The sequence below is a fragment of the Papaver somniferum genome, chromosome 9, assembly GCF_003573695.1.
Source record: "Papaver somniferum cultivar HN1 chromosome 9, ASM357369v1, whole genome shotgun sequence".
In the NCBI taxonomy this organism is placed as follows: Eukaryota; Viridiplantae; Streptophyta; class Magnoliopsida; order Ranunculales; family Papaveraceae; genus Papaver; species Papaver somniferum.
The window spans coordinates 66010768-66082856 of NC_039366.1; the positions used below are offsets into that span (position 1 = coordinate 66010768).

At 36.1% G+C, this 72089-nt stretch overlaps 4 protein-coding genes and 2 long non-coding RNA genes across 15 annotated transcripts; 4 read left to right on the forward strand and 2 right to left on the reverse strand.

Annotated features, from left to right (window-relative positions):
* Positions 1 to 443: 443 nt before the first annotated feature.
* On the forward strand, positions 444 to 1393 carry LOC113313598 (nuclear transcription factor Y subunit B-1-like). Its single transcript, XM_026562390.1, has one exon. It carries the CDS (start codon positions 616 to 618, stop codon positions 1093 to 1095), a length of 480 nt encoding a protein of 159 aa, XP_026418175.1. The 5' UTR covers positions 444 to 615; the 3' UTR covers positions 1096 to 1393.
* A 3237-nt stretch (positions 1394 to 4630) lies between these two features.
* LOC113313559 (chlorophyll a-b binding protein of LHCII type 1-like) lies at positions 4631 to 5715 on the forward strand. The gene has a single exon (XM_026562347.1). It carries the CDS (start codon positions 4697 to 4699, stop codon positions 5507 to 5509), a length of 813 nt encoding a protein of 270 aa, XP_026418132.1. The 5' UTR covers positions 4631 to 4696; the 3' UTR covers positions 5510 to 5715.
* An 11467-nt stretch (positions 5716 to 17182) lies between these two features.
* LOC113309874 (syndetin-like) lies at positions 17183 to 27707 on the reverse strand. Its single transcript, XM_026558395.1, has 25 exons — positions 27251 to 27707; positions 25870 to 26037; positions 25211 to 25285; positions 24707 to 24785; positions 24428 to 24492; positions 24125 to 24214; positions 23858 to 23947; positions 23655 to 23741; positions 23377 to 23460; positions 23107 to 23226; positions 22925 to 22956; positions 22645 to 22774; positions 21666 to 22247; positions 20871 to 21403; positions 20701 to 20764; positions 20507 to 20609; positions 20230 to 20381; positions 19984 to 20109; positions 19734 to 19804; positions 19515 to 19577; positions 19174 to 19246; positions 18657 to 18776; positions 18404 to 18481; positions 17691 to 17741; positions 17183 to 17594 (listed from the first exon to the last, which is right to left on the reverse strand). The coding sequence occupies exons 1-25, from the start codon at positions 27461 to 27463 to the stop codon at positions 17481 to 17483; spliced, it is 3363 nt and encodes a 1120-aa protein (XP_026414180.1). The 5' UTR covers positions 27464 to 27707; the 3' UTR covers positions 17183 to 17480.
* Positions 27708 to 28151: 444 nt separating this feature from the next.
* On the reverse strand, positions 28152 to 31111 carry LOC113307883. 2 transcript variants are annotated; one of them, XM_026556350.1, is made up of 5 exons: positions 30988 to 31111; positions 30626 to 30798; positions 29621 to 30521; positions 28836 to 28987; positions 28152 to 28731 (listed from the first exon to the last, which is right to left on the reverse strand). In XM_026556350.1, exons 2-5 carry the CDS (start codon positions 30757 to 30759, stop codon positions 28632 to 28634), a joined length of 1287 nt encoding a protein of 428 aa, XP_026412135.1. In that variant the 5' UTR covers positions 30760 to 30798; positions 30988 to 31111; the 3' UTR covers positions 28152 to 28631. The 2 variants fall into 2 exon arrangements, with proteins under 2 accessions (XP_026412135.1, XP_026412134.1); XM_026556349.1 differs by having other exon boundaries at positions 28152 to 28734.
* A 15561-nt stretch (positions 31112 to 46672) lies between these two features.
* On the forward strand, positions 46673 to 47469 carry LOC113310036. The gene is made up of 3 exons (XR_003340880.1): positions 46673 to 46735; positions 46849 to 46915; positions 47354 to 47469. It is a non-coding gene; the product is annotated as an uncharacterized LOC113310036 (long non-coding RNA).
* A 9683-nt stretch (positions 47470 to 57152) lies between these two features.
* LOC113310999 lies at positions 57153 to 64109 on the forward strand. 9 transcript variants are annotated; one of them, XR_003341504.1, is made up of 6 exons: positions 57153 to 57424; positions 58365 to 59122; positions 59683 to 62031; positions 62123 to 62218; positions 62312 to 63866; positions 63956 to 64109. It is a non-coding gene; the product is annotated as an uncharacterized LOC113310999 (long non-coding RNA). The 9 variants fall into 9 exon arrangements; XR_003341506.1 differs by lacking the exon at positions 63956 to 64109 and having other exon boundaries at positions 62312 to 62539; positions 63611 to 63909; XR_003341507.1 differs by lacking the exon at positions 63956 to 64109 and having other exon boundaries at positions 62312 to 62539; positions 63680 to 63909.
* Positions 64110 to 72089: the final 7980 nt, after the last annotated feature.

Below are 72089 nucleotides of genomic sequence, written 5' to 3' on the forward strand. Positions count from 1 at the left end.
CCTCTAAAGACTGAATACATCTTAATGAAGGAAGTAAAGAGAGGGGACCATTTTTGCATTAAACCTGAGCTCTCCACATTACCTACCGATGTACTGTTCTCTTTTGTAGCTTCCAATGGGTTTTGTTTGAAGATTAAACAAATCCCTGAATTCATCAACTTCATCTATTCGTTCTCTAACTATGTAGCAACAGGAGACAAACACCTAACTCAAACACAGCCAATCAAAACGTTTTTAGACAGACATATAGCTATAGGTTGATTCTTATTAACCTATGGTTGCATCTCGAGCACGGAGACACACTAACAAATGCCTCCCATGGATGGTATGGCATCACGAGTCATGTGATCGATATTACGACATGGTACATGAGCATACGTATGGTTAAAATCCCCCCCCCCCCCCCCCCCCCCCCCCCCCCCCCCGGCCGCTCTCTCTCTCTCTTTCTCTCTCTATCTATATATATATATATATATAAGTGATGAGTTGATGAAAAGAAAACCTAACTGTGTTTCTGTGTTTAACAAGAACAGGAACAAAGATACAAGTACTCCAGTCTTTGCGCCGCCATAGCGCCGAAGTAATCTGCCGGTATCTGAACCTTCTATAGCTGGTATGGGTAGTTCTGGGTCAGGGAATGATGGGATGAAAGAGCAAGACCGACTTTTGCCCATTGCAAATGTTGGGAGAATTATGAAACAAAGCTTACCGCCGAATGCTAAAGTTTCGAAAGAATCTAGAGAAACCATGCAAGAATGTGTTTCTGAGTTCATAAGTTTTGTTACAGGTGAAGCAGCAGATAGATGCCGCAAAGAGAAACGAAAAACGGTAAATGGTGACGACATCTGTTGGGCTATTAGTACACTAGGTTTAGATGATTATGCTGAACCTTTGAAAAGGTACTTGAGCAAATATAGGGAATTAGAAGGAGACAAAGCTAACCAAAATATTGGTAGTAGTAGTTATCATGCTGATGAAGACGAAACCTCGGCCTTTGAGAATGGTGGTCGTCCTATGGTTCCTAATCCTTTGGATTTCAATATGTTCGGAAATAAGGGCACCATTAATAAAGGCTCTAGCTCAAGGCCAAATTAATACCGATCTCATACAATGTAGCGCATGAGTGCTAGCAATGTTTCCTATCTACAAGTACTGACTGATCTGAAAACTATGCAGATGCTATATTAGTAAACAAGATATATTATTATTAGATACCGCTTTGCTGAAAGAGATCGATGTTCATGATCTTTATTTACTACATATATATATATATGGGAGTAGTCGTATTACTACCTACTCTTGAATAAAAACTTAGTATTTGTGCTTGTAATATTTGTGTGGAAAAGTATGTAAGAAACTTGAGATCAATTATGATGGTATGTTTGCTTAAAAATATTTTCAAGTACTAGATCAAATTCTTAACTAGAGCAAATTCTAAATTCAGTTTATTACTAACATGATATAAATGAATGTTTGAATTAGATAATATCAGGTTTGAAGATATTGGAAAGCTTGAGGATGGATCTCTGGTCTTGGAGGGGAAGAACCAGTTAAAGGTATGTCCAACGATTTTGAACAAACTGTCTAGCTACAACTCCTGTTTTGAATACTGTCTTATAACACCATTAGTATATGTCTCATGGTCACAAGTAGCGATCATGTTTATGGGCTTCGCTAGCTAATCATATTGTTATATTCATCTTCATTGATCTCCTTTATTTGAACCAGAAGAATGCTTCCATGACACTAAAAACGTACCTTAGATCTAGCTAGTTATATAGAATGATCAAATAGGACTAGGGCTTTTACTGTATGGAGTAAGAGGAAACAAATAGGACTAGGGATTGTGTTTTATGGGAAATTCCTATTCGGTGTCCTGAAACCTGGGGACCAATGATACTTAAAGTGTCTTGAATATTGTTGCATGATTTTTACTTTCTTCAGTTTGCCTGAAGAAATGCATCAGATATTGATATCTTTTGACGTATACTCTATCTTGATTGCCGAGCTTATTTAGGGATGGAATGATAAAGAAGATTAAGGAGTGAGAGAGAATTTCAAGATATAATATTAGCTAGCGTTTCTAGGATTTTAACAGAACAATTTGTCCTTGTTTCTCTTGAAAGCTGCAATGAAAACAGTAGAGGATGTGGATGCAATTAGATTGTGGTGTCCTTTGGTAGCAGGCTTTTATTTGTTTAGAATCAAAGTTTAGCTTTAAGGTGTAGTTTGGACTCCAATCTAAAACAGGCCAGGTCATCTAGGTATTCATACATAGTTACATACAACAAAGACGGGAACAAAGTACTTGTATTCATATGGCATATCACTAAGTTTAAATTAGAGAAATGGAAAATTTGAGAACTGGATGGGCCGGAGAGTCGGAGACCAAGGAAAACCCTAAAAATCATTCATGATCAACTAGAGGTAAATGAAATAGACGATATATTGATTATATCATCTGCTAAAGATCTGCATGTATATATATATATACATATAGGATTGGGGACTCATATATAGCTAGCCACTTTTGGCATTACCATATAAATAGTTCATATCAGTTGGTAGCACGACTTGTCCGCAAGTCGGTGTCGGTTATCTTGGAAACCATGGGGGAAGATCGGTATATGGTTTTAGTCGATGAAACCATGTGCTGCACCCATTTTTCTTGGCAAGGTATCATGCACGTGATATAGATTCTCTCATGAGTTCTCTCCGTGCCATCCTGTCAGTCTTTGTGATGGAGGCACTGCGTCATAAAGTGTCCTAGCATACCTGCTGTTGGGATCTTTTATAGTTTTATACATGTGGAATCATAGGTAGTTATGGGAAAGTTGGCAGTCATTGGAAGTGTTTGTTGATCTATAACAAATATTTTTTCTGTCTAGATATAGGTATGTGCATGTCTGTTGAAAATCGAGTTCAAACCGAATTCAGTTACCAACAGTTTCAAACAGGATACCCTTAGGGCAATGTGCTAAACGAAGACTAAATTACCCTTGCATGTCGCGTGTAAGTGACATATCAACTGAATAAACAACCTCCATTTTTAACCAGTTTCTCTGTTTGCATATGAACAGCATATTGACAAAGAAGAATATCAGTGAATAGGCTATCATAGAAGTATTGGGTTATTGCACCTTCTATTGTTGCATTACGACTTAAAACTTCTGAAAGAATTAAGATTGTTTTTTGTGTGGCATACAATACGTGATCATGGGTCTGTGTACTGCACTTCAGAGCCTACTAATAACGCTGATTCAATTTACCTCTCGATCAAGCATGAAATCATTTCTTTCTGCTAGTGCTATTAATAAGCTGTTAGATGTGTGTTACTGGAGCCTGCTGCAAACTCTTGTTGAGTTCAAGCTCCCAGATTTCTTCTGCAGAATTTTTTGTTAATAGTAAGTTTACCTCCCATCCGTAAGAGCAAATGATCTATAGCATGTACTATGTTGGAGATTCCTCCCGCAGAGATCCAATTTGTGTATGTCATTTAGTAAGAATCTAAACTTCTATGTCAGTTTACATTCTTACTTGTATATTCTAGTACATTTGAAGTTAAAAGCTAAAAATGGTTTGCTTTTTTTCTTTGATAAACATCCACTTAGAATTGAGTTAATCAACATGCATAATGGGTTCACTCATCAACTAAAAAATGCTTGCAGCTAGTTAGTCATCATAATGCTACACATGTTTGTTTCGGCCAATGCCGCTAATCTATTGCACGGAAAAGTCGGTATGAGGCTGGGATGAATAGTAGTTGCCACACTAGATGTGGGTAGAAGTGATTGCATTAGAGAATTAGTATCTATATTCACATTCGGAAAATCTGAAAACTCATTTTTTTTTAAAGCATGTTAATATGTTCTCCGTACTTGTGAAGTTACAAGCTGCAACATGAGCTGATTTTTTCGTGAGCACCCAAATGCATCATGGTTATGTGAAAGTCTTTAGCTGAGCTCATCTTTGTTCATAAAGGCTAAATATGTGTTTGCAAAACGCAAAGTTCGTTCAACTTTATATCATTTTCACATTCCTTTGTTGGACTTTGTAAGTTAATTTACATGTGATATCGAAAATGAAGTTGCAGTATATCAGTACACCGGAAGATATACAAACCTTCCGTTCATTTTATATTTAAATGGATAATAGCTTGTAATAGCTATTTCTACTTTGTACTTTGTGTAAATTAACAACTCAAGTTTCCAAAATTTCTAATCTGACACATTCGGTATGCTTACGAGTTAGACAACAGTACTAGGCTTCCAATCATCTAGTATTGACCGTTTTTTTCTTATCGTGTTAAAAGATGAACTACTAAAATTTGTTAATTATTTATTCAAGACAAAAAGTAAGTTTTTTTACTCAGCTCCCAGTGAAATTAACGTTTTAATATTTTCTAACCAATCTATTACTTTGAGGTATATGGATCATGTTGTCCATATCAACTCAATAATTGGTAAAAATCCATGACAGCCTAACTTCCTTGGCTGAGAAAAGAAGAAGGATTTCTTAATCTGTGGTGCCAATTTGAAGACCAATAAGAACATAGCAGAATATATACATGGATAGATATATCTGACCCCATAATGGCTTATATAAGGGACACGGACTCGAATCAATTTAACTCATCAAATAACACACTGCCTTCTTCAACTGTTCACTAGCCTTTTTTCTCTCTAAAAAAAAGCAAATGGCATCCATGGCTCTGTCATCCCCATCATTTGCTGGCACAGCTGTAACTTTGAACTCGCTATCAAAGTTCCCAACCAATGTTAGATCCAGCAGCAACGGAAGGATCATGATGAGGAAGACATCAGCCAAGAAGCCTGCTGCTTCGTCGGGAAGTCCATGGTACGGCCCAGACCGTGTCATGTACCTTGGACCCTTCTCTGGTGAGTCCCCATCATACCTAACTGGTGAATTCCCTGGTGATTATGGCTGGGATACTGCTGGATTATCCGCAGACCCAGAGACCTTTGCCAAAAACCGGGAACTTGAGGTGATTCATTCAAGGTGGGCCATGCTCGGAGCTTTGGGTTGTGTATTCCCTGAACTTCTATCTAAAAACGGAGTTAAATTCGGCGAAGCTGTTTGGTTCAAAGCTGGTTCTCAGATTTTCAGTGAAGGTGGACTTGACTACTTGGGAAACTCCAGCTTAGTTCATGCTCAGAGCATCTTGGCGATTTGGGCCACTCAAGTTATCCTTATGGGTGCTGTTGAGGGATATAGAGTAGCTGGCGGTCCACCAGGTGAAATCGTCGACCCTCTGTACCCTGGTGGTAGTTTTGACCCCTTGGGACTTGCAGAGGACCCAGAGGCATTTGCTGAGCTAAAGGTAAAGGAACTAAAGAATGGGCGACTTGCTATGTTCTCCATGTTTGGTTTCTTCGTTCAGGCAATTGTAACTGGAAAAGGTCCTCTTGAGAACCTCGCAGACCACCTTTCTGACCCCGTGAACAACAATGCTTGGTCATATGCCACCAATTTTGCTCCAGGAAAGTGAGAATGTGCATGACAATCAACTAAGATGATCTCATTTCTCTTAAGGGCGAATTAGATTGTTTTTCTCCTCTTTCATTCATATATACTCTGTACATCCATTTAGATTGTAAATTTGGGCAGCGCATCTTTGTATGTTTCACATGTCTATTTGGAACCTCAAGCTCAAATTTTGAGCAATGAAAAATATTTTGTTAAGTAGTGTCTATCAGATCTGAACTCTTTGCTCCAACTTTGAGATTTGTCGTCCTCTTTGTTCTCCTTCAAAAGCCACACGTCAAAACCCCTAAAACGGGTTCCTTCCAGCGGGGTACTAATGAGACACAAACAATTTTTCATAACACACAGCCTACTGAATTTGTCTGGAGTTAATAAACCAGGCACGGTAGGGAACAAGTGGAACTTCTCGTTTGCCAAATCAAAGGCTACAAGCTCCTCTGATCCTTCAGGAAGCCAATAAAGAGATCCATTTACACACACACTCTCGCTAACATAAAAAGATGTTAGAAAAAAATTGGCTTCTCCGGCACTTGTCCACCCTCTGCCACTCCCAAGTGTATATATCTCAATCAGTACCCTGCTTGGGGCTAATCCATCGGCGACTTCAATGTAGGAAACTCTCACAACTTTGTACTCTTTAGTGACAGGGTGGTAGCCAAACCCATGTATAATGTAAACACCCAAATAAATTGTTTTCCTTCTTGTTAATGCACAATGCTGGAAGGTTCACGAATTCTTTGGTAATGGGATTACATACGAAGGAAGGTTCCGAAGGACGGCCAGAAACATGATCGGGCCTGCCGTTCTTCCCGGAGATTAAGATTCCTCTAAAATTTGTGTCGGTTGATATACAGATTAATTCATTACAAGAACTAATAACTGATATGCCTAGCGGAAATTTGAGGTTGATCCTCCTGTGGCGCATAGGCTGCTTGTCCACCGTAATGCCGTTGTCCTCTTGGTACTCCGAATAATATAGTGCTTTAGAATTTTCTTCAAAGAAAGCGAAACTCATCATAGAAGAATCAGAACCATCATGGGTTTGCTCTTGCTGGTGTGATATTCCAGCAGTACCACGTTGTCGCTGCAGATGTTCATACGCAAAGTCCGCCGTATTACCATGAAACTGTATGAGATTTCTCCAAGCTCTACATACAAGTTTAACATCTAATACCCATTCAGCTGGTAACCTAGAAAATATATTAGATGTGATTTTTAGGGGAAGACAGTTTAGAGGATTATAATCTTCCGTCTCTCTCTTTCTTTTATTGTTCTTTTTTTTCTTTTTAATGCGAAATTCCATCTCTTTCTGTACTACAAAGAATTCCGTCTCATGATCCAAAATTCCTCGCAATGTATCCTTTATATTACCCTTATAGCGCGTTTGGTTCAAGTTTTTGGGAGTAGGAATACAAATAAAAGGTAATCCAATTCCAGGAATTGGATTCCTAAGAATGAGATTCCTAATTCAAATAGGGAAAATTAGGCTAAGGCCCAACCCATGGATAACCCATAATATGAGGCCCTTAATTAAAACAAATTTAAATCTAGGCCCCGAGTTATTAAAGGACATCCATACCCTTTTATATATTGTCAAGCCCATAATTAAATAAAATTTAAAATTTAAGCCCAAAATTATTAAATGTAGGCCCAAAATTATTAAAATACAGTGTGAATGTGTAAACAGAAGTTACACATGCATATGGCATGTGTATCCAGAAGTTACACATCCTTATACCATGTGTAATGCAAAGTTACACATCAAGAAAATAGACATCAAAAAGAACGCATACAAAAAATAAATGTAATACTTTAATATTCACTTATTAATTTCTTAGCATGTGTAACTAGAAGTTACACACGCATCTGTCTAGTGTAATTGAGAGTTACATATGCATCTATCTAGTGTAATTGAGAGTTACACATGCGTCTGATTTGTGCTTTTATGAAGTTTAAATCTTTGCCTTTCCTTCTTGTCTTCCTCCCTCCAAAATGCTTGCATATCTGCAACGAAATAAACATCCATGTATTAGGTTGGATGAACAAAAAGCAAAAAAAGAAAAAAAAATATTAGAACGAATTGTAAGGCAAAATTATAGAACAAAGATCACAGAAAATACACATGATAACCTATCTTAGCATGTGTAACTGGGAGTTACACATGCATCCGTCATGTGTAATCATCAGTTACACATCCATATCGATGTGTATGCAGAAGTTACACATCCTCATGAGATCGGTTTCTTCACAACACAATAAAGAAACTTGAAAGCAAGTGAATGTATCTTGAGTCAGAACCTCATTCTGCATCCAGGTATGAGTAACAAGCTATAATATACGCAGAAAATGACAGAATAGGGTCAATGCATAAACAAATCATTATGTTGTCCATACACTACTTTCACTATGGACTTGTTATGGACTTAAACTGGTTAACATATCTCCACTAGTTAGTCCTACATTTACTTAAACAAACCATTTCCACTACTTACCTATAGACAGAGATATATAGGGGCATCTGGATTTGCTCGCAGTAGCATTAACTTATCACCTCGATCATCATTGACAACAAGCCGCTCATTTTTATTGTTTCAGGAACAATTGCTCTAAATTCTCAATCACTAACTGAACCTGAATCATTCAAAGCACAAGTAACTACTTAGGTTTAATCATACACAATACTACTACTTGTGAAAGACCTACTAATTTGGTAACCAATTGTGTAAATACTATATGTAAGTAAAATATATGTAACCTGAAGTTACACATTCAATCGGCATGTGTAACTAGAAATTACACATCAAATTAGCTTGTGTAACTAGAAGTTACACATCTAATTAGCATGTGTATCTATAAGTTTCACATACTTTTGCATACCAATAAATACAAAAGGAAAATCAAACACAATCAGCTAAAATTCCCAATAAAAATTTAATAGATGTATTATGTTACAAATAAGTCTCACAAGGTAGTAAATTCAGTGATTGTTAGAACAATTAATCTTAACTAATTAAACTACCGAATTGCACGCCATAATACTTTTAGTACTGCAATCAAGTAATCTAAAGAACACTGTCAGCTGTATTTTAATCTGATTTATTGACATAGCGCATACTACTGAGAAATGATGACAGAGTTAATCCATAAGTACAGGTGTAGCTAAGGGTTCAGTGCAGGCTGGAAGCCAAATAAACACTATGAATACTGAAAAGAAAAAAAAATGTAAATTATTATGTATAACGTACCATATCCAGAGTGAAAACCCCTCAATCTGGTTTTTGTCATTCTCCGTGCATGATATGGAGAGTGAATGTGGTTTGGTTTGCAGCTGATGAATCCATCTTTAACCAACTTCCTAATGTGTTTCCCTGCACAAGACAACACAAAACCAATAAAATCAACAAAAAATAAGCATAACGTAGATAGAAACCAGTAGATCCGCATAGCATGTGCAACTAGCAGTTACACATTCGGTTAGCATGTGTAACTATAAAATACACATTCAATTAGCATGTGTAACTTGCAGATACACATGCATCTGAATTGTGTAACTAGGAGTTACACATGCATCATACTTATATATGTCAACATAAAATCAACAAATTCATACGATACATTAAGTGGTAAAGTAACTGAGTCCATAAGACCCTACATAATATACCAAAAAAAGTAATGTTCAGCTATTATCCATGTAGCAAAGCTTGCAATTTATTCTATGCGGTTATGCCTCGTTTATAATAATGAACCTATATATCTTGGGGAAAAATGGTTACCATCAAAAAGTTCAGGTACTTGGGCAGAAGATCATCGAATCCATCTGAGATGAAGACACGTCTGACGTATAACTTCAAGTTGGACTTGTTAGCATTGTAGTAACTCCCATACAGATCATGAGGAGACTTTGGAGGAACAAAAAGAACAGCCTTGAACTCAACATCACCTTCATCACTAACTTGACTTGTTCCAATCAGACCAAACACCAAAAATACTGCCAAATGAGCTATAATTCATGTCTCATGCTTAGGTATATGAACAAGCAAAGTATGAAATTTTTCTTCTGAGCCAGCTGACTCAAATCCAGAAATGAAAACAAACAAAGAATCCTGCCAAATGAGCTAATCAGTATTAAGAACAAGTAAGGTATGATCTCCTGAGAACAACAATTATTCCTTCTGATACAAGAAGGAACACATGATTTGACGTGTAAATAACACACAACCCAAGCTCAGCAAGACCACAAACAAAGCAAAACAACTAAGCATTTTTAAGGTTTAACGTCAAACTCTATATAAGAAGTTGCGTAGACGAAGATAGAGATGAAGTATTGTACTGTCACTACGAGTTACACATGCATATTAGATGTGTAACGGCTAGTTACACATGCTAATATGCATGTGTAACTAATGTTTACATATGCCATACTACTGATTACACATGCATTTTGTACTCAAACAAGAAAACACCCCAATAAAAAACTAAAATGCCCTCCTCATTTAATAAACTGAAACAATGAAATCATTAAGATGGACCATATTTTCAGTTCCAAAGAGAACAACATACTTTTTTTTTAATCTGATTCACTACATGTCTAATAGCCATTCTGAATTTTGCGTAATGTGACTGTCTGACTGAGAGGAGGTAAACATTTACTTACTATCCAATGTGCACTCTTTCAGTTACACATATCAGTTTCCTAAACCAAAAAGATCTGTCAGACTATAATTAGTAGTAATATCTTACAAAACATGAACAAATCGAGAGGCTACTCTAAGATATGAATGCATTAAGTTCATATATTGTTAACAGACATCAACCTAAGCCTTATTATCTCAAATTAAAAATTAAAATCAATCCTAATAACTAACTTACCTGATTTCAATCCCTATTTTTTCACTTTACCTAGCCTGCAGATCCTCTACATACCAAATATTCACCGCAAGCAACACAAACAAGTTATTATATACAAATTGACATTGAAAACACCGCCATCAGCACCAATATTGGCTCCAAATCCTCATCTATAAACTGCACTTCCTCCACCACAACCTCCTAGAATCACAAACTTAATGGAACAGTTGAAACACTCTGCAATTCCACCACCACTGCTGAACATGACACCTCCACTTACTTCTCCACCACTCAACAGGTCAAAAATCCCCCACTAAAACCTGCATCTGCGCCACCACCACCACCTCCTCATACTCAGCATGGCTAGAAGCCAACAAGTATCATTTCCAGTAAAGGTTTCTTCCAACATAATCAAACTATGGTAGAAGATTAAACTGCCAGTAAAATTGAAAGCATAATTTCGATTAGATATATAGTTTGTGTCATGAAACTGCATCTGTTGTTATTGTTTAAACAATTGAAAATAAATTTCGTAAAATTATCTATCAAGAATAAAATGAAATTGAAAATTAAGAGTGGTTGAAATTAAAATTAAAACTATGGGTAATAGAGACGATGATTTGCTGATATCAAATCTCAAATCAGTTTATAGATCGGAGCTACAATTATATTTACGTCGATTTTGATGAAGAACAGATCTGAAATATTTGTTCAAAATTCTTCAAAAAAATTACATCAAAACAACCAGAGTGAGTAGATGTTGTAGATTAAAGATCCAAACTCTGATCAAGGATCAAACAACGAAATCGAGATTCGTTTTCATATTTTTTTCAAAACTTTTAAAATCAAACTTCAGAGATTTTGATTTCAACTCGAGATTGATAGATTAAAGATCTTAATTAAATTAAAAAGGATATGAAAAGATTAAACTTACTTTGGTTCATTTTTCTAGATGTTTCTCTTCGATTGAATTGAATCGAGTTTCTTTATGCTCGGATTTAGGTTCGTATCATTTGGTTGATTCTTCTTCAGATATTCTCATCACTGAAATCGCAAGAACACGAGTTGTTGGCGATGTTTAACTGTGTGAGAACTTGATTTCGAGAGAGAATAATTGTTTCAGATCTGGAAATGAAGAGAAACCATTTCTGCAGGAGATAAACTCGTCTGGAAGAGAGAGAGACGAAATCTGAAAATGAAAAGAATCTTCTGATATTCCTCTTGTTTATATACAAAGGGTAGTGTTGTCATTATTAAAATCTCTAATAATTAATTATGGGCCAGATCCGAAGAAAATTTGATATTTTGGGCCTAGTAATATCATTTTCTTAAAGCATGGAGTTGATAGTGGATGATCCATTTAGTGGGGCTTCTATATATTGAACCCGTATAGTAGGGTGATTCTAGTATTTTTCACATTCAAATATTATTGTTTGGTTGACATAATCCTATTACAGGGTAATCAATAAATGCCAAATCACTTTACTACCCTTCCTTCCCTTTGAAACTTTGATAGCTAAGAACAAACCAATTCTAAAAGTTTGAATTTCAAATTTCTAAACAAGTTGTAATACTAAAACATATGTTGTATAGTCACAACTGTCGTCATAAGTAAGGACTGAAAAGTAATGAAAACAACTGTCATCACAATCATAAAACTGTTGCCATTCTCTGACCAAAAACAACAAGGACTGAAAAGTACTGTTTCTAGTAGTTCCTTCTAACATCACTCACAAACATAAGCTACATTACTTAAGAATCTTGTTCTTCACATAGTTGGATCGTTTTTCTTCCCCCATGCCGAAGAAAACCTTTGTTTTTGTAGATGAATCGAGAATAATAGATGCGACATCTATCACCTCATCTTCAGTGAGGCCATCTATCTTATTCAACTCCTCAAACAAGCGTTTATTGATATCGGCTTCTTGAGTAAGGGACACACGAACCGCTTCAAAGTGATCAAGTGTACCCTTCACAAATTTGCTAAACGAATTAGCCATCAAACTAAGGCCATTTGAATCTCCACTTGATTCACCGGATATAATGTCAAAGGATGATGAACGTACCCTTTTCCTTCTACCTTTACCACTGTTTGACTCGGACTGATTACTTTGTTGTTGATCATTTTCTTCTTCCTTTTCTTGTTCGCCTTCTTTCTCGATCTCTTCTAGCTCTTCAGCAAGTGAAGCAGCCCCTTTACCATTTGCCCTATCTTCAACAAATATCTCAACTAATGCATCTAGATGAGGGAATGCTTTCCCATACAGTCCCTTTGCATTTGTATGAGAATGCAAGAACAAAAGCGACAAACAAAAACTTGTTACCAGACTAGGTGACAAACAAAAACTTACTCATACATGAATCCAACAACATACATAAAACCACCACAGATTCATACACATCTACATTCATTAAACCATTATATAATCTACTCCAGAACAACTTCGATACTAACTCAGAACTTACTAAACTGTAATTACCATTGCATAACAACACAGATTACATTTATACAGGACATGTGCTACTTATACAGGACCTAACAGTTGAATATGTTCCACGCTTTATCTGGAGGAGGGTACAAAAACTGGACCTAACAGTTGATTACAGGACATGTGCTACTTATACTAACATGCCGCTTTAGTTATTATGGATTAGATGTTATGAAATAAGAAGAAAACAGTCTCTGACATATATTTTAACATGAATGAATAACTCAGTAGTTTCGAAAATACCTTAGCCCAGTCATCAAATAAACTTTTTTCGCACACAAGCTTTTTGTTGATATAATCAAATTCAAACCCACTGCCAATAGTTACCATTTCATTGATGGCCATCGCATGTTTCTTCAAAGTCTTGATTCTAGAATCGATATTGGTAGTAGTTAACCCACAAGTTGGTAGTTTCTCAGTTAGTTTCTGCTCAATAACTTTCAAGTAGCCCGATTTAAATCCGGTATCACTTTTCCACTTGCCATCGAGCGTAAGTTCCGTCAATATATCAACCAATACGTTATCTTCAGCTTCTACCCAACTCCGATGAGGTGCCATTACTTTCCTGTTTACAAGCATTCATACAAAATAAGTTAACAATTATAAGTTGTACGAATGTATTCCAAACACATGATAAAATGAAGCAATACTGAAAAATGGAAGAAAAATATACCTCAAATATCACCTTGTTTTTGTAACAAAAAAGGGAAAGCATAAATGAGATTCACAATTATAAAATAATGAAGTATGAAATAGAATAGACTAATACAGGAAAATCAAAGTAACAAACGAAATCCTTGTTTTTCAAACATAAATCCTTATAACTGCAATGGAGTTCAATAAACATACAATAACAAACGAAAGTTATTAAAAAGTAGACTAATACAGGAAAATCAAAGTTTTTTAACTAACTACGCGTCTACGTCTACGTGCAGTCCATCTTTCCCACATTTGATCAGCTAACTCTTTCCTCTGAACAGCCCAATAATCTGAGGAATCAACAAATTCTATCATTCGACTTTCTTGAGGAAAAACTAAATTAACTGGTCCATCTTCATAATTGTCTTCCTCTAGAAATTCATCCATATGCATTTCTCTCCTAATAAGGTTATGGATTAAACAACAAGCCATGATAAAACGACAATGTATGTTTACTGGATACCATGAAGGACTCCGAAGTATTGCCCATCTCATTTTCAACAATCCAAAAACGCGTTCAATCACATTCCTAGCCCTACAATGTTTCATATTGAATAGTTCTTCAACTGTCCTTGGTTCTAAACGACCTTGCCCCCATTCCTTTAAATGATAACGTTGACCTCTAAAAGGTGCAAGAAATCCTCCACTATTCGGATAACCGGCATCGAAAAGGTAATAGTAACCTAGACAAGTCAGCATGCAAAACCATCATTATCTCACTACAGAGCACTAGAAACACCCATTAATCCACATATTTAAGTTTTAATACACTAATGAACTTACCTTGTGGAACTTCTAAGCCATTCTTTTTGTATATTGCTTCTCTAAGAACACGAGAATCGGCAGCTGAACCTTCCCAGCCAGGATACACATATATAACCTCCAAGTTATGGGAGCATACACATAATACATTATTTGCAATCGAGCTCTTCCTTGTACGATACCTAGGCTTGTCTTCGGTTGCCACATGGATACTAATATGTGTTCCATCTAATGCCCCTAGGCAGTTCTACAGGTAAACAAACTGATTCATTAAGGATACGGGGTATATTCTTAAAAGACATGAAACATCAAAGTTTGAGTTCATACCTTGAAGCAATTCCATCTCTCATCAACAGAACTTGTAGCCACTGCAACTGGTTGTTTAAGCAACTCCCCTTGAAGTCTAATAACTCCTTTCAATACCGTGTTTACATATCTGCTAATGGTTTTTCCAGATCGCTTGAACATAAACCCTACAACTCTATTCTTATGGTGATGTGCAATTACATACAAAAATACCGCAACCATTTCTTCAACATCAGAATTCCTATTATCTTCTAGTCCGCTTATTGTGGACAGCTTATGGCAAAGTATTCGAAAAGTACGTCTATCGAGGCGAAGTTGCGATTTACAATTTGTGTCGCTTTTGTAAACTAAATCTTGCATCACCCACAGTCGTACAGTAGTCATTTCAAAACGATCATTTGATCTTAACACGCAACTTTGATAACGCAGAACATATGAATAAAAGTAGACGTAAAATAAAGTTACAGCATCCAACGTTGTTATGATATTATCATTCATCATTTCTAGTTTTCTTTTCTTTGTCAAGACTAGAGGAGCCATACTGGAAGTTGGTCTGAGTTCAACAAGCATAAGAAAAGAACAGTCAAGCATAATAAACACATGTACAATATTTCCAGGTTGGAGGCAAGCTACATTCAGATAGAATATAATGCACATATACAGAATACAACAAAGCAATCAAAATCAATGATTCTAAACTGATTGTGTAATAGTAGCCTAGGTGTAATCGTACTTGTTCTTTACGAGGATATCACGAGTGTATAAAGTAATGTCTTATGGTGCAGACTCAACAAGAAAAACAGAATACGAAAGCTAATAATAGTACTTACGAGAAAAGTTAAAGCAAATCGAAACGCCCTTTTGATTGTGTAACTGGTAGTAGAACAACAATGACCTATATGTGAAAAATAGACAGAAAACGTTAGCTGTAGATGAACAACATATTGCTTGAATCTGGATTGGTAGATAGATGAACGACATAAATTACTAGGTGGCTGTTATCACTAATGACCAACAAATGACCAACTTATGTCGAGCCGTGTTAAACGAGGGGTTGACCATGTATTGGTATTATTGGATTTGGCCGGTTTGGCGACGTAAGAATCAAATACAGCAAAGCTTCAATAAAAAAAGAAAAAAATAATAATAATAAAAGCTTAAATCAAAAAATCAAAAAAAAATCAAATACAGCTGGAGTGATACGCCTTTTGGAAATCTGAATGGTTAACATTGCAATAACCAGTTGAACTACCGCTCGTAGTTATGATTTGGGGTAAGTTGTATGACCAATAAGCCAACAAGATATTCCCAATATACAGCAGAAACTCATATCAGTGACCTAACATATATATATAATCCCCTGAAATGTGAAACTTCAGCTAACCGCAAATCAACATGTATCTTTTGAGCAAACACAAGATAAAAAACTATAGTTAATGCAAGTTTTCATTCAAAATCTTGATTTATTTCTCTTTTGGGCATTTTGACAAACACCCAACAAGCTAATAAATTAACCACCAACTAAACTGAACCTATAAATCAGTAGAGGACGGCAATTGATAGTATATATTAGGAGAAGAATTAAGAAACAAAATTAAAACCAACTAAACTGAAATCATCAAAAAATCAGAAGAATTAATCAAAAAAATCAAAGAGAGGTGAGGAATTACCTAACCCTATATCCCCAAAATCAGAGATGGATTTTGCACCCTCGAAATCAGAGATGGATTTGTTTTAGAATATGATATGGTTTCTTGTCGAAGTAGAAGAATAATCAACGATTAACAGTTCAATCCTTGTCGATCTCCATGGATTCTCTAGGGGTTTTTTTCTTCTCCCCGTCGCTCGAGTTTAGAAATGAAATGTGAAAGAAATGTGAAAACGAGATTTTGTTTTGTTACAGGGTCAGTCTCGTAATTTCCTTTTTCCCGTGTTTTTTCTTCCCGGAATCGGTTTGCATTCCATTGGTATAGGGATGCAATGAAAAATAAGGCTTTGTTACCCAGGAATCCAATTACCAAATTATATGGACCGTTTGGTTCGGGGTAATTGGGCGGATTCCCTCGGAATCCAATTCTTGGACGTCCAAAATCTTGAAACAAACGCACTATTAGGGCTGTGCTAAGAAAAAGATAAAATTACCCTCCATGTCACGTGTAAGTCACATGTTAGCTGAACTTCGTTTGCATTTGAATTTTGAACAGCATGCCAACAAAGAAGCATATCAGCGAACGGTCTGGCATGGAAGTACTGGGGTGTTGCACCTTCTATTGTTGGATTAAGATTACTTTTTGGGGAAATAATCTCTCCCTGGGCCATGAAGACATCATAGTGCTATACTTGTTGGTTTCCGCTTGAATGTCAAGGCTGGGAGGACCAGTAGTTGTCATAGCTGATGTGGGTGAAAGTGATTGCATCAGAGAATCATTTCAGATAGCTGAAGTTTGATGTTACAAGTTGCAACATGAGCTGCTTTTTGGGGAATCCCAACACCCAAATGCATCATGGTTCGGTGGCAGTGTTTTAGCTGAGCTCGTCTCTAGTCATAAAAAGCAAATACTTGCAACACACAGTTCATTCAACTACGTATATATATTATTATCATATTCCTTTACTGGACTTTGAAAGTTCATATGTGATATCAAAATGAATTGTAGTATATCAGTACACCGGAAGCTATACAAACCTCGAATGTCCATTCAGTTTATATTTATATGGATTTGGGGATAGAACTTTTCTACTATCCAAATTACACAGCAAAAATACAAGACGTGACGCGAAAAATGAAGGAAAAAACTTGAAACCTTGCTAGTTAAAGAAAAAGCAATTAGAGACTATATACGGCTGACTGAGACCATACACTGGACTAAATTACATACTTCCTGCTTCAATTTTTTCTAGCACCTCCAACCTCGTTTTTCTTTTCCAGCTATTTGTCGACGCAACTAAGTTGACAAGCCCTGCTATTTGATTTTTACTGTATTCCTGTAAATAAAAAAGGGGCTAATGAGAAATTCCCTCTGGCAACATGCCTTGATTGTAATGATTTTACCATGTAAAATATGATGAATAAGTATGTACCGGATGAGCGCGTGCCCAGTGAACATATTCTGTTTCTGGAAGGTAGTAAGCCTGTTTCACAATAGAAAGGATTACAACGGGCTGAGAAAAAAGATGATAATTTCCATCATAGGCATATATATTGCATGTTACGGAAGCAAAGAAATGCCTAATACATGATCCATTTCACAACTCTGATATCAACAATTTCTTTGTCCATAAGCTGTTTGGGGTTGTTATAGTGGACATGTTAAAGACGAAAACTGTCTTATTTCTTATGTATAAATGAAACCAACAGTGCAACATAAGAAAACCGACTCAAAGAGTGCGAAATCATGTTCCATGAAAGAAAGTTCTTGTAAACTTTTTCTTCTATCCAGTTTCAACTCCAATAAACCAACATGGTATCTGTTTTTGTTTTTTTGTTACCATGGCTTTCAGCTGAGAAATCACAAACGATGTCTGCTGTTCTAACTTCTAACAATTATAGATTGTTTTAACCTAATACAGCTGAAATTTTGCGCTTATTAGTACTTTTTGAGCGATGAAATGCCACCTATTAACTAGTATCAAGTAAATTGGTGTTACCTACTTATCTTGGTTAAATTCCTACCCTAACAAACCTAAGAATCACACAGATAATGTGCACTGCAATTCGGCAAGTAAGAAGTTATCATAATTGACAAGTAAAAAGTAGAGCAATCACATAAAGTGCTGCAGATTTTTGTGGTTACCTTGATAAAAGTTTCAACAATTTGCACCTTCGGCCTCACATCAAAAGAGACAAAATGTTTTAGTCCATTAATTAAGACCTGAAAGAAACAAGATAAAAAAAAAAATCATTACAGATTTATAGTTCAAGATAGAAAAGGGTTTCAACTGGCTTTTTGCTTTACGGTAATCTGTAACATACATCTTGTTAGATGGCATGAAAAGGTAGATGAAATACCCGAGGGGTAACTTACTAACTTCCCAAATTAGAAATACCTGAAGGTCTAATGACATCAATGCTCGCCCCTCAGGTGTACACCTTTTTACTCTTGATAGACCTTCAATAAGGGTTTCCGCAACATTTTCAAGCCCAAATGCCAAAAGGAGATCTTGAACCTGGTAACAAACAAGGCCAAACAGTTACTAATGCGTATGTTAAAAAGTTCGAGAAATCAAGAGATTTGCGTAGTGAATGAGTCATTTAGTTTATGCACTTGCATATAAACGCCAAACAATTACCTACTAGTGACCCCACTAATTAAAATGTACTAGTGATATGACATCTAATTTATGTTACAGTGAACATGTAGATGTCAAAAACATGCAGAAAGTAATCATGTGACACACTAAATTCCCTCCACAAGTAGAAAGTAATCAACTGATGGAAAACTAGAAGTAGCCCAAGGAAAACTAGAAACGGATGCAAACTATATTTTTCAGTAGCTAGCATCGACGTGATATCTTGATAAACTTAATAGAAATACTTTAAATCTTAATCGGAATGAAACTGTACCTCCTTGTGAATTCCACCATGAGCCAGCCTTGTTTTATAATGCTTGAATTCTCCCAGCAATAAATCAACATACCTATTCATATTCGACGTCAAATGTGATTAAAAGCTTATTGCAGTAACCAACTACTGCATATAATACAGCAGAACGAAAAGAGAAAATAAGGTAGCAAAGCCAACATGTGTTTGCTTAATATTTTTTTAGTAAAAACCCTCAGAATTGTCCTGTAGGATATGATTAACTCATAAAAGCTTTAATAAATGCTAGAAACTATTAGTATTGACACTAATAGAATGCTCTTTCTGAAGATGATAAAGAACCAAAAGGGTGTTACAAAACTTACCCATTATGCTCTAGTCCTAGCTCTTTCACCTCCCATTTTGAATTGGCAATTCTATCCACATACCTGATGAAATTTTAAATTGTCAAATCTATAATAGACAGATGGAGCTCCTTCAATGAAGTTTAACATATTTTTAAGGACAACAACCAACACAAATATTGGAGGTCCAAAATTTCCTGGAAAATTAAATGCCACCTAACAGTAGTGAAATGAGTTTACCCATTGATATGTAGCAGCAACCTTGCAGTTGTCCTATGAATGTGATTTGTAAGATCTGGTACACATCCAACCTGGGGGAAACCATAATTAGAAGAAACTTAAAGACCTTCACAAAAGCAGGATGCTTGAACTTCAGTAATTGAAGCAAAAACTGTTGATAGATGACATTGGTATATCCTTAAATGAAAACAGGACACCAACTGGCATACATATCACTCAGTGCTTCAATCTAACTTGTAAATAGACTCACCAAATTCACATAGAAATCCTCAACTGCAGCTGCATTGTTCTGTAAAAGCATTGACTGAAGATGAGCCTTAGATCTTTGCAACACCCGAGCAACAAGATGAACGGTTTCCACTCCTGCACACCTTTCCTGTGACAACCAAACTGTATTAATATTCCTAAGTTACGTAACTGTACACGTAAACAATCAATTGCGGAAGGATATTTGTTTTTAAAATGAGATAAAGAAAAAGGAGGTTCCATACAGCACCTTGAGTCCAATGGTAACACTCGGTGTATGGCTGGGAGGACTAGTAGGTGTCACATCAGATGTGGGTGAAGATGAAGAAAATGATGCAGACTGGGGTTTTAGCCACTGATCACAATCTTGGGCTATCCTAGACAAGGCTGTCTTCAAGCGGGCTGGACACCAATAACAAGTCAACTTTGAAATGTTAAAATTATCTAAAACACATCGTGCATCAAACAGAAATAGGAACACTTCAAAGAAGAGTGGAGAAAGATTACATATCAGCATAAGCACTTACGATTGAGAGGATCTGTTGAGCCTTTTCCAGATGGATAAGTGTCTCTTTGGCAAAATGCTTCAAATACATAATGGAAAAACACTTCAAACAACTGGCATATTCCCTGATAACATTGTAAGATAATTGAAAAAAATTAAAATGGTTAAATTTGACGCTGAAATGTAACACATGGTAGAAAATGTATTGAAACATACCCTAAAGAACTCGATGTTCACTATTTCCAATTTCTGCATGAGCCTTGCATATTTGTCCATTAACCTATTTCCATGAAGGCAAACAACATAGAACATTTAGATAGATCAAGAGATACACACGGGACAAGTGAGGCTCCAAAACGTCTGGATTCAGAATTCAGAGACCATACCTCAGCAGACTAAGTGAGGAACCAGTTTGTGCTGTAATATCTTCATCATTACAATGAGAAGAGTGGTTTCTTGAGTGACTGGGCTTAGAGATCCGACTTGGAAGCTGACTATCCTCGTCAATAAAGTCAGCATGAAGATCTTCATTTTCATCTTCTGAAACAGAACTAGTCTTGTTCTTATCATTTGCATCGCTCTTCCTTGGAGACAATTCATCATTCTGAAAGTGCAAATTGTCATTTTCTCCAGACTCGCTCAACGGTGAGGAGAGAGGAGACTCTTTGGAGCCAGGAGTCAGCTTCAGCAAAAATGGATTTCCTGTTTTAACCCACTGTGCAAATCCATTCTTCTGGTTGACATTTTGAACTGGGTCGGGTAGCTTTCGAGAATGGAGAACCCGGATCTTGGAAGATTTACCATCAGATGGAGCAATTATAGGTGCTCCATCACCAACAAGGCCAGCAAAACTAATTATCTGTACTGTGTCTGGTGGTATTTTCAGCCATGTCTCCTTCTCTAGAACCATTTTTAGTGCCTGGAAGAAACAAAAAAAACTATCATGTTATTAGAACGACTACTGTAATATACTTATTCTATGATGCCTGGACACAGAGAAATTCTAAATTCATCATTTAACGTCTCAAGTTACCAATATATGAATAGCTATCTTCGGAAAACTCAAAACTACCTATGTACCCTAACCTATTTACTAAGGTCCGTTTAAACAGACAACGGACATTACCATATGACTTATTTTAGCAATAATAATAGAGATAGGAAAACGCTAGGTGACATACGTATATATTTTGGCGATGAAAAGCTGCAAAATGATTTTCACAAACAGTCTTCAATCTTTGTCTGAACTCAATTGCTTCAACCCCACAAAAAGCCTCTCCAGCCAAGATGAATACATTCAGATCTTCATAATTTCTCAAGAATTGGTGTACACTTGATGAACAAACCGCAGAAGAGGAAAGCAATACGGATATGCGACTAGTGGTAAGTTGCCAAAGGTTCTTTCGCCCTCTATGTAGTGTTTGTGAAACGAATACTATGGCATCCTTCCTCAAATGATCCCATGAAGATCCACTACTTGATGTTGCGCTACTGCCATCCCGTGTTTCAGAATCTGGATTTTGAGAATTTGACGAAGTGGACGCATTGCCTCCAGTAGATCCACTCAGAGACGATTTACTTGTTGCAGATTCAGTTGCTGAGATTAAAATTGGCATTCTTTCAGCAGATTGAGGTAAATAACCATTTTCTGAACCAGAGTTGCTCAAAACTTTTGATATTGAATCAACATGAGGAACCCCTTTTGGGGACCCAGTTATGGCACTGGAATTCTGTGTTGTATCGGAAGTCCGACATTCTGAATCCTGCAACAAAGGTATAATTAGCCGAAAGCCAGAGTTCATGCATGGATGATAGAAACCAGAAGAAACTCAAAGAATACCATGTTTTTCTAGCATAACACAATTTTCGGAATCCAAATATATTATGGACGTATATTAATTTATTGTTTAGACCGATATGTACACTATGTCACTATAAAATATTTGAGTAAATTGAAAGTACACTGCTAGTTGATAGAAAGATCCAAAATGGATCAACGGTCTGAAATAGATACATAAAATACATATTTCAACTCTCGTCTAAGAAAAACTTGTGATACTGAAATTTGAGATTACCAAAAAGTGAAACAAGGTGGCCAGTATACCAAAAGCAGGAAACACAAAAATAATAGAAGGTTGAGATGAAGATAACTTCTCTAACCATTCCATCAGGCTGAAAGCCCATGATTAAGTAATATGAGCACATCAACTTATAGAGGCTACCCAGGGTTCTTAATAGGCACTCCCTAAACTTGGATTCCGGAATCTGGAGGCAGAGATCGCTGTATGTTCTGGAAAAGGAAATTCGGTTAAACCAACATACAGAAAGATATACCAAAGCCGATGCAAGGTCAGGACTTTGGAATAAGCAGAATATTTCAAGTTCCAACCAACGATTTAAAAGAAGATATTATATACACTCAGGCATGCTAAAGGCGTACCTACTCTTTTGCATATGCAGTAACCCTTGATCCTGCAAATTAAACTGTCTATCTGAGAAATTTTGTGTTCTATAGATAAACAATAACAAAAGAAAAAAATAGAAATCCTTCTGCAGAACCTTTTCTAGTAGAAGAAAAAATACATCGGAAAAGCACGGAGGCCAAAGAAAAAGATTGGTTACCTCCTGTATAATATTCTTTAACACTGACTGAGTTTCGGAGAGAATTTCCTGCATAAAGAAACTCTGTATTTTTTCGGCAAGACCAGTAATGTCCCCTATTAATGCATAAGCATCAACCACCTACAAAACATTGTCAAGACTCCCATTAATCTTACATCAGTGAGTTAGCAACATTGACGATGCCGATAAAAATCACGGTGTAGCAATGCCTAAAACGCAAATCATGAATTTAAGACTAAATGATGTGGGCTCATGGACGAATATACTGACCGTTAGATAGTTCTCCTCCTTGAAGTCCTGGCAAACACCTAATAGGAGTGAGTCTAGCTTTTGAAGTGTCTTTGCTAGCCAAACCTGGAACAAATTAAGAAAGTTACAAAACAAGTTTGGCGTGTAAGAACAATAAAAATGGTAAAAGCAAAGTAAAATAATGATGGTATCCTTCGATGACACCAAACTCCATTTTGAATTTTAAACTTTTCATTTGAAGAAGTATATGGGAGAATGTCAGACTGGTATCACTAGCAGTAGCAGAAAGAAGATGTCACCTCTACATTACGGCTCATTTCTTGTACAGCTGAGAGCTCCGACAGACTATCCAAAACCTGTAAATACTCTGATAGGACCTGAAATGCCTGGTTAAAAAAAGGAGAAAATACTTATTCAGCATTATAATGAACGGAACACGCGAGGCAGCAAATGCTCTATCCACAAAAATACCAAAATTAAAACAGATAAGATCAAAACCAACCTTAAAATAATTTCCTTCCTCAACATGCCTTTCAAGTGACATTTGCATTTCAGTTGCGTGATGCAATTCAGTTAGAATCGGGATCAAGTCCTGCAAGTTTCATCACATTGCCAAGCCACAGTTATCATTGTGAAATTTATTATTTTTCCAACCATGTTTTACAGACCCTGCATCTTTGAAAGCAACTCGGTACAAACTCAACTATTCAAGGGAATCATAGTAAGGTTTTCAGAGAATCATAGTAAGGCTTTCAGAATAGTTCCTTACCAAGAGAGCTTGTTTCTTTTTGGCTTTTGAAGTGACAACTAAATCCCGTGATACCTCGTTTAATGAAGAAGTTATATGTCTCCTTCCATTCTGCAAAATGTTAGAAGACTTACTATATGTAGAAAAAATCCAAGAAATGACAGGGAAGGGAAAACAAAACAAGAAAAAACAAACAATATAAGGCCCTGAACTTTATCAGTAAGAACAATATAATGGTATACACTAGGATTCCATATTCCTCTCCCTGCAAAAAAGTTGAAGAAAACACTATGAACCCGGTAATTGAGCGAGTTATGATCTTACCATGCAAATGACATTCGCAACTTTCAAATCTTGCTCTAGTTCCCTCACCAGATGCATCCCCTTAACTAACCAAAAAAAAAAGTTTAAGAGTTTCCTTTAGCTTTGAGAACGTCAGAATCTTTTCTATACCATTGCAACATTTCAGTAAAAGAACACTAGGAACATGGACATCAACCAATAGATTTGACCTCTTCGATGATAAAGATTATCAAAATGAAGTACATGGATTATGCATTCCATGACATAAAGAAAAAAGCTAACATCAAATTGGGAACTTACCCATCTCTTCATAATGCTCCATAACATGACGTGACAACCGTTCTGATATCCTATCCAGTTGTGCTAATCGAAGCGTAGCCTGTAAAAGGGGAGAATACAAACTGATGCCGAGTCATGAACCAAAATGGAGCAGTTCCAGGAACTATTTAGCGATCTGTGATGACAAAAGTTCAACACCCTGTCGATACAAAAAGTGCCTAACCAGGTGCTAGTCAGAGAAAAAACAAGAAAAATCCCTGCTAAACATGTTCGGCCAAGCAAGCAACTTTCATACATGAACTATCCCGGCAGTAAAATGAGGGAATTCCCAGCATGGTTTAAGTTCCGGATACAAATAATTAAAACATGCCAACAACACATTAGGTAGAGGAGAACCACCCTTCAATTTCTAACGGCATCGTGATGATAAACAAAAACCACGCCCCAAATAGAAGGAAGAAGAAATATGATGCGATTTGCAGCAAGAAGTAAAATTATCGGTGGAAGAGGAAGTTGGAGTATTACCTTGCTCTCAAAATATGTCAAATCCTTTTCTTCAGAAGGAATATGATCAAGAACATGTTTAACTGGATCGAACTCCTGCATGCATGCAGTAGAGCAGATCTAGTCAACTACTCACTTTGAATATGAAGATAAAGTATAGCAGATCAAACCCTGCATGCACAGCAGACAAGCTATGTAGACATATCTGGAGGGCGCACATGCAAAAAGTAGAAATAGTAGTTTAACCAAATACCCAAGTGGACAGTTTAAATTAACTTCTTCCTTTTTAATATGTATAAGTTCTGATCACTTCACAAATTTACGTCACCAAACCATCATCTTTTTTAAACAGATAATAGAAACACCAATACCATCAATGTGCGCACCTTGCCTCAAACTCTTTGAGAACTATATGATATATCAACTAGATAAAGATTGTCAAAAGTTGTATGTTATTGAACTAATTAGAGTTTTCTTAAAGCTACTATTCTGTGCCCTTATATTTTTCTTCTCAGAAAATCGAATTATCTTGCATATCTCTACTCGAAAGCATGCATCGATTTTGAATTTGGAATCAGAAATTGCATTGTGCAGACAATTAAATCAACACTGTGATACCGGAATAATAATTCTAGTGCTTCATTATCAAAAACTCAAAGTTGTACGACTATAAAACCAACCTCTTCATAGAACTCTTCTTCTATCTCCTCTACTATTTCACCCCGGGGTCTACTTCCATAAATTGAAACCAATTCGTCGGAACCTGATGGCAGTGAGTGTCTTTGATGAGGAGGAAGTGATGCAATAGCTCGAGCTACAGCAGCTGCCGCAACTGCCCGAGCTGGAACCTGTACAAAATAACCAATTCTCATTTATTGAAATCCTCGTTAACCACCTCTATGCAACCTCTCAACACACACTCAAAGCTCATAATCAAGACATATGCAGTGTAGCTGATAGCAAACCAAAGTACAATATAGTTCACTAGTTCTCAAGTTAGTGTCTGGCGAGTTAATAACAAGTAAACCTAACCACAAGAGTAAACCATTACTATTAATGCAATTAAATCAGTTCCATGATGCAAATTTAGTGATATCCATTGTTCTGAAACAATTGAGCTTCTTCAATCTAAAAACAAACTAGCTAATTTAGATATCGCCGCATAATTAAGAAAAATTACAAAATCATTGCCTCTCATTAGCCATAACCTCTAGGATGACAGTTCAAACACAAGAAACTCCTAATCATCAAAATGCAGTTCAACCTTATACAACCTCCAAACACACACTTAAAAACTTGTAATCAAGGCAATTTAAGGTATCCAGAAATCGTGTGAGACTATACCAGGTACAATGTAGTTCGCTAGTTTTCAAGTTATTGTACGGCAAGTTAACAGCAAGTAAACCTAACAACAGGAGTAAACAAGTATTACTAATTTGAATAACTCGGTTCCAACATGCTATTTCTAACTCTAATCCATTTCTGAAATCATTGAGCTTCTTTAACCTATAAAACGAACCAACTAATTACAATACGCCGCATTAACTTAGAAAACCCAAAGAAACAGGAACATGTACAAAACACCTCTACAGTAACAGTTCAAACACAAGAAATTACTAGGATCATAAAATACTCAAAAGAAAGATACATGTCATAACATCACATCCATATAGTGTCTTAGGTTATCGAGGTAAATGTTTACAACAACTAAACCTAATTCGATATAATCAATCTCAAAACAATATTTCTTACACATCACCTCTCATTAACTCCTAACCTCTATGGTGACAGCTCAAACGCAACAAATTACAAATTCAAGGATCATGATAACATCACCAGTACACAATGTAGTTCTCAAGTCAAATGAGTTAAGTGTTTACAATAACAACTAAACCTAATTTCATCAACTCATTTACAAAACCAAACTTCTCATCATAATCAACCTCCATAACCAATTAATCATTCAATTAAGCTTCCTATAAATAAAACCTAATTTAAGAAGTAATCCAGTTTTTTGATCATTTCAAAAACTCAAAATAACAGAAATGATTAAGTTCTTACCTCAGGTCGATCAGAAGAAAGAGGTAAAATCCCTAAAGATCTAGCAGATCGAACTGAACTAAGTATCTTTTCACCAACTTTAGATAAATCCATTATTCCAACTCCTCCTTCTTCTTCTTCGTCTTGTTGTTGTTGAGTAAATCCTCCTTGATTAAATAACAAATTGAACAATAAAACCCTAGGAGGAGGACTTGACGATGATGCTTCAATCATTGATCAATGTCTGCATTTCAGAAAGATACGCTCGTTCTCTCTTTAAAAATATCAGATCCGATTCTTGTTTTCTTTCTGAGTTTAGAGAAACTTCTTGTACAAATGAATATCTCTGTCTGGTAAAATGAAGGAAAAAAATAGTTTCTCTCTCTCTCTGTACTAAAATGTATTCTCTTCTTCTAGTTGTTGTTTAGTGTTTTTTACTGCTACTGTCTATTTCTCTACATTTCCCTCTCTCGCTTATTACAACACTCTCTAGTGATTGATTATTCATGGAGGAGAAAGAAGAATTTTACAGGGGAAGAGTTAATGATCTAGTGTTGAGTGCTGGATGGAGAATTAGGTGGTACTGTATTTATGACCGGTGATGCATTATTTTGTAAATGATGATAAAAAGATACTATTGTGTGCTTGATGTACACAGGGAATTCAGTGTACCTGACTCCTAAGCCGTTGAATATTATGATAAGAGAAGATTATCATCAGTGGACCCCACCATTACATAGTTCCTAAAGTAATATGTGAGCAATGATTTTTATTTTTTAAGTTGTTGACTGAAAAAATGCACTCCAAGACTTGAAAGTAAGGGGTTGGATTTGAGTCCGATGAGATGTTTGACCGGAAACTGGTTCACTTGAACGGCGATTTACCGGAAAACAGTAAGGCAAATTAGATTCAGAGAGAGGGAAACGAGCAAATTTCGGATTTAACATCTTGAAATCCTTTCAAGCAGGCAGTAGATACTACTAGAAAGTAATGCAGTTCCCAAATTACAATAGCACTCGGGATTAGTTTCTGATGAATAGAACTTCATAAGCCAGGCTCAAAAAGCACAATCAGTGGATGCTCAACCACATGACATCTAAGATTGGTGACAACACAGAACAACCTAATGATAAGCGTTGCCCGTTATCACCATCAAGAACCAAATAATAAAATGTGACAACACTCGGCGCCAGATAATACAATAAACACGAATTCTAATCGACCAGAAATACTTGCATTACTCAAGCAAGCACTTCTGGAGACCTAAATTCTTACTGATTATTTCACTCTCAAAAACTGCTACTCCATCCAAAACTTTATAAACGCATGGCTAAGTGGCTGCTGGTTTCTTTGTGCTGGAGAGTAGAGACCTACATTCTTATAGCTTCACTGTCAAAAACTGCTAGTCCATCCAAAAATTTATAAATGCAGTGATAAAAGCTTTAATGGCTGCCATAGCTGGATTCATCTCATGTTTCTTCGATGTAGCTTGCCATGATTCACTGCTAAAAGAAAAACCAGATTCATTTTAGGAGCCCACTTTTACCACAGTATTAATCTACATGTAGCATTAGTGAGTTTACAATTAAGCTCTAGAAACTCTTACAGGTTAATCCGGTCGTATGTAGACTTCTTTCCTTGGTTGCTTTGGATACCTTGCATATCAGCTTTAGCGTCAACATCTTCCACTTGAGAAAGTGATTTGCTGTTATTAGCATTGTTGTTCATGGAATAGGAGGCGCCTGGAACAACTTCAGTCTGTAGGGGGATAGAAGAAGTAAATTACAAACACATTTTAGTCATTGAGGTTTCTAAATGAAAGTTATATGCACATTCAAGGTCCCCAACAAAGCCGCATCCCATCTACTTTATCATAACTTAGATACTTTCAGTTTCTGAACCACTTCTTTATGAAGATAACATCAAAATGGATACTGAAAACTACGGGCTATTTTTATATAATACTAAGAGATATACATTATGGTGTCATGAACTCATCTGTCCAACCTAAATACCTAATTATCACTGCCCAATGAAGTAAACATATAAGATAACTATATGAGCATTACAAATGAAGAACTTCAGCTTACAAAGTGGTGTTCCACTAGACTAAATAGTTATTACTAGTGTTTACATGGAATTCATTTAAGATACATCCAGGAAGAAAAAAGTTGAACTTGGATGCTGAAGGTTTAAATGACATGTGCATACAGACGGATAGACAGTTAGGGTTTTCGGGGTCAGACAAGGGTCTCAGAAGGGTATATGAAATTCACATTTTAAGAGAAATGGCCTAGTGATACTGTTCTTCGTAAGTAACTATGTAAAATGAGATACGTAGGTGGAACATAAACAGACAATAGATATGCGAAATGAGATATTAAAACTTACCTCATTTCCTGAAATCACCTGACTGTGATGAGATGTCTGTGAGGTTAAGACATCATTGGAAGATGCATCGATTTGAATGTCCTCATCTTCCTCAGTCTCAACACTCAGTGCAGCATCACTGCAACTTGGTCTTTCAACCACTGGGTGGATATCATTTCCTGCTGATTTCACTTCCGCGAAACTAGATGATTCATCTTCATTTACCATGGAGTTCATTTTTTCCGACACGATATCATCTTTCCTTGTTGCAGATGATATTTCCACCTCCTTCACGTCATGCTCTTCTAGAACTATAGTAAGGTCCTTTGCATCAGCTGAGCTTCCATCGCCGCCGTGATTCACTTTGGGAGCAGGGATTACAGGGAAGGTTTCCACTATAACGCCCGTTGCCATAGGAGTTACTCTAGATGCAGGGGATTGAACAATCACTTGCGCTTCTCCCAATTTCCCCTCCGAGGTTGAAATGACTTCCACATCCGTACAAGGCATTTGATAGCTCAAATATGCTGTAGATGTCTCTGATTTAGTCTCAGTATATTCTTTATCCACCAAATTCCCTTTATTAGAACTACCACTCTCAAAAATCTGTTGATGTTTACCATTAACTTGCCCATTCACAGTATCAACCAGTTCTTCTACAGCATTATGGTTAGCAACAAAATGTGTTCCACTCGATGACACATACAATTCATTAAGAGGTTGTGTCGAAATCGATCCAAGAGGGTAATGTTCAGACATTTGGTCATCATTTTGCTCGTCTAGTGTGAATTTCGCAGGACCAAGTACTTTATTTTCCTGAATTACTTCTCTAACAATTTCACGAACTGTATAAAACGATCCACCTACTTCTTTGTGTGTGAGATTAAGCGACGGAAAACTTCCCCCGTTTGAGTTCTGGTACCTAAAAGAATAAAGCACATCAACAATCAAATATTTTGAACTCAGTTATCAAAATGAATAGAAACTTGGGGAAATTATCAAAATAACAGTCAGAATACAGCTTACTTCTTTATATAAGATTCGACCATGGATTTTCTTTCCTCCTTAGATCGTCGGATACGTGATTTCTTACCTCCAGAATCACTACAGTTAGCTAGGGCAAAGGTTTGCCCTACCCATGGAACCTTCACAGCGTGCATTTTATAACAAAAATGTTCACCAGGGTCGAAAATTTAAACCTAACAGAACAAAAAAATTCACAATTAACCTTAAAATCACTCATTCACCCCTAAAAGTCCTAAGGAAATGTTAAAGAGGGTGTGGGTAAACTGAATTAAACCTCAAAATGAAAGAAAATGAAAACCGCAACCCAACAGCAAGAACCCAAAATTTAAATTCTAGAATAAATCGAGCAAAATGATTTTTACCTGTGCTGGATTGTTTGAGAATAGCTAGAGGGATGAAGGAGAAACCCTTGATGTTGAGGTGGAAAAGAATACTGATATTGTAGTTGGGGCTTGGGGGTGGGGTTTTCAAAATTATTTAAGAGGGTTTAAGTTTTCGTTTACATAAACCCTAGGGTACACTTACTTTACTTGTCATCCTATTGATTTGTAACGTGTTGTATATTGATATGGGGTATCCTTAACTGTCACTTCTAATTGCTAGCCTGAGCAGAATCACTAAAGTTAGCTATGCCCAAAGTGTGGAGGAGTCGAAAAATCTTATCACTGTAATTAAAAAAGATGGTGTTCGACTCCTTGATCAAAGAGTCATCACTAGATGGTCAGGATTCGCCAAAGAGGGTCATCTCGCAGTCCTTATCATCCGGATCGAGCTTTGATTTGGACGGCTGGGAATGATAGGTTGTGTTATGATCAAATTCTCAAATGCACGAAATCAGGGACACACTTAAGCCCTTATTAAACTCTGAGTTTTGATTTTTCCTTTCCAGGTTTGGTTAGCGAGGGGGGAGAGGCGGACAGAATGAAGAAAAGCAACGCCAGTCTATACTGAGAGGAAAAGTAAAATAGGTGTATTTGATATTCTCTTTTGAAGATAAGATATCTAAAGAACAAATATGAGAAGAAAGATGGAGTCACGTTTAGTAAACACAAATTTTAGGGTTTGCTTTCTTAATCTTTATCTCATGTTTGATGTTTTCGTTCGTTTGCTTTCTTTTTATCATGACCTAATTATGCTTGGTCAATTGTTCTTTTGATTGATAAATTTATTTAATCGGTGAATGTTATGATCTTCTTACTAAATATGTGTAAGTAACCTCTTGAAGGTTAAGTAATTGTGTGATTTGACATCAAAATATAATTTGATATTCTGTTTTGAATTGAAGTTACTTTTGCTTTGATCTTCTTCCAATTGCAATTGAACTGGACACTAAATTAGACTCTTATTTACTTGAGTTTCAAAGTTTTTGATGCACAGAATCCAGCAAATATAACTTTTGGGTTTCGTTTTTTCTTGGAAATTCAATTTTGGAAGTAAAGCATAGAGTTTGTATCAGTGCAGTAGTGATGTATTTTTAGATTTTTTTTATGTGGGTCTCTCTATGTTTTACAGTTATGAATTCCCGCAATCAATTTTAATTTAATGCGGGCTTCCACTTAACTATATTCGCAAAGATAATCTCTCAAGTGGACTTTGTATTTGTTCTTAAAGTGATTGAAACTAACTAAGGCAGTAGCATATTTAACCTTATCTCAGTGCTTTGTGCAGGTATGCATCACGTGCATCTTCACCACAGTTTCCTGAAATGGTTTAGTAGCATCCTCACCATGAATTGCTGAAATGGTTTAGTAGCAGTAATGTTTTGCTCTTCCGATTGAGATTCCTTTGCAGCGTGAGAGCCTAACTAAAATCAAGGCATCGTAAATAGTTCTGCACTCCTACATCATCGAATTTCCTGGCACTCCAACAAGTAAGTGATGATTTTGTTTAAAACACTGCTAAATTTTTTCAAAGCAATATCTATTGCATGTTCATCTTCTACTTTATCACTTAAGAACTACCTGTTAAAGAATCCTGAATGTTTGCGATGTAGTTTTTAGTACACAGTTAAAGAATCTTGAATGCTTGCAATGTAGTCTTTACTCTTTAGTTCTCAGAATAGTTGTTGGTATTATAAATCTTTATATCGAGACAATGTTTTCCTGAATTGACCGTTTCCAACAAGGTTATGTGAAATCATGTGTTTTTATCAAATTCTTTGAGAGTTAATTTTTATTTTTAAGTATCTGTTGAACCTTTCAGTGATTGCTTGCAAATGTTGGAAATAGGCTCTCTATCCGGGCTTGCTAATTAAAAAAAAAAACAAAGAACATATGGGTTGTGAAATCTGCATAACATGCATATTTAACATCATAGAGCAAAATAGCAATCCCTTTTGGTTATTTTTTGAACTTTCAATAATAATTTTTTTTACTTTGTCTAAATCTTAAGCTGGAGATGGTATTTCATGGTCGACTTCAAATAAAATTCTCACATAATATGTTGGTTGTTCTTCTTTGCTGACTGAGCTATTTTCAGCTTAGTGGATGTTGAGCTACTTCTTTTTCTCTGCCTTGATACCACCAGGTTTATTAAGCCAGGTTGTAATAGGAAGTGTTGTCACTAATGTTCTGTTATTACTTGATTTTACATGAGGATGCATGGAACGACTTCATCGTAAGGCTCAATTGTGAACAATTGTGTTAAGTATAGGAGAATGAAGAAAACGTCGTGCATCTTTGTCATTGGGTATTTCTTAGCATACAAACACTGTTCATAACTATATTATGAGGTGTACTTTTAATTTGTAGGTTCATTGTGGTGGTGAATGCTCTCTAAGTCTACCAAAGGAGTGTAGGTAGCAGTATACTGTGTGGGACATAGCCATTATACTTCTTGAAAACATGGGGTAATTACTACCACTGTTTAGAGTTACATGTGAAGATGTCCTGTTGTTACTGCTGCCTATTCTCCTTTGTGGTGGGGTACTTGCTAACATTGGTATTGTAATTTGTGTTAATTTTTGTTGTATTGTCGATTATATTGCAGAAAATTCCAGAGGCTTTTATTCTTCCAGATGAAGCATATTTTGTCAGGGTACAGCTAGATAGGCACATCGATCGTCTTTCAGTATCATATAACACTTGGAATTGATTGTGTATATTATGATTGTGTAAAAGTAGGTAACATCAGTTCTATTGGACGTGTTGTGAATGGAGAAGTATACACATGGGTTTGAAAAGAGTGTGTTCCTTCAATGACTACCTGATAAGTGAAGAAGATAAAGTGGTGTACTTTAATGGAGATAGTCTTCTTCTGAAATTAGGTCTTACTGATAGATACGCACTAACTTATGATGGTCTTCATTGAATCAACATTTTGTACTTTTCTCAATCATCACAATTGATATAAAACCTTTTAGTTTGTGGAATTTTTATAAGTACTGATTAGTCATATCTCTTGAAAATAAATCAGTTATAGCCAAAGTGAGATTATATGTTATTCGGAATTTGTTTGGAACAAATCAGGGGTTGGTGTTTGGTTGAATTCTCTTTATAATATATTGGTTACTGACTTATTTCTATTTTCATTTTGTAGGTGAAGAGAAACTGATTTGAAGAATGGGTGTTTCATCAGATTTGATTCGCCTTTCTTGGTAATTTCTTCTCTCTTTGATTTATTCAATCTGCATTGCTAAAGTTTTGATAATTTGTAATGATTTCTCCTTCTCTCATCTCTATCATTTCAGTTCTTAGCATTTGATTGTCCATTCTTTTTCACTGATTTTAATTTTTTTATTTATTTTGATCAGGTAGTCCTCTTATATGTTTTCTCATTGTTTTAGTAAAAAGAATGCTTGCCATCACTCTATGAAAATGTTGAGAAGGTAGGATTAAGACGGAAATACGGGGCACATTACAACATCATTACAAAAACGCAAGACATAGTAAGACCATGCATAGGTAACCATGCAACAACCAGAAAATTCCAATCCATAAATTAAAATTTCACTAAGCTTGAAGATAATGGTAACCATGCATAGGTCATGTAATTCATCACGAATATTCCTTAGATTGTAGATACGCTACTGTTGTATTTTTCTCAAGTTGTTGTCTATGCAAGGCAGATAAAATCACAGGTAAACTTATGATTTCTCATGTTATTTTTATTTATTTCTTGGATTTTGAATATACCGATTAGGTTTTTTGGATATCATTATATATTTCCTTTTTCCATTGTAGGTCATTAATTGATGCCTCCTCAGCGTTTTTACTGATTTTAAGTCAGCCATTGATATTTGTATATTTGCTTTCTGCTTTGTTTCTATTGATTGATATAAATTCATTATTTTAGAAAAGCTTAAGAACGCCAACATATAACAGTCGTAGATGGAGAACTTCTATTCATATATCTAAGCAGGTGCAGTGAATATGTCAATTGAAGTTTCTAGCATCATTGAATTGCCATTTCCTACTGTTACGAATGAAGAAAAATAGATTTTATCCTCATTCAGATTAAAAATTGAAAACAGAAACAAAATTTTCTAACCATATAACTCTTGGTAGCAAAAAATATGTAATCGAGTTACCTCAAAAGCAACATAGATTAGATGTACATACACTAACCAATTATACGTACGTAAGCAGTATCCAATTATCATCCATGTAAGGATGAGAACTGCATAATGAACAACAGTCGGTACTGCACAACATGTTGCATGAGGTTAAGAAGACACTCTTAGTGGCGAGGCAAGGGATGTTGGAAAATATCTATTAATAGTTACTTTTGCCGTTACTCGGGGATGACCTCAGTTGTCAAAATAGTCATGTTGGTAGTCTCATTATTAGATTGAGCTAATCGGTGTTTATTAATGCAATTTCCATCAAGACAGAAATATCTTTATTTCAACCACGGACACACTAATTCCACAAAAACAGTAGCCAGTTATCTCTTTATTATAGGTTGTGTAGGTTGTCGTGTTGTGAATACTGATTTAAGTTTTATATTTGAAAAAAATTAGGGTCGTCTCTAGAGATAATTGCAACTGTAATTAAGTTCTCCTTGATTGCTGTCAATGACATAGGACATTCAATTCGCACAGTTGCTTAAGAATTACATTAGGACAAGATCCACCAAGCACTCCAATACCCATACAATGCTAGCTTATGGGTGTTTTTCTTTTTGCTTTCTCTCATGTGTATGTATTACTTCGTCTCTGTTCCAAATAAACATTAGGACAAACAACCACCAGTACATACACAAGTTTTATAGTAGTTCCCGGCAGGTGAGCATTTTAAGGTTAGTAGACTTTTGCTTTGTCTCATGTGAAAATGTTAAGGGTGTTTCAGTTCTAAATTTAATTTATGCAATTTGGTACATGGATGGTTGGTTTTTAATCTATGCAATTTTAGTATGTGAAACTCATGCAGTGGACTATTTTACAACAGTTGTTCGACTGATCCAAGTTGGTGCGCGGACGTTTATAGATTATAATAAGCAAAGGTAATAAATTTTTAACCAAATTAAAGTTCATAGTTTATCTTCGGTAACTACTTCGGTCTACTTGGTGCAGGGAAGCATATCCACAATAAAGGTTTAGACCCCAATATGCGCTTTGTTAATTTGCATTATGAAAGTTTTTTGATTTTATTTGTTATGTGTGGTCTTTGATTTGTGTAGGCTACATTGTCTGTGCTAGGGGCGGACAGGGAGCACAGATGTTGGACTTTGTGTCATGCAGGGCTATGCAAGTGTTGGGAAAGGTTGGTTCCAGGTTACCATCTGGATGCAGCCAACTTATTCCATCCCTTGCATAATTTTGCTGGATTGGATACTGTGGAATCCTGAGTTGGTTTTGGGGATGGGTGCGTTTTTGTAAATTTCCCATTAAATTGGATAAAAGAGCTGGTATGGGTGTTTTTTTTTTTGGAACCCTTCCATCTGTTTTGAATATCACTAAAGCATTTTTGAGGTAACGATGTTAACTCAAATAAACATGATTTGTTAATGTTAATTGAATAATTTACAATTTAACAGATGTCGCATATGCCTGACAATTTTTAGAGTTTGTTATAGGAAATAAAGTAAATTTGTATTTTCTAAATTAACCATTTTTCACCAGTATTACATTAAGTTGATTCCTGAATTAGCTTACAACTAACATAGGAAGGGTGTATCTCTAAGATTTTATGGTTCCTCTCATATTCCTTTCGTACTAGCTCCGGTGAATATCGACTCTCAAATATAAATTTACTATTTTGATTTTCTTTTCATTCGCAACAAGTTTTTATGAATAATGACTTATAGTTTGTTTGATTCTTTTTTTCTGAAACATTCTTGCAGGAAGTAGCAGCAGCTAGGATGCTAATAAACTATTGGAATGAAAGGGAATGAAAGACGTAGTCTTCCATGTCCGAATAATACTTGAGTTTCTCTTTTGACGTCGTATTCAGAGAAACGTGTTCAAATTGCAAAGCACCAAAATGACTCTCATCGCACCGAAACAACTTGATTACAGGTAGCAACAGTTGTGAAACTAATCCTAGGTAAATATGTTAATGTCTATTTAAGGGTTATTTCCACCATTTTCTTACCGATTCATGTCATTTTTAGTTCCTCGATATGGGTTTTTACTGTAAGTAGTACCATGCTACAATTCTTTTCAAAAAGAAAATTAATGAAACTATTAAACATCATTTTTGTAGTTATATTTTTTTTCTCTTTAATCAATAAACGTTAGCCCGACTTTATTGGAGAGTTCTCAAAATTGACTACCAAAATAAATGATAAAGGTGATTGCAGTTTTTCTTGCATGTTTTTTTTCCAGGTGAAGTCAAATCACCATGGGTTCTCCGCTGGGTCAGAAGGTGCCATATCGGGTTTTCCCTTTATGCCTCTGTTCTGTTCTTAATATTCTCGTGAACAGTTTTCCAATCAGAGTTTTTCCTGGAAAATTTTCAAAGATACAACTCCCTTGACGAAATTCCAGGTGCCTCTTCAGTAATCACTCTCTTGATTATAGTTTTTGAAGAGAAAATCAAAAGGTCCTTCAGTTTTTTTTTTGTTAGTATTCATTTAGATTTCTATTTTAAACTCTCTTTATGTTACTGAATTAGCAGAATATCTGGAGGAGCCTTTAAAGGATATCCATTAATGTTGAGTACATCTTAAATACAGTCTGCACTCTGTATAAGTAACCCAAGAAAGATCTCTTTCATTAGACTTAGACATCACATAAGAAATATAGAGAAATTGAGCTACAATTGCATTAGTAGCCCGTTTAGTATGATACTATTGGAAAATTGATGAGGCAGTTAATTATGTGCATGTTTTTGCCACTTATGATCAATTTTGGATTCACCTTTCCCTAAAAAAAAATTTACTGAGAAAATAGTGACAATGGTTGGAATAGAGATTTTATGTTTTACTAACTTTGAAGGGTAAGGCTATTTTTTTCACTTCACCATCTAAAGGTAAAAGATGTTGATGCACATGTGCATTTGTTACTTTACTTTCACAAAACATTCTTCCCGAAACCTGAACTCTAACCAAGGATCCTGAGTTGCAAATCAGTACATCAATTTTATCGTTCGCAGAGTTTCAGTATCTCAGTTCTATACGTAGTAGATGTGTATTCAACGTAACTAGAAGCCATATAACCAACTAAGTTATGTCGATCCCATGGCTAGACCTTCTGGGAATCCCTCACTATTTAAACTAACCCATGATTTATGTGCACGAGTATGAATCTGTGGCGCAATGGTAGCGCGTCTGACTCCATGTCAGATGGTTGTGTGTTCGAATCACGCCAGATTGTGTTAACTGTCATTAGTTCTTATGGTCTTACTTCTTTTGGTTGAACATACAAGTTAGTGATGAATATATTCCAGTATTATTATTTTAGGTTTCGTGAATATATACTCTCTTTTAGGTATCTCACAATTTCACACAATTATTTGACTAAACACTCACCGTCTCATCGGCTTCATCGATACCATCGAAATTCCCGTTTGCGGTCCAACCAATTAACTCACCGGTGCATATGAATAAATCCAACATGCTGAAATTACATGCTTTAGAATTATGGTTAGGTAAACTGAGTTTTTCGAAAGAGAATAAAGAATCAATAGTTGGTATCTTACCACCACCACCAGACCGGTTTTGATGGGATGTGAGTAAACCCGAACTGTCTCCTTTTTATTCCCTTTCGATGCTTCTAAACTACTAGCAGTTGTCATTTCTAAGAGACTTGATTGTGGTGTCACAAATCTCTATCATCTTATAATTATAAGCCAGGGATAGTCAGTTTTCGCTTCTTTGTAAAGCCAAATTCACTTCAAATTCGAGGAGGAGGGCATGTCTGAGACTAGAGTCAATATAATTTATTTTTAATCGGGAAACTAAATTTGTCCCGCCAGGTACTTTCTTCTCTTTCATCTTCAGATTTTACACTTTAAATTTTTTGTGTTTTAAGTTTAAGAGTCTTCCATCTCTGTATATAATTAGTATTCTTCTTCGTCATCAAAGGTTTCTATGGTTCTTCGGGACCCAAAAATACTTGCTAAATATAGGTAATCTTTGTTAGCTTCTTGAGTTGTGAATATTCTGAAACAACATTTCCAATTATCATGATTGTCCTTCCATTGATGTAATAAGTTATTTCTCTTGATATCCAGCTTAAAATGTTGAACCTTCTATTGACACTTTCTGTGACATCTCAATATTTCCCCTTGGTTAGTTTCTATTTGTCTCTTTGGGAGCAGCAGTACATGAAAAAATAGAAACCCAACATGACATCAAAAATATGTCATATTTTCCCACATCCATGTGCATTTCACTAATTTATTTGGTGTTGATATTCCTTTTCATCAGGTTTGTACTTTCTTATATTTATCCATGTATGTTTGACATTAACTGTATATATGTTCTGCTGTGCACAGAACAATTGCTGCTGAAGATTTTGCATCAGATGATTCGGTTGTACGGCCTGTCGGATGATGAAGACGAAGTCTTGGTTGCAAACTGGATGACAGAGCTCTAAAGGGTAAGGGTCCGAAATGCTTTTCAATATCGGGAAACTACGTCACAGGACTGGAGCGTCAGTACCCGACGAGGGAAAATACCCAATTTATTCACAACTATAGATATATGATCCTAATCAGACCCTGGACTTCTGTGCGAAACGATATCCCCAGCTGAAGAGATGCTCTTTCCTCTGCTCCTTTGTCTCTGAAAGTGTAAAGTTGTTGGCAGATCATTGGAGTGCGAAGTTCGTTGAATGATAGCCAGTATAATTTCTTATTAACATCAGGTAAACTACTTTGGTTTTCTTATATTTTATTTTAAACTTTTTTGTGGAATTGCTGCGAAGAATTCTTTGCTTGAGTATAACATTGTACATAATGGAAAGCAAGTTAACTATTATAACAACAAATATTTGAATATAAAGTCTTATATGGCAATGGGAGAATTCAAGATTTGACTTTTCTAAAGTATTAGATGGCAATGGGTTCATAAGAAGATGGGATAAAATCTCATATGGGCGATGCTTTCTACACAATTCATAAAGGAAGGAACTGTTGTTAACATGATGGGGTTAGTGTATTTGCATCTAATCTGCGCTGTTTTGGAAGCGTTGATATTAGATGTATAAATACCAACCCAATATCATTTAAAAAACAGTAACTAATTATCTATTAGTCCTGGGTTGTGTAGGTTGTCGTGTCGTGTTCTAATATAAGTTTCATTTCAAGAAAATTAGGGCTGCTAAGTTTCATGTGGCCTAGAGATGGTGTTTGAGTACGTAAGTTTGGATCTCAAATTCTAAAATGTTATCAAATTGGTCATCATTTGCATGTTCAGTATGGTTAGCATGGACATCTTCTTTCGTACTTAAGTTTCATATGTGCAAATTGTTTGGGCTACCATATCTTTGCAGAGTTTCTCCGACAGCTCCAATGATTATGATAATCTGATAAGTGACATATGTTTCAATTGATGGTATTTTTGTGTACCACAACAAAGGGAAGGTATAATATTCATTTGTTTCAGTATTGTTATCAACGGTTAGCTATTGGCCAACCTTTTCTATCCCTGATGAGCAATTCACTTATTGTTTTTGGTTGATTTTGAATCGAAATTAGATATAGTTTAGCATGCCAAGGCTAAAACTCATGAAAAAAGAGTTGGAGGAAGCCTGATCTACTTATGTTTCTCCTTCTACTCCAAGGTTTGATATTTAGATCAAATGCAAGATTTTATTTATGTGTTGAAATGAAAACTTTAATGTGGTGGTTGTTTTATTTCGTGGTACATTATTTTTATTGAGCTGACAATTTGAACATTATAATTTTATTCATATATGTTTAATACTCCTTAAATTTTTGTTTAGGTTGATTCAGATAGAACTTACTGCACCAATTAAAGTGGCGAGCCACTAAAATCCTTCAAATTCTGCAAGACTGCGGAGGTTCCTAGCAGTTTCTACGACATCAAGCTTGGGGATTTGAATAAGATAGAAAGCTGAAGACCTCAATGGGGACAGACTTCTCATGCATAACCAAGATGGTGTGGAAAAACTATAGACTTTTGTAACATTTTGGGATGGTTTTTTTGTCCAAAAAGCCCTCATTTATGAAACTATCAAGGTATGTTGTTTGTTTGATTCAAAGCTTTATAAATGCATAACTAAATATAATTAATGTATCCAGATCATACCTATGACTATATTACTTAATTTTATGATAGCATCTGTAACTGCAGAGGGAATATCACGACTTCGAGGATGAAGATTTATATCGACATGCAAGATTAGTAGCATCAGCTGCTGAACTCCCCAAAAACAGACACTCTAAAAGCTTGGCCTTCTTTTCTTTATCTTCTCAAGATTAGTAACACTCTAAAATAAGGTTAGGCTCTCTGTTGGCTTAAACTGAAGAAAGTACAAAAAGAATAGCTAACAACATATTACTATTATAGTATGTGTATAGACTATACAGTCATTCAATAAATAGCTTCTCTGATATCTCGAAATCAGGCAACACATTGAAACAAACCATGACTTTTTTATTTATTTAGTTGTATGTTTGCTAGATTTGCAGTCGATACATAGCTCTGGAGTATGGAATGCCTGAACAATTTTATTAAATATGATATCTTTAGCTTCAACGATTTAATTGCATGACAGAAGTATTCCAAGAATCAAAATTTGTATTAGATCTTCTTAGCTAGGCGAGTACAAAGAGTGTTTTTCTTTAGGCTCTGATCCATTCTCTTCTTTCCAATTAATGATTGTGAAGTGAGGAAATATGAAATGTTTTGAGGCATAGAGGCAATGGAAAAACAAGGCATGTCAATGGCATAACAAAGACTTTGGGTTCAACATAACGTCAGCATGTTGGGAATTAGACTCAAAGTCAGTTTGATTAGTATTAGACTCTAACCTTTTGTCGAGCCTGTTTAGTATGATCCACTGACATAGGAGAAACAAATCACATTTAAAAATTGGCGGAACGAGTTTATAGTATACAAGATAGTTAAAACTGAGTTAAAACTTAAAAGTGCATGGTTACTCTGGGATGGGAATGATAATAATTGCTACGAGAGTAGTTATCGACGTTTTTAATCGGTGATAATATGATGGTATCCATACTCATTTTGGTTGATTCACTTATGGGGGAGGAATGGAATGGAAATCTACACCAAGCTCGATATATTTTGCTAGCAGATGAGTGCTCTAAACTAAAAATAATAATTGTAGGAATACCTCACACATAGGATGTACCACATATACATCGTTCAATTACAGTTCATCAAGATATTATTTTCCTATCATAGTTTCGTCATGCAACACATATATTACTTCAACATGAATTAGAAGACTACAAAAGGTAAGAAGATTACCCAACAAGCAGTGAAGTGCTAAATTTCTAGGTATGATTTTATTGTGTTTAGATTACAATTAAGAAATGCAACATCATCAGCCACAAACACCAACCAAACAAGATAAGCAGGTTGTGCCATGTCATGACTATTAACTATGTTGGAATCTGCCAACAAGATAGCCATAGCGATCAACTAAGATGACTATTTTTATTTTTGAACAAAGAAGATGAAAACATGTAACATCGTTCCAACTTTAACAATTGAGAAATTCAGTGGTAACCCATGACACAACTTTTGTAGATTATATATTGGTTATTTGTTCAATTGTTTTTATTAGTTGGTTGTACTAGGTTGGATTATCTATCTTCTAAAAGGAAAATAAGAACACATGTTTAACTAAACCGATAAGAGTTTTTTTGTCAAGTTTTTGTGTATGTAATAAATAAAAACCTCAACAACTCAATGACAATGGTAATCCAACAAATTATTAAGGAAAAAATGCAAATACTTAGCAGATTTATATGCAGGGAGATCACATTCATGATATTGTGATGCCACCACACTCCCAATACCACGGAGAAAAGCTACGAGAGCAGAACACAATCTACTTGTGAACTTTTGTAGCTATACATGACTTTATAAACCAATACGAGGATACAATGTGATTATACTACAAACCATTCACTCATAGAGAAACCTCTAAAGTTAAGAACAAGAAAATTACGGGATATAGATTAATCTACTTACGAATATAGGATCTCATAACAAGAATTGGAGACGTAAAAGACCCAACGGGTAATTACAACATAATTATATCTAAGTAAACGTTTGAGAGACATTGTTTTTTTGTTGTACACTTAAAACACACACAAAAAAAAGTTAGATTGTTACATTTGTGGGAGAAAATTGGTCTCAATTTCCACAATTGAAATGAAGCGCTAGAGAGCAGTGTTAAACAATAGTATGATACAAGATGAAAGAGGAAATGAATAAATAATATTTCTATGTGGTTATTTAGCTAGTCGAATCACATTGTAAATCAGTGACAATGGAGAAGACGAGGATATGATAATTGCAACATCAACATAGGTTTTTTAAATGAATTGCATTTCATTTCAAGATAGATAAGCTAAGCAGTTTATCCATTACGAATACATAGTGTTTGGTTTATTCCAAGAATAACACACCATATTTAAACTGAAGCAACAAGGACGTACAAAGAAAAAAATTGTACAGATTGAACGTCTATGCAACAAAAACGTGCATAACTCCGAAGAAATCGAAATAATACAGGAGCAGTGCACATATACATCAAAAGCGAAAAAGAATGCACACAACATCATAACTTGACACGTACATTGATTTCACCTCTTAAACTTGACAAAGGAGATCACAATAAACAACAAAATGAAGACAGTAATGCAATGACAATATTTAAACTAATTAATTATTAAGGATTTTTTTTAACGAGTTTATGATAACTTTGTGATCATTATCAAACCGTACTCATTGGTATGCTTTTCACGATATTTTTCGATTATAAACTTTCAATTATAATAACCACGACATATTATTCAGATAACAATTGTTTATTTATGGAATTGACAACATCAATTAATTAATAAAATTTCAAGCTCATGCATTTGTGAGTGTTTCAATGCAATGTTCTTTGCCGTCTAAACATTAAATCATGGGTAGTGTTGGACTAGATAAGCACCGTGAACTGTAGCTTCATCGTATTTGAATTTTATATTTTAGAAAATCAGGTTTCTAAATTTTGCAATTTTATTTCATATATATAATATAACACCTATGATTTGAGCACCATGTTTGTCCGATTGAGTCAAACTAGCTTGGTTAAGCATCTTTTAAGGCATGACAAATGATTCTCATTGACAGCCAAAAACATATCGCACATTGACTACTATTGAGCGTGAAATATCATTACATCTTGATTATCAGTTCACTTGACCATAGTCAAGTATTTTACTTACCCCATGTACCGACTATTTACCTATGATTGAATAAAGTAAACTTTTAAATCAACTAAACATCCGAAATATATTAAATTAAGAACCCTTATATGGGATAACCAAAACATGTAACAAAATACCAAAACCAGAGGTTGAGAATGTAAGAAGTAACAACATATTAATATTTTCTTCCAAGTTAAATAGGCTTATTATTTAATTAGGTTATTCATATTGAATTAATATACCGTATATTGAATAACCATAGATAAAACAATATATATATTGATGAAATATTGAGACATGAATGTAGGAAGAGTAATGCCTATGGACATAAGAAACGAAAATCATTGCTTGAAAACAAGGTAATTAAACTTTGTGAAGGATCGAGAGCTCTGATAATGATGCTGGGAAAGAACAAGAACGCATCAGACAATAAAAAAAAAGATTAATCAAATATTACGGGATTCTTATGGGTCCTTAATCAAGAACCAAAATATTCTGATAACGAAGATAAACTGGAGTATCTAGATCAAAAAAACGATATCCATTTAAACCTTTTGAGTGACTAAAATCTAAAAAAGAAACGGAAAAACATGAATTTGAAACGAAAAAACATATGAAAGATTATGCAAAAAATCTAAACAAAAGTATGAGCTACGAAAATTTAAACAATATAAAAAATGGAAAAAGTTTAGGATAGTATTACATTTTTTGAGCTTTTGATGTTGCATGATTTTGATCCGATAAAGAGCGATGAGAAGTATCATCTCAACATTGGCATCTTACTATCACCTGACATTAAGATGCTCGAGGTCTATTTGAAGAATGGATATTCCATTGAATATGGGGAAGATAACCAAGATTTAACAATCAAAGAAACCGACAAGGACATGATTACATTTTAGGAGATCGGGTCATAGCAACATTGTTTAAATAACGAGCATGCATCAGTCTTTTTCTACTAGGTGGATTTGAATAGAAAATTTACAAATACATGACATCAATCCATGAAAATTTGGAGAATTTAAAATGAAACAAAAACATATATAGGGTACATCGATTCAAACAAATGTTTAGAAAGATATACATTTCTTGACGTAGAAAAATTTGGACTCGAAAAAGAATACAATTGTACCAGAATAATGAAATGCCCAAAGAGAGAAGCTTGGACGGGTCAAAGACATACTCATTCACTTTTCGGAGTATTTTCTATTGAATCTAAGTTAGGGATGCTATACCTCCAGTTTTTATCGCCGATCAAAAAAAAAAACTCCAGTTTATATCGTTCACTTTATCTTATGCATGGTTCACCGGGTTTTTGGCCGCATCAAAGGCATTAACAAATGCTTGAACAACTTTAAATCTTTTGCATTATTCACCTAATTATTTACCTTATTATTGTTTTGGTAATTTAAATTCTTACCTATATCAGACTACCTTTCTCTTCGGAATAGATTTTTTAGATTACTTTATTAAATTTTATACTTACTATTTTGAAATTCTTAGATTTTTTGTTTCTTCTGAGTAATTTATTAAAGAAAATATTGAAAATTTTCATTTATTCGTTCCAAGTAAATGACCCAGTTTTGGTTCAAACCACACATAAGCTTAAATCATAGTTATAAAAAGGTATGAGGTTTATGTCCATGATGACAAAAGCTATCAGACGGACGATGTTTAATACAGGCCTGATCCGAAGGTCGGGATGCTCCAGATGGAGTAGTCATTAGACGGCCAGGAAACTTCAGGTATTACGTGGTCTATAGAATAGGGGATGGACGCGTCGTATGTAACCCTAATTATCGCTACAAACACTCTCTTTTCTCTCTTTGTCGCCTCTCTGAGAGCATCTCCAATGCTAGGGGTCAAGGTCTTAAATTGATATGACACATTGGATTTAAGACCTTTTACACCAACTTTTCATCTCCAACACTAGGGTGGAGGTCATAAAGGAAGATGACATGTCCATGTGGGGACCAAGTGGGGTAAAGGAGAAAGTCTTATTTAGACCTTCTTCATGACCCTGGGTCTTAAGTCCACATCATCTTTTGTCTCTAAATTTAAACAAAAAGTGTTGGGTAAGACCTTGGGGATTGGAGATGGAATTTAAGGTACAAAGTTTTATATTTATTATTTTTTGTCATGTAGTGAATGACCCACACTCAAAAGGTCTTAATAAGACCTCCACATAGGATGATCTTGACCCCAAGCATTGGATATGCTCTGAGAAACCTAAGTTACTCGGTACAGTGAAACGTAAGGGTTTCATATTCAACAAGGAAGAGAAGAAAAACTCAATTCACATCACCATCAAGTATATATCCATTGTATTTTTCTACCTGGCCTCTTGGGTCTCACCTCAATTACCTCAGAAACCCAAGCTTTTTGCTTATCTCTTTTTACGTTTCTTCCTTCTGTGTAACGCAGGTTTTTAAAGTAGATTTATATGTCGCAGTTGAATCAGAAAGATGATTGAGAGGAGTAGAAGAAGAAGGTAAACATACAGATTCACGGAAACCTTAGAATTTTACTTTTGAGGTCTCTAATTAACTTAAAAGAACAATTTAGTGAATCAGCAATTACAAGTCTGAGACTGGAGATACTAGAGTTGTCAAAGATCTGTAATTTCTTGGGCCTCCGGTGTTTTTTTCTTCATTATGTGCCATAATTATTATTGTTTTATTTATTTTTGGAAAATAGAGTGATACCGCAAAACAATTCGTTCTTCTTCATTCTTGGTACTTAGGATGTAAGCTTTCACTGTTTTACATCTTTGTCTTTGTTAGTCCAGGTTGCAAGTAGAAAAATACTTCATTAATTCGTTTTTGAAAGAGTTGTAACAAACATAATTTAAGTGTTCACTTTGTAATTAACAAACATAATTCGTTTTTTCGTTGGCTATAATTTCTCATTCCGATTTTCTTTTCTGTAGGTTTTTAGGGCTTTTGTGTATTTTATGGCAGATAAGTTAACATCAACAAGACCTAAGGGCAGAAAATTAGGAAGTAGTTAATCAAAATTGAAATAAGATCAGTTTTTATATAAAGTGAAAAAAGTGCAAAAGATGACAGTGGTTTGACTGTATGGCTTGGACGGTTTGCGGTGGACATGCAATTGCTCTCCAGCTCACAAGGGACTTTTAAAGGTGGTAAGAGCAACTGCAGTGGTGCGAGTATAACCAAAGACCAAAGAGGAAAAAAAAGACCAAATTTTGGGTTTAATCTGGTGTGTGACCCTACGGTGGAAAAACTAAATTTGGTCAGACGGAAATTATACCAATGCCTGGTGTGGGGCATAGAATATACCAACGCCTGGTGTGGGGCGGGGAGTATACGTTCGCCCGGTGTAGAAAAAAAAATAAAAAAAAGTGGGGCGGAGGTATTATGCCCGCCCCATGCATTTGAAGTTTGTAAAGAGTGGGGCGGAGGTATTAAGCCCGCCCCACACAAAAGATTAAAAAAAAAGACGGGCGTGCATTATACGTTCGCCTGGTGTGGGGCGTGGACTATACGTCCGCCTGGGGTGGGACGTGGACTATACGTCCGCCTGGTTATGGGGCGTGGAAAATATAAACGCCCGACTATATTTGGGTTTGTTCTTGGTCGCAGACCAAATTTGGTCTGGATTTTAGTCTTTGATCAAATTTTGATCGATGGTCCGTCCCACTACGCCTATCTGATGAGTGCCAAATATTGTATATATTTATCCCTTTTTGTTTGCAATTTAACTCATCTTTTATGCATTAATTCTACATTTTATCCCATATTCTGTATTTTCATTGTTTTCAAGAATAAATATTTTTATTAATTAATTTTGCATTTTTAGGTAATAAATAAAGTCTGGATGACTTGCGGAGCAAAAAGAGCAGAAAAGTAGTGAAAAAGCCGGGAGAAATCACGCAAGGAAGCCGCGAAGAATGGTGCGCACAACCTCATTTTCTACACACAAAAGCGCCTCCGTTCTCAGCCATCAGATCAGTTCTCAGAAGCATCCGACGGTCGCTCCTTCATAGAGCATCAAAATCTGAAGTCTCTGCCGAGCACCACAGCGCTGAAATTCCAAGCCTTCAGATTAGATGGTAGTTGAATCCAACGGTCGCTCCCTTGCTGTGCATCGAAGATTGATATCTCCGCCTTACACTACAGTACCTAACTCCATCAAGTACCGTTCGTTTCGCTGTATCCATTCATCCGACGGTCGCTACAAGATTCACTTCACATCACCGTCCGATCTACTACCAGCTTCGCATCCAGTGACTCAGCGTCGCAGAACATCAAATTTGATGAAGCCGCCTCACACCCTAGCGACCGAACCCATCCACCTAACCAAACAACCCCCTTCTCCCAACCAGTCGACCCTCTCCTCCATCACCACCCTCTGCAGAATCTCCACGACCACCACCAACCGTACCACCACCTTCTTCACCTACACTGCCACCACCACACCTCCACCATCATCACCCTATGCCCCAACAACCAAAACCCATCTCCCCCTAGCCCTCTAGTTCCCTATTTCCTCATTTTTTCACGCTTCTCTGCCTGAAACCCTAGGCGTGAAAAATTGATGAATTAGGTAACCTAGAGAAGCAATTGATGCATGGAGGTGATACAGGAGAGTCAGAGAAAGGATGGGTCGACGTCAATTTGAAGATTAGGTGAGTTAATTTCACTATTGGAATTTGGGGATTTTTCTATAAACCCTAATTGTATAATTTAGGGGAATTGTGTTTGTGAGCTATAAATAGAGAATGGGTGTAGTGTGAGAAACCTTATGTTTGGAGTAGCCAACATCCAGGACTTTCATGTCCTGTTAATTTTCAATTTCAGCTAAAATTTCATGTTCATGTTACTTGTGTCCTGTTATGATGTATCATGTTAATGTGTTAGATGTTTGTGTGTGTTCATTGTTAATTTCAGTTGGTTATGTTCATAATGTTTGTGCAATGTCCTTTTAATTTCCTGTTAATGTTCTGTTTAGTTTCACTGCTTCTGTTATGTTGTCTCCTGTTGATGTTTGTTAATGTTCCTGTCATGTTTGTTTTGCTGTTAGTTTGATGGAATGATAGGCTAGGTATCTGTGAAGCATTGGTGTGATTGTGCAATGGAAGAAATCAGTGCTCATAGCAAGCTGATTATCTTGCCATTCTTGTTGTATGCTTAGGTTGCACTGTGATTGAGCATTGGGAGAAACTAGTGCTCATAGCAAGCTAGTTTTCTTCCCATTCTATTTGTTTGCCTTAGCTTTGCCTTAGCCTTGCTCTGTCAGTTTCACCACATCCCTGCCCTTGGCCTTAGGCCTTGGTTCATCTTGCACTGTTTTATACTTGTAGTTGCTTTGTTCTTTGTTGCTGTCACTGTTTTACTTTCATTTCCATGTTCATTTTGTTTGCTGTTTTCTTCTTTGCTGATTTACTTCTATTGCTGCTACTTCTTTTGGCTTGCTGCAACTCTGTTGCATTTCTCTTATTCCACTGCCCTGCAGCTGCTGTGCAGCACTTGTGCTGCATTGCCTTCCCTTACACTTGCAGTGCTGCTGCTTTCCTTCCCTTGCAGCTGCTGCTGCTGCACTGCTGCAGCTGTTGCTGCCACTCCACTTCTCTTGCACTTGCCCTGCAGCACTTCTCCTGCTGCTGTTGCTTCACTTGCAGTGCTGCTATTTTCCTTCCTCTTTACTGCCTTGTGCTTCTGCTGCACTGCTGCTGTTGCTGTTGTCTGCTGCTGTTCCAAAGCTCATAAGTTACAAAGCCAAAGTCCAATTCAGTGAAGCCCAAAGGCCTAGTTCAATAGCCAAGCCCAATACATTTCATCCCAAAGGCCCAGAACCTTGACTGAATCCAAAGCCCAGTTCACAACAAAAGACACTGAGCCCAATTCACAAGTGAACTGTTGAGCCCAAGTTCAGTTCCCTGTAAGGCCAAAGCCCATTTACACTTCAAAGATAACTGAGCCCAAGCTCAGTTCATTTTATTGTTAACAAACCCACTAAGCCCAATTCATTCAAAGGGCATTCAAACCCATTAGTACTCAAAGCCCAATTTAAGCCAAAAGGCTTCATAGCCCAATAGCAATTTAGGAACCCAATTAGCTAAAACACCTCCAAAACACACCCGATCTCTGTGGATCGACCCGTACTTGCACGAGCTACAACTGACGACCGTGCACTTGCGGTATTACTGTAGGCCCGCGTTTTCATTGCGCTTAATTTTATATACATATCTCCGGGTCCACCAAGTTTTTGGCCGGGGATAATTTCTATACTCTTTTAGAAGCCTACCAAGTTTTTGGCGCCGTTGCCGGGGATTGGTGCTGTGTTTTATCTGTGTTTTTCTTAGCTATTTTTGCATTTCACTGCATAGCATTTGCATCTGCATCTGCTTCATTTCATTTGCTGTTGGACCTGCTAATCTGAACCTGTTTTTCCTCTGCTGGGACGCCACCAAGGAAAAGAACCAAAACCCAACTGGGTTTTTGCAACAATATCAGAGCAGCTGGGCTGTGCTAAAAAGGTAAGCCTAAACCCATTCAATTGAGAGAACCCAACCTGTGGGCTTCCAAATTTCTTTAATTGTGGGCTTGTAATAATTAACCCAATATTTTGGGCTTTTATTTTTTTCTATTTGGGTTTGTAATAATTTATTTTTGGGCTTGTCGTTTAATTTGTGGGCTTGTATTTATTTGTGTGGGCTTGTTTAAATTCTTTCATTGGACTTGTATTTTTGGACTCTGGGTTTAAACCCAGCTGAGCTTATAACCGAATGTGGGCTTGCTTCCACTCAAGAGTAGACCTCGAAACCAAAGTTTTAAACAAACGTCGGGCCTTAACCAACTGGGCCAAATTCAACTTTCAAAGTTAAAACTTAGTGTTTCGTGAACCGCAGCCTTCCTTCCATTCCATTAGAGGACAAACAGTGGGCTTGCTCCCATTCAAAAACCAAATTTTATTTTCTTTTTTAAAAAAAAAAAAAAAAAAAAAAAAAAAAAACCAGAAATTTCCTTTGCTCCCATTCAAAAACCAAATTTTATTTCTTTTTCTAAAAAAAAAAAAAAGTTTTATTTTTCTCCCATTTAAGTCCAATTTTAGTGTTTTAAAACTTTCCATGTCTCTACACTTTTTCTTTTGGGTTGATCCTCAACTCTTTAGACTTTTGGTGTATGGTGATTTTTTTGTATATAATCCAGTAAATAAAATTTCTTAAAAACCCTTTTGTTCCTTTTGTATATATTTTGCTAATCCAATATGATCTCGGCTGAAATATGTTGGATTTTTTTTGCCTTGAATAACGGAGTTTTAATTCTGCTTTCGCCGAAATCGGGTATTCTCTCTCCTTTTACTCTACTCAGCATGTCCCGTTCCATATGTTGCATTTTAATTCTTTCCATATTTTGAAACATTGAGGACAATGTTTAGTTTAGGTTTGGGGGTATAGAGTAGATACCATGATAATTTGCCATAATTGAAAACGAACTCCTTCTTCTTTTTGAAAAAAATTGAAAAATTCCAAAAAAAATTGAAAAATCAAAATTCAAAAAAATTAAAAAAAATGAAAAAAATCATAAAAAATGGAGCTCATTTACCTTGAAATGTTGACTCTTGTGCAAATATGTATTTTTATTAGGAGTCTTAGTCTAGATATTTAGGCACCCTGATTCTAGCACAATTCACATAGTGATAAGAAATTTGCACGCGCACGATCTACCAATACATGTATGGCCTCGATCTTCAAGGTGTTTGATAGGAAGTTACGATTGCCAATCACTTTAGAATACTGAACGAAACTTGACTAGCTTGTTCTTTGGTTGGTTGGGATAGAAGGTGGAGGTTACATTAAGAAAGACAACCATCGAATTTAACTGGGTGCATCAAAAAGGGCTACCTCTTGCAAAGTGTCATGTAATCTTTTGTTTCTTTTTGTTATGTATCAAAAGTGTTTTGATGTTCAAAAAAAAAAAAAAAAAAAAAAAAAAAAAATATCAGAAAAATACAAAAAAAAAAAATCAAGTATTTATCAATTCCATCATCTCTTGTTCCAAAAATAAAAAGAGAATTGTCAATGTAAATAAGAGTCATGTAAATAGTCATCTTTTGTTGTTTTTGTGTTGTAAGCAAGGAGGGTGTATGCCATTGATGTACAACGCGAGCAATTGTGAAATACCTCCAACTCATTCACAATTCTCGTAAAGTCCGGACAGCTAGCTAGATTTCGACCTCAGTTCTTAGCCTGAGAAACTATCTCTTGGTGATTAGTAGTCATGACTTCAAATCTTTCTTTACACATGTGTAGATACACTTTACACTCTTATCACATGTCTTTTTTTGTTATCAGTGCTAGGATTGTGCCTTTGATAGCTAGATTGACATCTCCATTTTGCTGGGAGCTTAAACTGTTTTGCACATGTCACATTTGATGGAATCTGAGCTTATATTTTGACCTAGGTTTTGTAGGTACACCTCTGGTAAACCTTCACGAGACTTCACTCGTCCACTAGGGACACTTAGTGGTTTAAAAGGCTTAGTGCATACGCTAAATGCATTCGAGAGACCAGCGACAGTGGTATAGTTAGGATTTCCTTAGTTTTGTTTTACTTGAGGACAAGTAAAATTCAGGTTTGGGGGTATTTGATGAGTGCCAAATATTGTATATATTTATCCCTTTTTGTTGGCAATTTAACTCATCTTTTATGCATTAATTCTACATTTTATCCCATATTCTGTATTTTCATTGTTTTCAAGAATAAATATTTTTATTAATTAATTTTGCATTTTTAGGTAATAAATAAAGTCTGGATGACTTGCGGAGCAAAAAGAGCAGAAAAGTAGTGAAAAAGCCGGGAGAAATCACGCAAGGAAGCCGCGAAGAATGGTGCGCACAACCTCATTTTCTACACACAAAAGCGCCTCCGTTCTCAGCCATCAGATCAGTTCTCAGAAGCATCCGACGGTCGCTCCTTCATAGAGCATCAAAATCTGAAGTCTCTGCCGAGCACCACAGCGCTGAAATTCCAAGCCTTCAGATTAGATGGTAGTTGAATCCAACGGTCGCTCCCTTGCTGTGCATCGAAGATTGATATCTCCGCCTTACACTACAGTACCTAACTCCATCAAGTACCGTTCGTTTCGCTGTATCCATTCATCCGACGGTCGCTACAAGATTCACTTCACATCACCGTCCGATCTACTACCAGCTTCGCATCCAGTGACTCAGCGTCGCAGAACATCAAATTTGATGAAGCCGCCTCACACCCTAGCGACCGAACCCATCCACCTAACCAAACAACCCCCTTCTCCCAACCAGTCGACCCTCTCCTCCATCACCACCCTCTGCAGAATCTCCACGACCACCACCAACCGTACCACCACCTTCTTCACCTACACTGCCACCACCACACCTCCACCATCATCACCCTATGCCCCAACAACCAAAACCCATCTCCCCCTAGCCCTCTAGTTCCCTATTTCCTCATTTTTTCACGCTTCTCTGCCTGAAACCCTAGGCGTGAAAAATTGATGAATTAGGTAACCTAGAGAAGCAATTGATGCATGGAGGTGATACAGGAGAGTCAGAGAAAGGATGGGTCGACGTCAATTTGAAGATTAGGTGAGTTAATTTCACTATTGGAATTTGGGGATTTTTCTATAAACCCTAATTGTATAATTTAGGGGAATTGTGTTTGTGAGCTATAAATAGAGAATGGGTGTAGTGTGAGAAACCTTATGTTTGGAGTAGCCAACATCCAGGACTTTCATGTCCTGTTAATTTTCAATTTCAGCTAAAATTTCATGTTCATGTTACTTGTGTCCTGTTATGATGTATCATGTTAATGTGTTAGATGTTTGTGTGTGTTCATTGTTAATTTCAGTTGGTTATGTTCATAATGTTTGTGCAATGTCCTTTTAATTTCCTGTTAATGTTCTGTTTAGTTTCACTGCTTCTGTTATGTTGTCTCCTGTTGATGTTTGTTAATGTTCCTGTCATGTTTGTTTTGCTGTTAGTTTGATGGAATGATAGGCTAGGTATCTGTGAAGCATTGGTGTGATTGTGCAATGGAAGAAATCAGTGCTCATAGCAAGCTGATTATCTTGCCATTCTTGTTGTATGCTTAGGTTGCACTGTGATTGAGCATTGGGAGAAACTAGTGCTCATAGCAAGCTAGTTTTCTTCCCATTCTATTTGTTTGCCTTAGCTTTGCCTTAGCCTTGCTCTGTCAGTTTCACCACATCCCTGCCCTTGGCCTTAGGCCTTGGTTCATCTTGCACTGTTTTATACTTGTAGTTGCTTTGTTCTTTGTTTCTGTCACTGTTTTACTTTCATTTCCATGTTCATTTTGTTTGCTGTTTTCTTCTTTGCTGATTTACTTCTATTGCTGCTACTTCTTTTGGCTTGCTGCAACTCTGTTGCATTTCTCTTATTCCACTGCCCTGCAGCTGCTGTGCAGCACTTGTGCTGCATTGCCTTCCCTTACACTTGCAGTGCTGCTGCTTTCCTTCCCTTGCAGCTGCTGCTGCTGCACTGCTGCAGCTGTTGCTGCCACTCCACTTCTCTTGCACTTGCCCTGCAGCACTTCTCCTGCTGCTGTTGCTTCACTTGCAGTGCTGCTGTTTTCCTTCCTCTTTACTGCCTTGTGCTTCTGCTGCACTGCTGCTGTTGCTGTTGTCTGCTGCTGTTCCAAAGCTCATAAGTTACAAAGCCAAAGTCCAATTCAGTGAAGCCCAAAGGCCTAGTTCAATAGCCAAGCCCAATACATTTCATCCCAAAGGCCCAGAACCTTGACTGAATCCAAAGCCCAGTTCACAACAAAAGACACTGAGCCCAATTCACAAGTGAACTGTTGAGCCCAAGTTCAGTTCCCTGTAAGGCCAAAGCCCATTTACACTTCAAAGATAACTGAGCCCAAGCTCAGTTCATTTTATTGTTAACAAACCCACTAAGCCCAATTCATTCAAAGGGCATTCAAACCCATTAGTACTCAAAGCCCAATTTAAGCCAAAAGGCTTCATAGCCCAATAGCAATTTAGGAACCCAATTAGCTAAAACACCTCCAAAACACACCCGATCTCTGTGGATCGACCCGTACTTGCACGAGCTACAACTGACGACCGTGCACTTGCGGTATTACTGTAGGCCCGCGTTTTCATTGCGCTTAATTTTATATACATATCTCCGGGTCCACCAAGTTTTTGGCCGGGGATAATTTCTATACTCTTTTAGAAGCCTACCACTATCAAATGGACATTATATTTGGGTTTAGTCGTCCATTGTGGACGCTCTAAGGAACTTTGTAAGTTTTTGATAAGTTTTCAATGTGCAAAGTTTTGTACTCTTTTTTATTTTATGTATGTGTGTCAGAGTCCTTGATCGGATTTTTTCTGACAAGAGTGTATCCAACTTTGAGAGATGAAGAATACTGTTTGATTATAACTGATTACGCAGAACTTTGTATTACCGAACAATAGTAACAAGGATTACAACTTTGGTGGGATTCAACATAATCAAAATGAGATTCTCCATCTAAAGAAGAGAGATGGCTGAAAGTTCTATTGACTGAGAGTCAACAGCTGTGAGACAAATGAATTAGGTGCAACTTCAGAACATGCTTTACGGGCTTATAGTGTAATTAGCTTAGAAAACTGTCTTATTTTGTTTCACTTTCATCCTACAATCCTGACCTCAATTATTTGTTTACAGGTTTCTAGATTGGATTCTGGATGTTGAGGACTATGGGATATATTACACTACCTTTATCTCATGCATTTGGATTGTAATAATTAGAGATGGTTAAGGTAGATGAATTAATCTTTACGGAGATGATTGCGACAATGATCATGGTTGGGAAGGTAATTTTATTTTCGTTTATATAATCTTAAAACACATGTACAAAAAAGAGGAGGAAAAAGTTCATTTTAATTTCCTCATGATATTTTGCTAAACTTTTTTGATCATGCCTACAATTTTTTCAAAGAGATCTGTAGGTGATTTGTATACTATCAAATCAGGCATTTTTCGCAAGTACTTTTAAGCAAATGTCTTTTTTGTCTTCTAGGTTTGAGACAAAGTGCTAAATCATGTTTCAAGTCATACGAGAACAGAATTTGATTCATAACAAGAAAATTATTGGAGTTTGTTCAGCCGAGACTACGTTAATGGTGGTAGTCCAGCCAGCCATACCAAGTAATTTGACATCTCTTTCCTCAATTGTGAAGACGTGGAAATTCCAAAGGTGTGTTTATATATGTAACCAAGTTCAATATTGATAAAGCAAAGCACAGATGGGAGATATGATTGAATGGAGGAAGGGATTTGATGCTGACACTGTTAGTGAGGTATGTATATGCAAAAACAACAGATGTTATATTATAAATTCCTTTCAATGATCTCATGATAATTTTAATTCGCAGGGAAGTCTAATTCTTACTTTTGAATGTCAAACTAGAGTTTGTATGGCCATATTCAATATTTAATTCTCACCATTATGAGTAGGCCTGCACAGAAATCGAACCGCAACCGCAACAAATCGAACCGTAACCGCACCGAACCGATAATCCAACGGTAGGTCACGATTTTAATTTTGGTAACCGTTAGATTTTTGGATCGGTTATCGGTTTCACCCGTAACCGTACAGTAACCGCACCGTATAACCGATCATTTTCTTCCATTGATTTAATTAGATCCTAGCCGTCAACTAAGTTAATTATAAACCTAAATAGACCTAACCCTAACATCTCTATCTCCGCCTTTGCCTCTTTTCCATCGTCTTTCTTCTTCATTTCTTACAACCACAGACAAGAACAGCACCATTTCCATCTCCATGAGAAGTAGCAACTGCAACACTTTCTTCTTCTTTTCATCTTAGTCACCATCTTCCTTTTGTTCCTCTTATTACTAATCAGAATCACAACTTCAGAAGTATAAAGTATCTATTTACCATCAAACCACAAGGATAATGGAACCCTAGATTTCAAATTGGGGGTTCTCAGATTAAACGATTGTGATTTTAGATCCAGTTTGGTTAGTCAGTAATTGAACTAGTTTGAATTCAATGTTTTTTAGTAATTGATACATTATTTTTGATTATCAATTCCCTGTATTCATAATTTTTTTTTGTTATCAATTCCCTGTATCCATTAGTATTTTTGGTTATCAATTCTCTGTATATACGATTGGGATTTTGTGGTTGAATACTCCCATGGCCTCTTGTAGTTTAATCATCCTAAAACTCTGCTATACAATCCTTCTCCTTCATGATATTAAGTGTATATGGTTTCAATTCAATTGATTCTCGTTCATGGCCTCCTGTGGTGTTTATGATATTAAGTGTTTATCATTAGTTTGGTCTTATATTACTGTTTCACACAGGGTGTGTATATGATGTTGAGGCTGCAAATGAACTTGCTAGTTTAGCTAACGATCATGATCGGAATAAGAAAATTATTGTTGAAGGAGGAATACCTAAATAGACGGTTTTAACCGATTGAAACTGGTCAAAAACCGATCTGATTCGGTGCGGTTAAAAACCGAGCCGACAGTAGCACAGTTCGGTTACGGTTTTCTGTTTCAAAACCGTTCTATATGCGGTTAGGTGTTCGGTTTGGCATGAAACCGCACCGAACCGACGTTTGTGCAGCCCTAATTATGAGTGTGCTCTGAATTAAAGTTAAAGAAGAAAGGATGTGTAATCCACGCTTCACTCTTGATCAGGGTTATATAAACTGCTCATTTTCTCAGAAGAGATTATAGAAATATAAATTTAGTGTCATGCTTGCCCTTCATATTGGAAATTCTTTAGGATTATTTTGCTTGCTTACTCCCATTGCTTAACATTCTGCATTATTCTAGAAAGGGTCATTGGTCTCGCTGCCCGATAAATTTGGTGTACCTTCTTTTTTGATATCATGATTTCCTGTGTGAAGGATGTCAACAGTTAAAGACGTTTTTCCATTTCCCCCAGGCGAAATACTCTAAGATGAGAGGGTCAATGGAGGAGCATTCACGGGTACTGGCGGTTTCCAATTCCTATTCAATCTAATACCTGTAAGTTTCGAGGGGGACAAACGGGATAATTTTTTCCCCATCAATTTACAATTTGGCGCAAGCATATCACTCTTTTATCTTGAATAACAAACCCAGGCACTCTTTAGTCTTCAATTATTTTAACTTATTGGTTGTTGTGTATTTATATGACTGTGGGTATGGACGGTATGAAATCTCATATAATCATATTACCAGATGTATTTTCCTAGTGTACTGTTTTTGTTCAGTTCTCCATTATTTTTGATTCTTATTTTTAATTAAACAATATAATGACAACTACAGGTTCCGAGAAGACTGATCTAGGACCAAAAAAGTCACTCATGGGTGAATAAACTCCATCTTTGTATACTCTTAGGTTTAGAAAGTCTACCTCTGAACTGGGTTTTGTTTGTAATCCAACCAAAGTAGGATTAGACATTCTTGAAAACGTTTTTGTTTCTCTGATTCAGTTCGTCAAGTGTATAAAACTACTTTTTGCACAACTTGGAATATCACCCTCCGTGCTGAAGGTAATCTGTTATCTCAATTTTTGAATGTCGTTAAAATTTTATGTTGGTTTAGTATACGGGATTGTGTCTTAAGTATTTGCAGGAAAATATGTCACATTAGGAAAATTGCTAGACTAAAGTTTCTGATGACACTGGAACATATCTCCAACATTTCCTGAAAGTTAGTGTAAGATTTATTTCTCATGTATTTACTTAATCACATAGTTACATCTTTTTTTTTTGTGCTCCCCTCATACTTCCGAGAGATTCAATATTTAATAAAAGTGTAGATGTTTCATATGGTTAGTACTCATCAAATGAAGCATGCCTCTTTCTCCCATCTCAAGGAAAATACGTTTCTTCTATTGAGATTTATGTACTCAGTATATCCTTGAGATAGTTGCTGACATATCTTATTAGGACCATGATGTTATTATTCTGCAAATCCTTTGGGTAATTGAGCCTGAGTGGAATATATAATGTCACTAACAGATTGTGCAATTCTAGGGTTTTGTTGTAATTGATGTTAATACTTTCTTGCGGCCAAGGGAGTTTGGTCCCACTATTGAATCAAAAGTTGAGAAAATTTGTGGCTATCTTTACAAGTGTATAGTTCAGTACGTAAATAGCTTCCAGAAATTTAAACTGCAACCATCGCACTCACTGGATTTTTAGACAGTATCATCTCTATGCATTGTTTGCATCCAATATTTCCTTTATTTTTTAATATCCAATTATTTATTGCAGATATCAGGCATCACTCTCGGTTATGACTCACAAGCTATCACCACCACTTTGAAAAGCGAAAGATAAATAAAGATAATATACTATATGGGACTGGCCCGCCAGGTTCTGACTTACAAGCTATCACCACCAATTTGAAAAGTGAAAGAAAAACGAAGTATATATGGGGTTGGCCTTCCAGGTAAATGGACTTTATATTACTGTACTGTGGACTTCATGTTGCTCAGGTTAGGAACAAAACCCTTGCCTTATATGCTTGAGCTGTTAGATTGAGAATTTTGTGGATTTCTCTCATAATTATCGCTGGAGTTAAAATTAGATATTTTAGAATTTTCAGGATTATTAGAACTTTCAGGATTATAACAGCGTAAGCTGGAAATTTGTACGATTTTATTCTACATTAGTTCATAATCCATGTGTCTAAGATTTTTGTTTTGTTTGCTAGATTGGCCATTCAAATTTTGAATTTTGACATGTTTAATTTCTTTTAGAACAAAGTTTCATTGACCAAAATGGTCCATTAATGAATGAGTCTGTGGCACAACGGTAATGCGTCTGACATCAAGTTAGAAGGTTGTGTGTTCGATTCACACCAGATTCAGTCCTCGGTAGTAACTGTTTTGTTATTTGTACGCTTTACACTAACTTACAAGTAGTTATATAAATTACACAAAATTGATATGAATGATAGAAGTATAGTAGTTCTTTTACAGATGATGGGGAAACATATTGGCTTTGTGATTATTGGGTCACAAATCATAAGATATCATAAATTATGTGATAGTGGATACTTCCATACGCCTAATTTTCCCATTATATGATTTTGAATTTGATCCACTCATCCCTAGCTACTGTGTGTGCATGTGCATATTTTTAGCACTTGAGATTGCTGTTTGTACTGTTTGGAGTCGGATGTTTGACAAGTGGAGGGAGAAGGGAAAGTTGTGAAGAAGGCAATTAGAGAAGATGCTAAGAGAAATGGTAATATCTCAGCGAAGGTAACAATATTATCATTCTTAATATCCATGTTAGTTATATAGAGTGCAGAACAATAGAGACTGGAGAGTAAACACGGGTTTGCGGATCATGATGGTAAGTTGTACTGTCTATTGTCTAGCATCTGTTTTCGTAGTTAATTTGTTTGTAACTGAATACATCGTGACTTGGCAGTAACTAATTTAAAAATCCACGATAAATATAGGTTATTTCTACTTTTTTAAATAGGTTGAGTTTACAGTATAATGAAAAATGTACCGAAGTGGTATTTATGTCTCTCCGATAAAAAGAATAGTGGTTGATGGTATGGTAACGTAGTTTTTTGACGTATCTTCATTCGGATTTAAGACAATTGCAAATCAGTTAGTCACATAGTTTTACTTATTCATGAAATTATCAATGCAATTAAGATGCTCTATTATTTTTATGAGTGGTCGTACAACTATCTCACTGCTTTACATGATACCATTTGTAATTGTTGCTGGTGTAAGGTTTGCTCTTTATATCATTATATGATGTTGAATTTGATTCACTAATACCTAGCTATTGTCTCTGTGTGTGTACATGTGCGTATTTTTGGAACTAGAGTTACAAACGATAAGGTGCTGGGAAACCGCGAGATGCATGTTTAACAGTCTTCACTATTTTGATTATTGCAGGAACTGAGATGCTTATATATAGATTATTGCAGGAACTGAGATGGTCATATATAGTAAGTTCGACACTTTGTGCATGTTGCCACATTGCAGGATATGCTCACAGGACTATGAATAATCTGGCTAACATAATTTTTTATGTGAATTTGTTGCTCTACTGTTTTCTAGGGGCATTAGGTTCCTTTATATGCAGTTTTTATATTGGTTACTGCTAAAGAAAATTAAGTGAACACCGTAATTAATTTTCCCATCTATGAGTGGATTGTGAATCCATAATCCTCAGGTTCAATCCCCGTCATTCATTCGCCAATCAAGAAAAGGGACAGGAAGATCCCAACTAAAGATTTATCTACAAGAGTCAACTCCTTGGATGGATCTTCTGGATCACAGTTCCCTATTTTCTATTCTTAAGTGAACACCTATGGAACCCAAAATGCATGTTGTAGTAAGTCAGAAAAGTAAAATACAGATCTGAAAATACTACTAATTTTGTCTTCTTATTTTTAGGTTTCCTTCAAATTTAGGTTCTATATGCTACTGAATCTCAACGTGATGCTCGACTGTTTTCATGAGGCATTAGGCTCTTATCTGTACAACAATTAGGAGGTTACTCATACAAACATTGAGGAGGTTATCATGGACATAACACATACGAGAGAGATTGCTTGATCAACAATCCATTTTTTGCTTTGCTGATGAGGTAGGAGTTCCCTTTTCCTTGATTTTTTTTCCATGCATGTGGTTGACTTTTAATGACTGCGGTTGAAATATATTTTGGACATTTTTAGCAGGAGTTACCCCTTGCACTTGGTCTATGCTATGTGTACGTAGCACTTGGTTCCAGATACCTAGATTTTAAAAAGGTGGATACTATAAGAAAAAACCAGGTGACTTTCAGCAATCTCAAACCTTGCGTTTTAGTAATATTTGTCATTTCATGTGTTATGTTGTGCTAAGTATGGAATTTCCAATATCAATAGATGCGTACCGAATTGGGAAATATACCATGGAAATAATAATTCAAAAACTGGAAAAAGAAGCTGGGAAGAGGCAAGTATTACGCAACCTAACATACGCTGGATTAGTAATTTTCATTCTCCCATTGGAGATTTTATTGTATCAGGAGTTCTGATCACATTATCAGTGGAGATAATTGGGGTTTCAATGGAGAGGAGAGACACTTCCATGGGATAAAGGTTTTATTCATTGTAAGCACAGTGCATACCTGCATTTTTTTTCATTTTTCTTCTCATAGTGTCATCTTTAATTTATGTGTAGTTGATGTTAATTTAGTACGATCCATTAATGACTCAGTCAAAATCTCTAGGATAATATTCGATAATGCTATGGGTGGAGAACTTTCTCTCACAAATTTTATTCTTACTCATTTGGATAAAAAGTTGTGGAAGAGGGAAGACAGGGGGTTTCCATAGGTATCCTCATTGTTAAAGAGGCCTGAGGCTAGATTCATGTGAAAATTAGTGTTGAAATATGTTATCAGGACATTTATGTGTTAATTGCGACATCGATTGTCTATCTCTATATGGGATATGTTGCCGAATAAGCAAAAAGGATCCCATCAACTATGGATTCAGAAGGATGGATAAAGACGGGGAGATCTATGATATGTCAACGATAAAGGTTGTCTCTACGTTTTAGATAAGCATAGGCTTAAAGAATTGGCCAAGCATGAGGAATACGATCTACATAGTTACGAAACTGAATCAATTAACACATCGGTTCAGGTTTTCATTCGATTAATCCTGCAATTAAGTTTATCTTTCGGTTTTCCTTATAATTAGTCTCACACATAGCAAGTTCCTTCGGCGGAAGAATTCTGATTATATAATGTCTAAAAATCAAATGTTATTTTTTAAATATGCAGATCATTATATCTCCATTCATTACCGAGTTTCTTTATTTAGGGTATTGTGGAAGGTCTTAATGTAACTAATATGAAGAATTTAGCGAATGGCGTATATAGTACATCTGTCCATGTACTTCTGTATATTGGTGTTCAGATCCCATGAAATCAACTTTTTCAATACGTACTAACTTTCACATAACCGTTGCCTTAATATATCTTTTAAACTGATCATAAAGAAATTGATTTAAGATTTGCTTATATTTTTATAAGTGAATTAGTCTGATGTAGCTATGTTTTTAATATCTTCATATCATAAAGAGATCTTGGAAGGAAGGTAATTTACAATCGGCTTTCATGTGTCATTTGTTTTGTTCTCTTAATTTATCAGGGTCTGTTTTGATTTTCTTGGTAGGAAAGCTTCTACATGTTTGATGAGAGTTCTTTTGTTGGTGATAGAGGAGGTGGCATGTTTGTATTGCAGGTTGGCATACCTCTTGGGCAAGAGCCATTGTAAAATGGTTTGAGCTGAAAACTTGCGTTATAGTGGTATCCATCCCTTGGTAGTCTCTAGAATTGCATAAATTTTGCTAAGGAAGTAGAGGCAAGTCTCGAATGATGGAGATACAACAATGAGTAGTATCTCCTCACTTGCGATAACAGCCCGAATTGTAAGTCTACAGATCTGGGCTTTGAATGGACTTCTCTTGACCACATATGTTTCTGGCTTATTTTATGTGTCATTTTGTCCCAAGTGCAGGTAATTTTGAAAACTGTTTCTTCCGCAGTAAGAAGTGATAAAAAAATAATGCATGGACTATATGGTACAAGCATTAACACAGCTTTTTAGCATGACTACATTATTCTTGAAATTTCTATTTTTCCTAAACAGTTTGTGTTACTTTTATAATAACCCAAGCAATGAATATTGTGAATTTTCTTTGTACTTCATCATGATATTAGAGATTATATTCATATTGATATTTTTTGGTAGTCTACTATTCATTTCAGTAGTTCAGTCATTTGTGTTCTGGCAGGAGAGTCTCTACTTGCTATGGAAACTATACGTCCCTAGGTGTAACATATATAATAAGAGGCTTGACATGACAATTTGAATATTTATACCCATTGTTTCAAGAAAAGGGTTACTATCACTTTTTCTATTTGGCTATTCTTGCCTCAATTATCATTGCACTGCTTTGGATAATATGAAACCCTGTCATAAACAAACATTTCCAAGAACAATTCTAAACTCATCAAAGAATTTGACGGAGATATCTCCAAAGAGGGATGGCCAGCTGCTCTATCATTATGATAGCCGGATAAATGTTGGCAGTCTACCGGGATAAATCTCGAGAGATTTCTTTGGTACATTAATCATTTTCGCTTTCCGAACCTGTTTTTGCATTCCTTATCTCTAACTAAAGTAATGTTGTCAGACCATCTGCAAGCTGGAAAAGATGGAAGTTAGGCTAGCCATGAGATCATTATTAAATATGTAGAAGATGACAAGAGCAATTTGATTTTACGATTTATAAGGGGATACCATTTCATGCAGGAGAAAAAAATTCTGAGCAATCTTGACTGTCAGGTTGTCCACATGGTAATAGTATTTATAATGCTAATGTCGATATCATCCCATATAAATCATTGAATTTAAAGAAGGTAAAATGCTTGAAGCTGATTTAATTGAAAATAAGTTCATAGAAGATATAGAGATTGAGAATGGTGTCATAAAAAAACAACTAAAGAACATCTTGCCTACACTAAAAAGGTAAACAATTCCTGTTTTTCAAATATTGTTTTCAAAAAAAATAACATAAAGAAAAAACACAAAGACAAAGAAGTGGTTTCATTGGTATGAAAACAAGTACCTGAGCAAATATACAAATAATATATATTAAGGAGTGTTTTCACAAACCATGGATATGAAGAGCAAAGAAAAAATGGACGGAAACTAAGAACACGACAAAAACATAAGATGTTAAAATTAAAAGAACATTTACAACGAAAACACAGTGTCAACTTGGATGGAATCTAGGTCAAAAAACAAAATAGTTGAAATCCCACACATCAAACAATTAAAATGGAATAATTCAAGTACAAGATGTATGAAGAAAATCCGAATAATGCCTCACATAGTGAAATGTATATGCCAAGGTCATCTGTACAAGAAGATGGACTTAGATACATGTAAAAAAAACAAGCTTCAAAAAATGTAATTTTTAAAATTTTGTTGTATGATTCACATACAAGATTCCCATAATATGCCCTAAAAAAGAGTTGATCTAATTTATGAACTTCTGTTCTGAATCATTCATGTTGTATAGAGAAAATTGTCACTTTATTTGTTGTTCTCTCATCTTTATCACCATCACATACTAAACTAAACTAATTTAGAGTTTCTAACATGAATCCATTTGTTTTTTTGATTTATTTATTTCGGCATTCAGTGTAGTTGCAGGAAATCCTACACTACACCCCTCACAAGATTTCATTAACATTCAACTCATTTTTGGATTAACAATCTTAATTTTATTGATGAATCTTTGAACAATCTTACAAGAAAAGATAAAGGGATTAAGAACAACAACCACTCTTGATTTTCTCTCTCCTAATTGTTTTTTATTCCTCTCTCTAAAAAAATCTCCCCCCTTCCTTTACAACTGAACGGCTATTTATAGGGAATTACATAGTGGATGACAGCTAATCTGTCTTTTATTTTCGGATATGGCTTGCGATATTCTCGTAACCTTACAAATATTAATCTCGCACACTTCCTAATTTTCGCAAGTCCATCATATTTTTCTCATGATTTAGCCGATGTCGTTTATTATGTCGTTTCTGAAATTGCTTTGCGATATTGTTGTGTTATGTTATTAATAATTTCACTGAAGTGTTGCAGCTGCGAGATTCTGATCCTACATCTTGCCTCTTCTCATGTCGTCTCTGCGAAGATATGAGAAATGCCGCAGTTATCCATCTCTTCGTATCCTGCATTTATTACACGTATCTTTTCTTCCATTTGTTTCTTGACACGTCTTCTGTAACCGCTGCTTCTCAACCGTTCACGTCTTTTCGCCTTAATTGTGTTTCTCTTCTCGAAAAAATTTCCTCTATATATACTCTTTCTTACTCTCCTTTTCTCTCTTTCTACTCTCTTTTTATCTTCTCTGCAACTTCATCATTTTCTCCGTAAATTCCTCTACTGTAATTTTTCTTCTATCTTCTTTCTTCAATCTTCTTAATTCTTTATTCATTCCCATACTTTGTATTCAAATATTCCTCCAAGCGGTCAAAAGCATGAGAAAACCTTGAAGGAAGTTCAAAAAGATCTTGCCGAGAGAGGTTTCACACTTTCTACCATTCCTGGTGAAAGTTCCAAATCAATTCTTTCCATTAAACTTTTCTCTGATCATCACTTTGCTGATCAGAAAATCATAGTCTCGATGGGTCAAATTCTCTCAGGTCTCCCTATTCCTCTTTATAACCCTGACATTCCTCTATTTTATGAAATTCTTGCTCATTTGAATTTTTCACGAGCTATCTTCCAATTAAGTGGGGATTGCATCCGTCTGATATTGGAGTTTGCTAATCGCGGTGCTGGTAAAGGATCTCTTTATCCTAAAGAGCTTAGGGATCCTAAATTTGCAGACTTGGAGATAATCGCTAAGAAGTACACAGTAGCGAATTTCTTCGAAAATTATGAACTAATATCTATGAAGAAGGAGAATACTCGCTGGGGTGTTCGCTTGAAAAGGAAGGATGTTATTGCTGAAGATAAAATGCTCATGCATGACATTGATTGGAATTCTGGAATAAATAAAACCCCTCGCCGATCCAAAGATGATAAATGGTGCGTCTTCCCCTTGATGCTGAAAGGACCCTATATTGCTGGTTCTAATGTCATTCCTGCGAATCTCACCGCTTATCGACCCTGGGTATTCTCTTGGCATGATAAAGTGAAAGAGGTATATTTCTTCCAATTTCGCCCACTTTATGTTTCTTTATTTATATTTACTCTTTTGTTCGCTGATTCTTGCGACATTGTACAGATCCAGAAACTGAAAGATAGCTACCGCAGGACTGGGAAAGCCAATACCTTGCTAGCTATTCGCTCATACACAGATGAGGTAAGAAATATTATTTTATGATTTTAAATAATATATTGTTGCCTCTATTTCTTATTTTCATTTGTGTGTGAAGGTTATTGCTGAAGTAGAAGAACCCACCAAAGCTGCGACGGCTGGTGATAAGGGTAAAGATATTCTTCGCAAAGGAAAATCATCTGCATCCTCTTCAAAGAAAAGAAAGAGAGGGAATTCTCCTCCTCCTTCAGATGTTCATTTCCCTGATGGTTCTGAAGATGATGAAGACAACAAAGATGATGATGACGACTCTGCTGCGAATAAAGATTCTCCACCTGAATCCTCTATGGCACAGTTATCTGGTATCTTCTCTGATTCTTGGCAAGGGATGGAGATAATTGCCTCGCCAGTACATGCAAAGCTCTCGCAACTATTTGCGATACTCCTTTGTTGGATGGTGATAGTTCTCTTCGTGGGGTCTCCAGATCAGTGACTCCTAGCTTCCTAAATTCTCTCAATAGTTTGGTATGCCTTCGTCTTTTTACTTCTTCATTATTGTGACTCAAAATTTCTTTTTATTTTAATTATTTTTTGTATTTTCTTCGCAGGCTGGAAAAGCTTCTTTCGCTGTTGCCTCAGATTTGGAGAGGAGACGCGAAATTCTTGAAAAGAAGAATCTTCAATTTCGTACGAAGAATGAAGAACTGGAAACTGAAGCTAAGGGTCTTCGTGAGAAGAACGAACAATTAGAAGCTGAAGTTAAAGGTCTTCGCGAGAAGAACAAACAACTGGAAACCGACACTTCTTCGCAAAGGAACAAAATTTCTACTCTTCAAAAACTAATGATCAGCTCTATGGTATGCAATTTTTCTCCTTTCCTTTCATTCATTCATCCTATTGTCTTATCTTATTTGATTAATCCTTTTTGCAGACATTTATGGTCTTTCTGATGAAGCCACTCTTCTTCGTTCATTTCCCGATGCCCTAGATAATGACACTCTTCTTGAACATCTTAATAAATCTTTGAATAGTTTCTCTAATGATAAAATTTCATCTCTGTCTTTGAATGAACTTAAATCCAAATTTCGCCTCTTAGAGATTGATCATAGATCTAGTTTAGGTTTAGCCAACCAATTTAAACGTTTTTATCTCAATTCTAAAGAGAAGATCAATAAATTAAGAACCAAGATTAGCAAACTTATAGATGATAAAGATCGTATCTCTGATCAAGGTGTTAAGGCTTTGGCGAAATTCCAAGAGACCTTCTTGAGGTTCAACTTGAACGAGATGAAGCCAATCGTCAAAATGTGTCTTAGCGAGAGAGAAAACCAAGTTCGTTCTCGTCTTCTCATAAATAATGATGATGAGTTCGCTTGGGCTGCGAAAATCTTAGATGATGCCAGAAAGGATTTAGGAGTAAATATTAGTCTCCAAGCTGAGCATACAGCCTTGATTAGAGATATGATTTCTGACAGAGAAGGTCACCAACTGTTCTTTTTTACTAGTCTTTTGTCTCTTTTGAGTTATCATTAAATTATTAATTGATTGTCTTTTGTTCGCAGGTTCTGAGAGTAGATATCTCCACAGAATTGAAGAACTTGAAGCTGAGAAGGGGAACTCGTAAAGAGTCTTTCTTCTCGAAACGATAAATATTCTAGATTGAAGAATCAATTCAAGATCACTGTTGCGAACTTTAAGAATGACGCTCTGCATTTTCGCAATCAAACTATTCAAATGGTTTGCAATAACCATAGTATCCCTCACTTCGGTTATCCTTTTCTCTCAGAGGAGATCCCAAAGAACACCCCTAGTCTGATCATTTCTGATAGTGAAGCTGATGATGAAGAATCTGATGGTGATGAAGATTCTGATGGAGGTAAAGGTTCTGATGAGGATGAAGAAGAGAGCAAATCTGATGAAGATGATGAAGAATCAACTAAGAAGTAGTCTTTGTTTCTTTTTTTGATCTTCTGTAACACTTGTACATTTATTCCTTCTTTTCGTATACTTGCGAATTCTCTTGGTTCCCCATATTCCTTAATATATAAGTTTCTTTTATTTTGACCTGCATTCATTAAAACAATTCTTCCTTGCAATATAGTTAATCAATATAATCATCAATTTTTAACTTTCTGCGTAAATTTATCATGTGGAGACAAATAACATTTTTTGATTTCATTCATTCCCATACTTGCCTCTGTTATTTGTATTCAAATGAGAGATTTTGCAGATTTCTCTTATTTTGTGCCTCAGCTTCGCAGTTTTTTTGTATAATTTCGCAATCATATGCGAAGTGAATTTTGATTCTTTTCAAAATTTCATTCTTGTGTGGTCTTTTTTCCTTCCTAGTTAAAGGTCTTATTATGCCACCTCTTGTCATTGCGACAAAATCGCAGGACGTCCTTGCATTTTCATGCAAAAACCCATTGATCTTGTCTTAACTTTTTCTTTTGTATTATTGCCTCTTCAGGATTGTTGCGACAATATGACAGGCCTAAATATTCTTGCGAAAATAAAGCCCCATGACATTGTCGTTGCGACGAAATCGCAGGACGTCTTCGCACTTTCATGCGAAAACCCATTGATCTCGTCTTATCTTTCTCTTTAGTATTATTGCCTCTTCAGGATTGTCGCACAAATATGACAAGCCTTAATACCCTTGCGAGTAAAAAGCCTCATGACATTTGCGTCTTAAGACACTTATCAGCTCCCTAATGGAGGGTGCCGCCCTTATCTCCCCCTGGTTGCCCCTTCAAGGAGGCGTACCTCTACCATACAAGGTTGGCTCCTCCCATCCGGTCTTAACAACAACCAGTTGTTTTCGCAGCCTTTATCCCTTTTACCTATAGGGTTTATGGTTACGAGACTGCACCCTAAGTGGGGTTTTCTTCGGGCCGAGTGCAGTATAAGCCAAGACTTGTCAAGAATGGCAAGGTACGCTCCAGACGCCCCTGGCACTCTTGACTCAACCGTGTACCTCGGCGCCTTGGTCAGATTCTGCACTCCTTGGGAGAGTCCTTATTACCTTAGTCGCCCAACCTAAGTCATATGCTTAAGCTGAGAATCCAAGGTGCCTCTCCCGGATGGGCTTTATTGACCCCAAATCTCCATGACTCAGGTTCCGGTGGCGGTGTAGCCTTTCCCTGAGCCATGCAACAGGTACCCCCTTATATGACGTACTTTAGGTCTTACATTTCCTCTTGCGAAATTTTATTCACGAACTAGGGTGTACGCCATAAAGGTTCGCCCCTTTCTTTTTGTCATTGTTCTCTGATTGTCTTTTGTAGAATTTATTATCTCTGCGAAGTTCTCGTATATCATCATATTGTATTTGCATTTCGCAATCTCAATTTTTCATTCAATAAAATGTATTTTTGAGAATTTTATTTGTTGCGAGAGTGTCGCAACAAATCAATCATTCATACACTTCTTATTTTTATTACTTTCGCCATTCTTTGCCTCTTTGTTATTCTCTGCTATTGCTTCATTGATAGTAAACTGTTCACAATTTCTTACTATGAACTATATCAGCCTCACAACATTTTTCTTTTTTTGTTCGATGGCATCCACCATCAACCTCTCACTTCTTTGTGTCTCTGATTTTGTGTCGCCAACTTTCCTTCTTGGTTGCTCTTCCTTCGCAGGATTCTACCTCAGTTTCGTAACTTTTCTCTACCCAATCTCCCTTTATGATTCCTACACCGCTGGGGTGAGGGAACTTGATGCACTGGTGGAAAGTTGAAGCTACACCTAGAATCCCATGTAGCCAAGGCCGTCCAATCAATGCATTGTAGGGTGATTCTATGTCAACGACACAGAACAGGATTTCAGAAGATATCCCCTTCAATGGGATTCATAGTAACTTCCCCTTTAGGCTTGTTGGCAGTACCATTAAAACCATATATCTTATATGTTGATGGTATAAGATCATCATCTCTCCCTCCCATGGTTTTATAAGTATGATAGAATAAGATATTCACAGAGCTTCCAGTATCGATCAGAATTCTATTAATTTCCCATGAATCTTCAGCTTCATCATCTTCATCTTCTTTAGGTTTTGGATTAATTTCTAATTTTACCACTAATGGATTGTCATGTACTTCTCCACCTTCAGGGACTTCTTCTGCGGTAAAAGAAATAGTATGTTTCTGCCATTCCTCTAGCGGCGAGATTTTCGCAATATTCATAATTTCTCTTCCATCATTGTCTCTTGCGAACACTCTACTCAAAACATTGTCATGAAAATCTTCAATTGTCTTGTATGAATGTACGATAGAGTGACAAATAGATTCTTTGCTTTTGCACCAACTTCTACGAAGAATGTTTCCTTTTCTTTTACCGTGTTTACTCTGTGATGCTCTAGTGGTGGTGGCGGCAATGGTTGAGATTGTGGATGCCCTACCAGAAAGTGGTTTAGCTTTCCTTGATCTATCATTCTCAGAATAATTCTCTTTATATTTCTGCAATCATTTGTAGTATGTCCATGGAAATGATGATAAGAACAGAACTCATGACTTCTGTTGCTTGGAGGTGGTTCAGTTCCCATGTTCCATGGTGTTGGTATATTCTCCATCAAAATTATAGCTTCCCATATTTTCTCCACGCTTGCATTTAGAGGTGGCATCTTGATCTCCTCCACACTATCTTGTGGCTTCCCTGTCCTCTATGATAGTTTTGCCTCTGACCTCCATAAGTTTCTTGCGGCTGATCAAGTCTTTGAATCTTGTTATTTCCACCACGATTGTAGAAATTTCTTTCTCTTTCATACTCCTCTTGATCTCGGCTTCCCATAGCCACCAGTTTCTG

Coding starts and splice junctions, on each gene's coding strand:
- LOC113313598 (XM_026562390.1), top strand. CDS start 616: ATGGGTAGTTCTGGGTCAGGGAATGATGGGATGAAAGAGCAAGACCGA.
- LOC113313559 (XM_026562347.1), top strand. CDS start 4,697: ATGGCATCCATGGCTCTGTCATCCCCATCATTTGCTGGCACAGCTGTA.
- LOC113309874 (XM_026558395.1), bottom strand. CDS start 27,463: ATGATTGAAGCATCATCGTCAAGTCCTCCTCCTAGGGTTTTATTGTTC. Junction 24,786..25,210: donor TGACATATTTTGAGAGCAAG/GTAATACTCCAA, acceptor CCCCTTTTACAG/GCTACGCTTCGATTAGCACA. Junction 22,248..22,644: donor GCTTTCAGCCTGATGGAATG/GTTAGAGAAGTT, acceptor CCTTTGTTGCAG/GATTCAGAATGTCGGACTTC.
- LOC113307883 (XM_026556349.1), bottom strand. CDS start 30,759: ATGCACGCTGTGAAGGTTCCATGGGTAGGGCAAACCTTTGCCCTAGCT. Junction 30,522..30,625: donor GTCGAATCTTATATAAAGAA/GTAAGCTGTATT, acceptor TTATTCTTTTAG/GTACCAGAACTCAAACGGGG. Junction 28,988..29,620: donor AGGTGATTTCAGGAAATGAG/GTAAGTTTTAAT, acceptor ATCCCCCTACAG/ACTGAAGTTGTTCCAGGCGC.